This window comes from Alnus glutinosa, chromosome 13, assembly GCF_958979055.1.
Source record: "Alnus glutinosa chromosome 13, dhAlnGlut1.1, whole genome shotgun sequence".
Lineage (NCBI taxonomy): Eukaryota > Viridiplantae > Streptophyta > Magnoliopsida > Fagales > Betulaceae > Alnus > Alnus glutinosa.
Window position 1 is genome coordinate 23,379,750 of NC_084898.1, and position 72,089 is coordinate 23,451,838.

The 72,089-nt window shown below is 36.0% G+C and overlaps 3 protein-coding genes and 1 pseudogene across 8 annotated transcripts; 3 read left to right on the forward strand and 1 right to left on the reverse strand.

Moving 5' to 3' along the window:
• Window positions 1-429: 429 nt before the first annotated feature.
• LOC133854688 (vinorine synthase-like) lies at window positions 430-5,326 on the reverse strand. 3 transcript variants are annotated; one of them, XM_062290942.1, is made up of 3 exons: window positions 5,103-5,295; window positions 4,823-4,911; window positions 430-2,048 (listed from the first exon to the last, which is right to left on the reverse strand). In XM_062290942.1, the coding sequence occupies exon 3, from the start codon at window positions 1,918-1,920 to the stop codon at window positions 592-594; it is 1,329 nt and encodes a 442-aa protein (XP_062146926.1). In that variant the 5' UTR covers window positions 1,921-2,048; window positions 4,823-4,911; window positions 5,103-5,295; the 3' UTR covers window positions 430-591. The 3 variants fall into 3 exon arrangements, 2 of the variants coding, with proteins under 2 accessions (XP_062146926.1, XP_062146927.1); XM_062290943.1 differs by having other exon boundaries at window positions 5,004-5,295; XR_009896839.1 differs by lacking the exon at window positions 430-2,048 and adding an exon at window positions 4,375-4,421 and having other exon boundaries at window positions 5,103-5,326.
• Window positions 5,327-12,261: 6,935 nt separating this feature from the next.
• Window positions 12,262-24,536, forward strand: LOC133854854 (beta-amyrin 11-oxidase-like). 4 transcript variants are annotated; one of them, XM_062291121.1, is made up of 10 exons: window positions 12,262-12,487; window positions 17,108-17,255; window positions 18,476-18,728; window positions 18,951-19,431; window positions 19,527-19,796; window positions 23,103-23,192; window positions 23,601-23,679; window positions 23,774-23,880; window positions 24,005-24,126; window positions 24,217-24,536. In XM_062291121.1, exons 3-10 carry the CDS (start codon window positions 18,496-18,498, stop codon window positions 24,308-24,310), a joined length of 1,476 nt encoding a protein of 491 aa, XP_062147105.1. In that variant the 5' UTR covers window positions 12,262-12,487; window positions 17,108-17,255; window positions 18,476-18,495; the 3' UTR covers window positions 24,311-24,536. The 4 variants fall into 4 exon arrangements, with proteins under 4 accessions (XP_062147105.1, XP_062147106.1, XP_062147104.1 ...); XM_062291122.1 differs by lacking the exon at window positions 18,476-18,728 and having other exon boundaries at window positions 12,263-12,487; XM_062291120.1 differs by lacking the exon at window positions 17,108-17,255 and having other exon boundaries at window positions 12,263-12,487.
• Window positions 24,537-34,424: 9,888 nt separating this feature from the next.
• On the forward strand, window positions 34,425-36,010 carry LOC133854524 (vinorine synthase-like). The gene has a single exon (XM_062290762.1). The coding sequence runs from the start codon at window positions 34,558-34,560 to the stop codon at window positions 35,881-35,883; it is 1,326 nt and encodes a 441-aa protein (XP_062146746.1). The 5' UTR covers window positions 34,425-34,557; the 3' UTR covers window positions 35,884-36,010.
• A 20,469-nt stretch (window positions 36,011-56,479) lies between these two features.
• LOC133854785 (beta-amyrin 11-oxidase-like) lies at window positions 56,480-60,811 on the forward strand (annotated as a pseudogene).
• The last annotated feature ends 11,278 nt before the right edge of the window (window positions 60,812-72,089 follow it).

Genomic DNA, 72,089 nt, shown 5'->3' on the forward strand with positions numbered 1-72,089 from the left:
AACTGAATAAATTAGCTCTAGACATGAAAAAAAAAAAAAAATTAATTATTTATGTACATGAATTATATTCTTTAATATTTTTATTCAATTTAATTTTTAAATCTTGTTCCACTAAATTAAATTTCTGACCGGCTACTGCTTAGGCCATTTTGGAGAAGGATAATTAAGTTGGTCTTTGAATTGTAAGTGTCCTCGGGGTGTAACATTTGGTGATACAATGAGCCGTCTTCGGTGCCACTTGTAAGGAAAATGATTTTTACACAACTCTTATACAACCTAAGACATATTGTTAAGACTCGTACATAGTAGGCCCCACAAGCTAGCATAGGCCCCACCAATATATATGAGGTTGTGCAAGAATTATACATTTAAGTTATACAACAATGTCAACAAACACATCCCGTCACTTGTATAATGTGACGAGGTCAATTTGGATGGGGGGACAATTTCATTTTATTTTATTTTATTTTAATATTCATATAAAGATATATTAGCTAGCTGCAAGCCTGCACAAACAATTTTCATAAAGATCAATATCACCAAGAAGAAGAAGAAGAAAAAACACATTAAATTTCGCCAGCAGTCATGAAATCAAACAACAATGCTAGGGTTCACCGAAGCAAATTCCAGGAGCTCCTCATGGCGTTCAAATACGGCCATTTCTTCCTCATCCAATGTTATCAGAGCTTCAACTCCGCCGGAACTCGTATCCAGCAAAGAAATGGTATTACTCACCAGCTTATTTGAACTTGTCATCCACGCCGGCTTGCCCCACCCGAAATCGGTTTCATACAACGGAAATTTGCACCAACTTGAACATTTGTATGCGACCAATTCCTTCCTGTTCTTGAAGATCTCCCCCCTCTCCTTAAGAGCCTCCATTAGAGCCGAGAAACCTCCCTCCCCTTGAAACCTCTTCGCCTTGTTGTTGAGAAAGTCATTCTTGTTCTTCCTCATGTCTTGCACCAGCTGGTGTATTTCCATGTCGCTCTCTTCCTCCACGATCACTGCAAACGGCCACACAAAGTTCCCAAACACGGTGTCCGCCAGCGGCGGGTCCATTCTCGAGCGGAGATTCACAGCTTGGAACAACGCCGTCGGCTTGAACGACCCAGTTTTTGATTTGACAACGGCCACTGCACATTTCCATAGGAGTGCTAGTATCACCTCTACACGCGAGACGTAGAACTGCTCTCGTCCAAGCACGCTTTGAACTTTTTCTTTAAGCTCCACGACCTTGGAGGCGCTGAACACGAACCTCCTTGCTATGAAATTCTCGCCGGCAATGTGCACGGACGCTGACATGCCCGGAATCTCTCTGGGCGGCAAGATAGAAGCTGCGGTGAACTCCGGGACTAGCAGTTCGCTCGATCCACGACAGATTGCGGTCCAGCTCTTTAACAGTGTGATTAACGCAGCGAAGTCAGCGATTTTGTGAGTGAGCGACAGACTGATGGCTGTGCCACCGCAGCTGAACACGGAAAATTTCACGAGCCAAAAAGAACCCTTGGATAATTCCATGGTTTCTGGGTCTGTGGTGGGGAGGAAGGGGTCGAGTGTTTCATAGTCCGGTTTGCTAAGGAAGTCCGAAAGTAGGCTATCGGTTCGGGCTTCGATGAAGAGAGCACCGTCGTCGTTGCAGTCTACGGTGGAGTTGTCGGCGAGGCGCCCGGCAAGAGGGTAGAAGGTGGTGAGGATTTCGGATATGGATTTCTGGAGGAGTTGGGATTTGCGTGAGAATTCCAAGTCAGGGTCGGTGGGGGCATCGACGGAGGGGAAGAAGAAGGTCATGTTGCCATGGATATTGGGAAGCAGCTGGTCAAGAAGAGAGAGTTTGAAGTTTTTCAGGTGGGGCGGAGTGGGTGAGGAGGGTTTGATGCAAGTCCTGGAAATGATCTCATTCTTCATCTGATCAGTCATTTTCCTAATTAGTTTCTTTCTTTTGTTCTCGATCTCCACGTTATTCAATTCTGCACGAGCATCATGATTGATCAAGGCGGGCGTTTCTTGCTTTATAGATCCATGGAGAAAGTGGCTCGATCAGTTGACTTCAATACATGCATGGAAAAGTAGCAAAAAAAAAAAAAAAATCAAATTACAGGATATATATATATATATATATATATATATATTGTTTTTTTATCTCTTTCTTAACTCTTTTTGTCTTTATATAATATTTTTACAAAAATAATTGTTTTAACGTACCATCCAAAGTCAACAATCACTACAAATAAAGAAATCACAATTATCCTCCACATCCTTAATTACATCAACTCGCATGTAAATATAATATATAATAAGGTAAACCACATAGAATATATATAGTATTAAATCATGAAAATATTTAGTGGAAAGCATGTTACTTGTTCATTTTATTATATGTTAATAAGAGATGTATCCAAAAGATATGCAAACATGGTCCAATTCCTCTGATTAAAGGGGTTTTTTTTTTTTTTTTTTTTTTTTTTTTTTTTTTTGGGGGTGGGGGGGGGGGGGGGGGGGTGTCTGTTTCTGTATTATATATTATTTATTTCTCTATTAGTAAAGCTTATTCATTAAAAAATAATAATAATTAAAAAAAAAAAATCATGAATGCATGACTACTACTTGCTAATAATTGTGATGATCGTGCCAAAAAAAAAAGTGATTGAATAAGCCTTCAAGATTCCAGTCTCATCAGGGGTGAGGTGCGTGGGTGTATATATATACATATCACCGATATTTTTAATAGATCTAATCAATTCGTAGATATTCTCTAAATGTTTTAAAAGGAAAATTATTCTTGTATACACTATACATTTACAATAAGTATGCAAACCATGCATATAGGGCGACATGTGTCCCATACCCATACTCATTCTAAGTGTATATATATGCATGTGTACAAAAATCGTTTTCTTTTGGCAAGGGACAGTGGCCTGCCCAATGGGTGGAATCGTGAAAGGGATTTAGGTTTTTATTTTTTATTTTTTTTAATGGTGTTATTTGTAACGACCCGACCAGGCGCATTGTGCTATACCTGTGAAACCTTACACAAACATAGCTAAATCAATCTAGCTAAACCTGAAATATAAATTTATCTTAACATCACCTCAGAGACAATAGTCTCACAGCGGAATACCTATTTTATTTTATTTTTTCATCCAAAGACATCTCAAAATATACATAACACAATCAGAGCTAACAAGAGACATCTATCTTGATAAACGGTTACATTGTATCATTACAAAACAAGACAGTCCAAACACATGTGCCACATGCAGCACGATCCCAAAACTAAATCATAAGTGCCCGTGTTATAAAAATGATGTAAACAAAAGAGTGACTAAAAAGTTAGTCAAACAATCCCAAGGCACCCAATGGCCTCATCTATAGTAGCGTGGGTATAAGGCTACAGGGTCAACATCCTCATTATTCTTCCTCATTACTTACAATAACAACGTCTATGCAATTGTGGGGGTTGTTAACCGCAATAACATAGGCGGATATATGAGTCCACATTTCTCAGCAATATAAGAACTTATTAACTTAAAACAATAAGTCGTCTTTAAGTTTCTACTGTGAGTTTACAATAATAGCTATGCTGGGTTTTATGTTTCACTATAGTAAATCATAGCTAATGAAGTAGACACTGTAGGGAAATAAATCTTTTACAAATTACCTTCGTTATAAAAATTAACTTATAACTCAACTATACACATACACCATGTATTCTATCCCATTGAGTGGAACACTAACATATATGCACATTTTATAAACATCAATCCTTAATTCATGAAAACCATTTCGTAATATATTAACACAAAACATATGCAATGCATTCATTCATTATTTTCATTCTTTCTTGTTATGTTTCATTCATTTCTCACATAAGGGCCCGTACTCCTTTCGGCTTACGAGAGGCCCGTACTCCTTTGCGTTTACAGTTGATGGGGCCCGTACTCCCCAGTCTGGGGCCCGTACTCCGATCCCGATATTATTATTAAGTTAACAACACTGTGTGGCCCGTACTCCACACATGTTGGTCTTCAAAGTCCCAAATGCATTAGTCTCTTATTCTCGTTTTTGTAGTCTTAACTCGTTTTGCGTTCTTGTTTCATCATCGGTTCTTATCACATTTTCATCATGCATTACATACACATTCCAACAATCATATGCAACATCATGCCATTTATAAAAAGAAATTATTCTTTACTTTTACAATCAAACAATATATATCAAACATCTTTTCTTTAACTTATTTTTGACACATCTCATATCACGTATAAAGCAAGTCTAACCCATTATCTTTTCAATACACATTCCATTTATAAAGCATTTAAATTCTTAGGGCATTTCAAATAAGGTAGTATCGTTCTCAGTAAGTAATTATACTTATAAATCCCCAGCTTTAGATAAGGTATCCCCCAACTTAAGCACAACTGCAATGTAGTATTGCCCCAAATATTAAATCCACATTTATAACACAATTCTAATCTTAGTATGACCTTTAGGACCTAAACACAACATGTAATAATTATCCATGAAACCCATGAAAATTTAAGGTTAAATCAACACATTAAGTGTAATCAACCCAGCCAAACAATAATCCTAACGTTTAAACACCAATAACCCCACATTAACTAAACTATAGAAATTAGGAGTTTATGCCTACATTTCAATAATTTCGAAATTGAAGTTTCAACCCAACAATAAAATAATCCAAATCTTGAATATCATGTATGAATTCATTATACACAAAAACCCCATGGCAATTTCAAGAATTTCATCATATATCCAAAATCTGACCTAACTTAGAGAAAAATTAAGGTTTCGAAATTACCTCAAAATAATCGGTAGATTGAAAGTCCTAACACCAATAATCGTTACCCAAAGGTCAAATGTGACGGAGGACTTGAACCCAAGCTCTACCTATAATTTTACACATGAAAGAGAGTAAGAAAGAGGGCTGAAATTTTGAAATTTCATCTTTGAAAAACTTGTTTCATCCTCCCAAATACAACTTTTAAGCTTTGCCTTTCAATGGCTGTCAACACCCATACCCATAGCCAAGCTTTTGTCAAAGAGGAAGAGACAAAAATGAGAAAGGGAGAGAGACTTACACTTCACTACTCTACTTGCACTGCCATGAATAAATTCAGCTCACTAACTATACCATAGCCCCACCGTGAAGATGAGAAAGGAGAAGAGAATGCAAGGGAGGAGAAGAGGAGAAAAAGAAAATTTTAGGAGCATAAGGGTGCTGGTGATGCCTTGGGTGATAGAGAGATCGAGTGTGTCTCTTTTGTTTAGTGATGTGGCAAATCACGTGTAAGAGGGTGAGAAAAGTGAGCCATGTGAGACAAAAAGAAAGGAAATAAGTGTGGTCCATTTTTCTAAATGAGACAAGATAACTAGTGGGGAAATGAGAGAATTATCCGTGAATCAAAGAAAAGAGTAGCCAAGGTTGTGTGATTACCAAGATACCTTTCTAGTTTAAGTGGGAAATGAGGACAATGTAGGCCTAAAACTTGTCAATCTACATGCACTTGGGTCAAAATGATAGTTTAATTCTCTTTTACTATTGGGCACCATTTCCAAGCCACACAAGGCCATAAGATAAAATAAAACTATCTTACATTATTAACCACACTAATCCTATATATTTTTATTTAATTGTAATTAACCTATTAAATTCTTTCTTAGGTGTTACATTAATAAATCTGGAAATGATAATTTGTAAATGATAACTATTTAATTGTAATTAACCTATTAAGAGTAATGTTTCTTGCACAACTCTTACACAACTCTAATAACTATTTTTTAAAATTAATTATTGAATATTTATGACCCCATGTAGGTAAACAAATCCAATGATTAATCATAAAAAAAATTATTTAAAGTTGTACAATAATTCTGTAAGAATCATTACTCTTTCTCAATTAAATAATATTAGGCTTTTACATCGTTCCTGATTAATTATGTGGTTGAATTTTATCATGCTCTTCTAATTTTGTTGCCATGTATAATTGATTGATAGGCTTTACTCCAATATTTTTTTTTTCGTGAACAGATTCTACCCTGGCCTCTCCAACGACAACTGCTCAGGCCTTCGAGTGAAAGAGCAATTTTGGCAATAATTAACTAGCAAAATGTTAAACAGGAAGATAAAAGATTACTCTTTCCAAACCCATCAAGTTTTTCGAAATCATGTGTTAGGTATTAACTCGTCATTTATAATTAAATTATACTAAAAAATCTTGTGCATGCATCTACCCATCCTGTTACGGGCCATCCATATTTGATCTAATTAATATCTCTATTTATATGCTTATTTTTAATTACTATTACTACACTACACAAAACTCTGCATTTAATGGCATGTCTACAATAAATTACTTTTTGACACTTCACTAATTAGTGGCGTGTTAAATCTTAACACCTCACTAAAATCATTAGTAACGTGTTGAATTTAAAGGCCACTAAATTAGTGGCGTGTTGGATTCAGCATGCCACTATTTTACTGGCATGTCTGACTGGCATGCCACAAATTTGTAGCGTGTCATAAACTGACACGCCACTAATTTTCATAGAACCACGCATTCCCGCGCGGTTCTCCTTTCTCCCTGTTTTCTCTCCTGCAACAACAAAAAAGTTTCCCCTTTCTCACTCTACTCTCTCTCTCTCTCTCTATCTGCCTCTCTCTATCGCCGGCCGCCACATCAACTCCAACCACCGCACGGTATGCATCTCCTCTCTCCCTCTCAATATCTCTCTTTAGCTCTCTCTCTCTCTCTCATCTCTAGCTCTCCACCCAGCTCAGACACCGTCCATCCCCAGCCGCCCAAGACCTCCGACGCTGTCCATCCATAAGGTTAGTGATGACTCCGTTTTTTCTTCTTCTTTTTTTTTTTTTAGCAAAAATAATTTAGAATTTTTTTTCTTTTAGCAAAACAAATTCATGGATAAATGCTTAGATTTAGAATTTGATATATAACTATAAAATTCTTATTCTTATTTATATAAAAAAAAAAAATCAGAAATTCATTCATTCAAAAAAAATAAAATAAACAAATAGAAATGACAGTATTAAAAACACCTTTCTGTCTAAATTGAAATGAGTATTGACAAAATACCGAAAAATAATATTTGAAGAAAATAGAGAATGCCATATAAAATCTGTTGAAATTTATATTAAAAAAATAGTAAATAATGTAAAAAATGGTACTTTTATAGCTGCTGAAATGTATATGGTTAGAGATTCTCTAAAGGAGACCTATAGTAATATCAGTTTATAAATAAATTAATAGTAAAAGATGTAGTATCATTAAACATTTAAAATAAATAAATAATTAATATAAAAGTTCTTGGGACTCGGAAATCAGCGACCTTTATGGTAGTATATATTCAACTTGTATATCTTTAATGGCTTGATATTTCTGGTAAAAACAAAATCTGGAATAGTTGTTAATTAATAAAAACAACATGTAAGACAAGCATTTAATTAACATAATAATATACAACATCTACTTAATGTAGATGGTTTTGTCACTTGTGTTCTAGAGTCAGGCCAGGCTTCGTGCCAAATAGGATTAATGACAAAATCAAAGAGAGAGCATGCATGAACCAACATCATCCACTCCATGGGTTGTCGGCCAAGTTGATTTACAAAATTTTTCCTGAAATCTCTATAGGGTTGTTTCTCTAATAACCACGTACCCTATAGCTCATTTTGTATTTTAATTGCTACTTTTTTAGTGCATATGGTTTCCCAATTACGATCAGTAATGGCAGTATGGTGGATGTAACCCTTTGTCTGTCTTTTCTCCTAAGTGTATATATATATATTTTGAATAATTACACTTAACCCTCCTGATTTATCTGCGGTGTGGCGATTTACCTCCCAATATACCAAAATTGGTACATGACTCCCCCGAACTTGCCAACGTGTGGCAAAATCAACCTTCCGTCCAATCGACCGTTCGTTTGGACGGAAATCGGTCACGTGCAAGTCACGTGACCGTTTAAGACAGAGACCCTCCCCAAGTCACGTGACTTGCACGTGACCGATTTTCTGTCCAAACGAACGGTCGATTGGACGGAAGGTTGATTTTGCCACACGTTGGCAAGTTCGGGGGGGGGGGTCATGTACTAATTTTGGTACATTGAGGGGTAAATCGCCACACCGTGGATAAATCAGGAGGGTTAAGTGTAATTATCCCTATATATATATATATATATATATAAAGCATATTTTCCATGATTGGAATTCTTACTAGATTCCACCATTTCAATGTTCATGAATCATGTGGGTGTAATTTCACTCTTCAAATGATAACGTAGTGCCAGACAAAAATTATGCTCATCATATATGAATGTATCATCTGTTGATAGCAGATCAGGTAATAATTAATGGATTTTTTTTCGTAGTATGATTACGTTTGTTTAAATTCACACGTTGTTGAATGCTTAGGACTTGATATGATTCGATCGTATTGTTTGCTAACTATATTTGTTTTATCATTCCCAGATCCTACGAAAAATATTGTACAGTTACCCGAACATGAAAATCTTGCTGACGATTGATATTGGGTAACATTTAGGTTTATTTTAGTTGGCAAATACGTACTTGCCTTTTTTGTTCCGGTTTTGTTACCAATTTATGACAAAGATTGATTGTATATTTTGTTTGTTGAAACCTTTGTTTTGATTGTTATGAATTTATGACATATGTTTATTGAAACTTTTGGAATGATTTTTTTTTGTAGTTGTGATTGTTGATTATTGATAAAAATTCAAATTGTTGCAATTGTGTTGATCATGGATTGATAGAATTGTAGTAGATTAATACAGAATTTCGGATTCCAGAGTTTTGGACTGCAGAGTTTTTATTTTTAAAAAATGCCTTAATTAGTGGCGTGTCAGACTGACACACCACTATATGTTATAGTGGCGTGCCGAAAAGTCAAAAATACTGACTCCCTGATTAGTGGCCTTCTAAAAAGGCCACTAATCACACGTCACTAATGTTTAGTGGCCTTTCAGACATTCTGAAAGGCAACTAAAAGTTAGTAACAAATCACTTCAATTTTTGTAGTGCTATTACAATTACTACTTCTATTTTTTTTTTTTTTTTTTTTTTTTTTTGATTTTATCACGCGTGCAAATAGGATATATATATATATAAGTCGTCCACTTTATTATGATAGATCGATATACTGGCCAATCTAAAATTATGAAAGCAACCCTCAAAAGCACAATCCATTTAATAGGGCAGGATATAACTCTCACCGCACCACCTGGTACGTACTGGTAATCAAAATAACCCTCTGATTTGATCACTGAGCAGAAGACAGCTAGCTAGAAGCTGTCAATGAAAGTGAAGTTCAGCTCACAGAATGAATAAATACCAAAGTTGCAGGACAATGGGTTATTCACTTTGGGGGAAGGGTATTAAGGTGAATGCTCGTACCGATGACTTGTAGGCTAATTAAGTTTGAAGAAATGACTCTAACAATAAAAGGAAAACAATTTATGCCCGGTCATGGCAGAAAACATGAGTTTTTTGTCCACCAATAACTAATTGACACGTTAGCTAAAAACAGTAAAACCCAAAAAATTAAAATGTTGCTAATGTACCGAATCCATCTCACATCTTCCAATTTTTTCCTTCTAAAAACCAAAAAACCCCCAAATCACGATCGGTGGACGTTGAAGAAATTTGAAAATTTCGCTCCATCCCTGCCCCAACTGGAAGATCTGCAACATTGCCCGGGTCGGACGCTGTCGGCACTGCCCAGGCCGAAAAACGCCGCCAATGCCCATGACGGACCACTCTGATACTGCCCGTGCGGGACCACGTTGTCACTGCCCAGGCCAGACCACTCTGCCCCAAATCCGTAGCCCCACCGAGGCACTGCCCAAATCCGCACCCCCAAATCACGCTACTGCCACTAGCCCCAAATCCGCACCACCATAATTAGGTCGGACGCTGTCGGCATCGCCCAGGCTGAAACATGTTGCCAACGCCCGTGCCGGATCACACCGCTACAGCCAGGCCAAACCGAACGCTGCGCTGTCGGCACTGCCTAGGCCGAAAAACGCCTTCAACGCCCATGCCGGGTGCTTGCAGATTGAACAGGAAAGGGGGCTTTACTTGTCGATTGATTTGAGAAAATGAGGTTTTGAACATGTGTGTGCTGCATAATTTTATTTGGTGTAATATGCTGATGTGTTTGTTTTCTATTAGAGGGCATAAAAGACTTGGTTTCTACCAAGTTCGGTTATTTCCCCCCCCCCCCCCCCCCACCAATCATATCTTCGAGAGTTTGCTTCAAACTACCAACCTTTCCTTCATAGACAAAGCAATGGAGTTACCGTTGCCCCCGAATTAAGTTCAAAGTTCCACAAATGGATATGTACGATAGGTCTAAAGATCCCCGTACGTTGAGCACATCGAAGCGTATAGATCGAGCACACATGACCCATGTTAATAAGGGTATTTCAATGATCAGTTGAGGTTGTAAATGTAATTTTATTTCCAAAATAAGCGTCTTATTGAAGGGTATAACCATCATTCCTCTTCAATAGGCAAGGGCAAAATAGGGAGATCCTGGAAAAATTCGCATTTGTTGTGACGTCCGATTTAACATGATTGACTAATGGTGGTTTTTTTTTTTTTTAAATTTTTAGAAAATAGTTGTTCAAGGAATCAAGGTGGGTGAATGTGATTGGTGGTAGTCCACGTAGCAATGTGTAAATGAGTTATAATTCATAGAGAAACGGTAATTCACTGATCTTATTCTTCTTATATATAGTAGTGATAATGTCATAAATAATGAAAAAATTAGTATTATGAAAAATTCACAAATCATGATGATAATTATAGATTATGAAATAAAAAAAAAATTACTAAAAGATTTTATGTTTCTTGAATATAAATATATAAAATTAAAAATAGCATCAATCAACCAAATCCCGGAGACATTCTACACTCGATCTTTATAGATAAACAAGATCTCATTTATTATAACCACTAACCGGCTAGTAGGTGGAAAACATGGATCATGGATAGTTGAACACAAAATTTATTATAAGGGTCCGTTTAAGTTTACAATTTGAAAAAATGTGGTTTGAAAAAATAATTTTTAAAAATACAGTTAAACGCTTGATAAAATTTTAGTTTAACCTTTAAAATAGCAAATTATTCTTTAAAATTTTGCGTTTTAAAAAAAATACTCTCTTATCTGCGATTTGAAATCTACGTTTTCAAATCGTAATTTTTAAAAACACAGTTTCCAAACGATTTATATTCTGCGAGTTGGTTTAAAATCGCACTAATTTATTGTCTATGAAATCGCAATGCCAAACACACCCTAAAACCAATATTTCAACACATACAAAAACCGTAACATGTCATAATTATGTCGCAATAAATGGAATTAAAAAAAAAAAAAAAAAAAAAAAAAAAAAAAAAAAAAAAAAAAAAAAAACGTTTAATCCTCTACGTATGTAGGTCGACTATGACAGTATGGCTGATACAAGCAAGTATTTTTTTTTTTTTTTTTTTTTTTTTTATTTTTTTTTATTTTTTACATTTTCAAACTGCATTTATTTTTCTAAAAACAAACTCTGAAACGTTCATTTTTTATAATTTTATTTAAAATTCCACTTTTAGCCTGCAAAATTGTGGTACCAAAGTGATTTTAGAATCTCATATTTGGCTTGGTAGTAGCAGAGATCCTCCTAATTTTTCTTTTGTTATTTATTACCTTACCCCTAAAAAAAAAAAAAAAAAAAAAGGATTTAGAACCAAATGTGTATGTCTATCCACCTTGTTCAGGACCTTCAGGTTATTAAAACCAGGGGCGGAGCCACACTATGGCTTGGGGAGGCTGGGCCCCCCAAGCCAAAGGGCTCCCCCCCAAAAAAAAAAAAATTCTAAAAAAAAAAAAAGGAAAAAGTATAATTTTTACCTCTATTCTTTAAAAAATTTGTAGTTTTGACCCTTCCAAATTATTTTTTTTCAATTTGGCCCCTCCAAAGCCTAAAAGCGGGCTCCGCCCCCGACTAAAACAATTTAAACTGTCAAAGTATCAAACATCACATGCAGCTAGCCCACTAGCCCAGCCAATGGTGCTCTTTTTTTTTTCTTTTTTTCTTTTTTTTTTTTAGAAAAATATATTAAAACATAAAAACTTAAAACTCTAATAGGACACTCGAATATTAGTCTCGAACTATTGTCAAAAATAAAAAATATAAAAAAAAGTATCACGAGCCACACAAGATGCCCTTGTCAGTCCTGCAAGCCAGCTTCAAGAACCCATTTCATTATGATATGAACGTTTTAGAGATAGTGAGCTACGGTAAGATCGGGTCCGAGGATTTTGTTGCAGGTGCTATTTCTTTGGTTAGCAGAATCCCAGTGAAGGTGATTTGGAGGGATATACCCAGCTCCGGTGTATATACGCCGCCGAATTGTATGTTGGGGAGGAAGGTGGATCCCTAGGTTTGTTTTCGTTTGCTTCATGTCTTTGAATATTTGGAGAGTTCTTGCATAATGTGCTTCTAGGTTGCTCTGCTTTTGTAGATATTGAAAATAATTGTCAATTTATAAATTTTGATACAGGGAGAGAGTGGGAGAGAAACTCTCCTCTCTCACCATGAAATGCTTGGGGGGCATTCCAGGGGGCAGGTTGAGCATTCCAGGGAATCTCTCCTCTCTCACCATGAAATGCTTGGGGGCATTCCAGGGGGAGCAATCCAGGGGATCAGGGGCATAAAAAAAAAAAATTATAGCAGGGGTATGGAGAGTTTTTGAAATCACGTAGAGAATATCTACGAATTGATTAATTAGATCTATTAAAAATACCAGTATATATATATATATATATATATATATATATATATATACACACGGTCTATTTGAAAATCTCTCCGCTCACTTATTCCCCTTTTTGCACATTGAAAATGTCAGAAATGTACGATTTTTTTTTTTTTTTTTAGCAAAACATATATTTTTCACTTTAACGTTTTTCATTTTTTTTTTTCTTGATAGGGATAAAGCAGAAAAGTAAAAAAATTCATTATCAAGAATGTGCGTATACATAACGTGCCTCATAATGAACCTTTTTTTTTTTTTTTTTTTTTTAAATTTTTTTTTTTTACCCTTGTCAAGATGCATATTTCTTCATTTCAATGTTTTTCATTTTTTTTCTTGTAAGGGATAAAATGAAAAACTGAAAAATCTTTTTTTTTTTTTTTTTTTTTTTTTTTTCGAGGTGTATTATTATTATTTTCTACTTTTTTACCCCGGGAAAGAGGCATATTTCCTTACTTTAATGCTTTTCATTTTTTTTTCTTGCTAGGAGTAAAATGGAAAAGTAATAAATTCATTATCAAAAATGTGCATATACATAACGTGCTGCAAAATAAGAGTAATACTACACATCATCTCCTTATCCTCCTTTTGTCCTCCCAAAATTGATGTGGCTCTTAAAATCACCATTGGATCAAAATCCAAGAGTGATATATCAAAAATTCAATGGTAATTTTAAGAACCACATCAATTTTAGGAGAATAAAACGAGGACAATGAGATGATGTGTAGCATTACTCCCAAAATAAACTATTTTTTTTTTTTTTTTTTTTTTTTTCATTTTTTACCTCTGTCAAGTTGCGTATTCCTTTACTTTATAGCTTTTTATTTTTTTTTCTTGTTAGAGGTAAAATGAAAAGGTGAAAAATATATATATTTTTTTGAGCCGTACTTTTTTGACATGATGAGACTGGAATCTTTGAAGGCATATTCAATTACCTAATTTTTTGTTTCTCCTGATCATTTGTCCACAATTATTAGCCCACAATTATTAGCAAGAAGTGGTACGTCATGCATCCGTGATTTTTTTTTTTTTTTTTTTTAATTATTATTATTCTTAATAAATAAGCTTTACTAATAGAGAAATAAATAATACAGAAACAGACCCCCCTCAAAAAAATAAAATAAAAAATCCTTAATCAGAGGAATTAATTGGACAAATAAATAAACGTACGCTAGCTAGCTAGGCTCCTTTCCATTTTCACTCTCACTCATAGTTTTAATATCCTTAATTTACTCTCTAGTTAATTAAGACTTATTTCTTCTTCTTCTATCTTCTCCATAAAAAATGGATCACTCGCTAGCTCCTCCAATATTACTGAGAGAGGAAGCTTCCGGACCACCTTTTCCAACCAGATATATAGCGAGCGATCGATGACTCAGAAATTAATTCGACCCTCCAACTCCATAACTACTCTCTTCAATCTGATCATTGGACGGTTCCTGTGGTCTTAATTATTACAGTGAAATATATATTAGAATTAATAAATGGATATTGCATGCACTGAATCTCAATCATTTTCTACAACTTAAATTTTGAATTTTTGTGCTTGCTTTTCATCTTTCTTTCTTTGGAAGCAACTCTAGCCTTCACATCCCATATATTATATGATCTTCAATATGTTCTCTTCTGAACTAATTTGTCCTCCAAAAATTCTGTGCATGATTCCTGTGCATCCAAATTAATGTGATACACAATATATATCCTCCAAAGCAATCTTGCAAATTATAGCTCTCCACCCTTTTCTTCTTAGATTTTTCACTCCCCAAACTAGATCGAATACTTTTCCAATCATTTTGAGAGAAACTCCACGTACATACACTTTCACATATACTTTGCCAATCATTTTGAAAAATAAAAAATAAAAGAAAGAAGAAGAAGAAGTGATTTTTCAACTGTTTTAATGCATGATAGGGTTTCTTCATATATTTAAGTGATATTAGGAAGTTTAGAGGTCGTAGTTTCCTCTCCCATTTTACCATTTTTTTTTTTTTAAAAAAAACTTTATTTCTTGGTGTACGTACGTGTAGTATGTAGATGGATGATATGTACGTGTCATGTCCATGTATAGTTGTGTTATCGTTGGCAGATTTTGTAAAGGTAAACACATGTTAATTAAGTAATTATGTCTATATTATAGTAGGAGTCGTACGTGTTCTTCACATGCATTTAGAGTAGAAATATAGATTGAGTGGAAGTAAAAATATGGTTTTTCTTGCTTGCATTCATTGTCATTATTTTTTGGGGTAATTACATTTTCCCCTCATGAACTACTAAAAAATGCGCGATGCCCCTATGAACTACCACCTCGACCAAAAAAAGCATCCAACTATCACAGTTACATATTTTGCCCCTTTCTGTTAGCCTAACTTGTGAAAATACTTAAATACCTTCACTCAATTTAAAAAAATGACATAAATGCCCTCAACTTAAAAAAAAAAAAAAAGAAGAAGAAGGAAAAGGATCGGATACTGCAGGAGGGGGTGGCTGCCACCCCCTTAGCTAGAGGGGGTGGCCTGCGAGCCACCCCCAGAGGTGGGTCCGGCCACCTCTGGGGTGGCTCACGGCCACCCCACAACCTGGGGGCCGCGCGGCCACCCCAGTTTTTCTCTAGGGTGGCCGCGCGACCACCCTAGGTTTTTTTGAGGTGGCCTACGAGCCACCCCAGAGGTGGCCGGACCCACCTCTGGGGGTGGCTCGCACTCCCACCCCTCCACCTAAGGGGGTGGCTGCCACCCCCTCCGGCAGCCACTCCCTTTTCTTTCTTTCTTTTTTTTTTTTTTTTTTTTGTTTTTGTTTTTTTTTTTGTTTTTGTTTTTTTTTTTTTTAAATAAATTATTTTTAATATTTTTTATTAATAAATTTAAACCAAATTTATAAACCAATTTTTTTATTATTTTTTTTTTATCAATTGAGGGCATTTTTGTCTTTTAATCAAAATTAAAGTCCAAAATGGGCATATTCTGTCCATGAAACGGGTTTGACTGACAGAAGGGGGCAAAATGTGTAAAGTTGGTAGTTTGATACTCTTTTTTGGTCGAGTTGGTAGTTCATGGGGGCATCGCGCATTTTTTGGTAGTTCATGGGAAGAAAATGTAATTACCCCTTACTTTTTTTGTTCACTTATTTAGCAAAGCTGATCAGTTGCTTGCGTGCATATATGTGCTTAATTAATTAATTAAGGTGTTGATCATGTAAACTCTAAGAAAGGAACTGTCAAAGAAAAAGTGTACTCCAATTTAGTTTTTTAGGCGAATTATTACGGTGTACGTAGTTGCTTTCTGAGACTATAAATCTAGCTTTGCAGCCCAATTATTCACTGTAGAAAGAAGAAAAAGTTTGCCCAAATGTGTGGCTTACCGTCGTTTATGTATATATAGATATAGGCTCTGCTTGAAAACTTGCTAAGAAGATTTGTGAATTTAAACCATTAACAATGAAAGAAATCAAATCTTCATCTGCTATAGGTTTACCTACAGCAGCTAACTCGTCTGACCAAATCTTGGCATTCTGCACATATTCTGAGTAGGACTTTGCTCCTTGATGCAATTTCTGCAATTGCTTCTTCAAATGTGAAATATGAGATCGTGACTGTGAGGCAAATCTACTTCCTAGGGCAGTCCAAACTTGTCTCGAGGTATTGAGTCCATACACTGTGGACAATACCTTTTTCGAGAGAGTGACATTGATCCAACTAAAGATGCATTGATCCTTTTAGTTCTAGAGACAAAATTCTGGATTAGGAATTTCCTTGCTTAACAATCATCAGTCAAGGTTGGTTGATGGCACGACTCAGATCCGTCAAAGATACCCATCAGATCATTGCTACGCAATATAGGATTAAATTGTGTTAGCCATCTGAGATAATTGGTGCTGTCAAGTTTGACAGTCACCTGGTGATTGGGATTGGGTAGAAAAAAGGTAGAAGTATCTGTTGAGGTTGTTATAATGGAGAGAAAACGAAAATAGGGATCAAAGTTTTGATGTGAGTCTAAACATGCTCTGATACCACGAAAACTTGAATGAGTATCTGCTTTGGTTAACTACCAAAACACAGAAGATAAGATCATATATATAGCAAGGACTCAGAGAGTCATTTACACAGAGATTAAACGACTCAGAACAGAGATTAAATGACTCAGAACAGAGATTAAACTACAAAGGGTAAACGACGTGTTATGTAGAACAACAATGGCAACTAGAAAAGGAACTAAGAAAAGACACTCGTCTGTAACTGACTTCCATCTACAGTTGACACCAAGAAAAACCGGGATTGGCGTGGACCAAATTCAGCAGTAAAATAAGGACATGCGTTGTTCTGCAACTGTGTGAAATTTATGCAAGGAAAAATGCAACTGTTGTACTTGGCAGACACTTGTCATTTTCGTTGTCTTCTGAGGTACATGGCATGCTTTAACACTGCTAACATTTCATTTTCTTTAATTTTCCACGTAAATTAATCTAATTAAGGTTCCATGACTTAATTAGTGTTCCTAATCTTGTTTGTGACGTCAGTTATATGAACTGTGCATGCAAATCTCTCACTTTTTCAACTTGTCAAGATCAGGATCTTGTATTATATATGTTCGCGAATCGCGGCACTATATATTAATTGCTTATGGAATACCACTTCTTTCCTCACACCTCCACTTACCACTCACATATTTCTAACGTTGACTTGGGGTGGCTGTCATGTTCCTCAGTGATCAACCACCGGATGTTGTAGAGCTTTTGCTTCCGCACGTTGTTACAAAACCAATAGGGGCTTGCCGCTTGTCAACACTAAATATAACTTACTACCTTTTTCTAAATTATCATTCTTCCTTAATTACTCCTTATAATTCTTTTAAAAATTTATTTCGGTGTAATTTAGTTTTTAATTAATTCCTCCTTAAAACATTAGGATTTAAACTGACCAATATATATGAATTTGGAGGAAGGAAACATCTATTTAATATTCTATATATATACGATTATGAAGTAGGTAGACCGTAGGCCATTGTTAATTCCTTCCTAAGAAATGTCATCTAGTTGTAGCTATTATGTTTGTAATATAATTATTAGCAAGAAGTAGTCACACATATATCCATGATTATTTTTTTATTTTTTTATTTTTTTATTTTTTTATTTTTTATTATTATTAATGAATAAGCTTTACTAGTAGAGAAATAAATAATACAGAAACAGCCCCCCCCCCCCCCCCCCCCCCACCCAAAAAAAAAACTCTTAATCAGAGGAATTGGACCATGTTTGCATATCTTTTGGATACAATATCTCTTATTTATATATAATAAAATGAACAAGTAACATGCTTCCCACTAATTAAATATTTTCATGATTTAATACCATATCCTATGTGGTTTAACTTATTATTATCCATCCAAGTTGATGTAACGATGTGGAGGATAATTGTGATTTCTTTATTTGTAGTGAACTTTGACTTTGGGTAGTAAATTAAACCAATTATTATTGTTAAAATATTATATAAAGACAAAAAGAGTAAAGAAAGAGATCAAAAACTTATATAATATGCGGGCTCACCGTAAGGGATGAGTAGCGGGAAGGTACATGCAATCACGTCTATAAAAGCTCACCTAGGCAGCTTGGATTTGTGTGCAGGAAAGAAAGAAGGTCCACAAATGGGGTTGGAATTCTTGTGGTTGATTCTTGCAGTTGTGTTGGGTGGGTATGTCTTTGTATTAGGGTTTTTGAAGAGATTCAACGAGTGGTATTATGTTGGGAGGCTGGGGAAAACGCAATACCCTCTCCCGCCTGGTGATATGGGGTGGCCTTACCTTGGATGTCTCCCAACCTTCCTCAAAGCTTTCAAATCTAATGACCCTGATTCCTTCATCTACAATCTCGTTTCCAAGTAATTAATTTAGCCTCTCTTTCTCTCTAGCTCTCACGTGCGTACGTTCACATGCAGTAATAACACAAAAGCACACCACAAATTAACGTACATGCACTTGGATATATACATGCAAAGGCACTAGCTTAATTATAATAAAGTGTTAATTAGTTCCATGCATGATGCTAATGAAGTGATATTCTACTCGATCTTTTGCTCTTGTTTTCTTTGTTGGAATTACAGATATGGAAGGACCGGAATCTACAAGACCTACATGTTTGGGTGCCCAAGTATCATTGTTTGTATCCCAAAGACATGCCGGAAAGTTTTGACAGACGATGAACGATTCAAACTTGGTTATCCCAAAGCCACAACGATCCTCACAGGTCGAAGATCATTCCATGGCATTTCAAATGCTGAGCACAAGCGCCTGCGCAGACTAACCACGTCTCCGATCAATGGCCACGAGGCGCTAGCCGGGTATATTAACCTCATCGAGGGCATTGTGATAAATTCATTAGAGAAATGGGCTGGCACGAAGCGGCCAATCGAGCTGTTGACAGAGTTGAGGAAGGTTGCCTTTAAGGTCATTACAAACATCTTCATCAGCACCCACAGTGAATCTGTTATTTCGTCAGTGGAGAACTTGTATTCTGATCTAAACGCGGGAATAAAGTCTCAGGCCATCAATCTCCCTGGATTTGCATTCCATAGAGCACTCAAGGTAAAGACTCATTAAGAAAATTAATGACAAAACAATATTAAAGGGTAATGATAAAACAAAATCCTTCATGATCGTACGTGGTTTTGTTGGAGCAGGCACGAAAGAAGTTGGTGAAGGTCTTTCAAACTGTACTAGACAAAAAGAGGGCAATTATAAAAAAAAATTCCGACCGGACGGACGTGAAAAAAGATATGATGGATTTGCTTTTGGGAGTCAAAGATGAAGATGGTAGGCAATTGGAGGATGAGGATATCATAGATCTTCTGATTGTGTTCATGTTAGCTGGTCATGAAAGCTCTGCCCATGGTGCATTGTGGGCAGTCATCTACCTATCACAAAATCCTGAGTTCTTCACAAAAGCCAAGGTAGCTGTTTGCGTAACCTTATTAAATCATTAATTAATTATTCCAAAAGTTTTAGTTTGTAATCAAATAGTAAATTTAATTATTAACTTATATTTTAACATTTTTCACCATATATGGTCTAACACGTAGAATATTTAACTAAAATTAAAAATGAATGACAGAGACAACGTTCGAACTCAGAGCATAAGGTGGTAATTAATTTATCATGGTATTAAAGTAAAAATTTTAAATTCGAATATTATTTCTTATCTTAATTAAATATTTTACATATTGAGCTTTATTTATTAAAGAAGAATTTGAGGTTGCTACTCAATTTAACCATGGTTGCCACTCGATCTATTGTTCAATCTTTCTTTACCATGGTTGCTACTCAATTTAACCTCAAAATTAAAACTTTATGTTCGGATAATGGGGTTGAATTTTGTATGGATGATTTCTTTTCTCAACAAGGAACTTTACATCAACTTATTTATGTAGAGACTCCTCAACAAAATTATGTTGTAGAAAGGAAACACCAACATCTCCTAAATGTAGCCCGAGCCTTGAGATTTCAAACTCATTTGCCATTCAAATTTTGGGCTGATTGTGTCTTAACCGCCACTCATCTCATCAACAGAATTCCTTCTCCTCTTTTGTCAAATAAGTCACCTTTTGAACTTTTGTATTCCACTCCTCCCACATACTCTCACTTTCGTGTTTTTGGTTGTTTAGCATTTGTTTCTACACTCACTCGTGATAGAAGCAAATTTGATTCTAGATCCATTCCATCTGTCTTCATTGGATATCCAAATGGCACCAAAGGATATAAACTTTTCAATTCACCACCAAATCTGTTTTTGTTTCATGTCATGTTGTTTTTCATGAACATATCTTTCCCTATGCATCTAATCTGCTGCATACTGATTCACAATGAGTCTTTTTACCCTCTCCATCTTTCTTAGATGATAATACTACTCCATCTCCTTCTATTCCTTCTTTTATCACTCCTTGTGATGATGTTCCCATTCCCTCATCTGATCATGTTTTTCCTCCTACCTCTTCTATTCCTTCTAATCATTCTTCTTCTTCTTCTTCTTCTTCTCCTGTTTCTTCTGTTCCCCATAATTCTCCTTAGCATGTCTCTTTACCTCTTAGACAATCTACTCGTCCAAAAACTGCTCCTTGGTACTTGCAGCAATATCATTGTCAATTAGATTCTCTTCCAAGTCCATCCCAATCCTCTCCAATGGCCAAAGCTACTGATGGTACAGGTATTCCTTATTGTTTGTCCTCTGTTCTTTCTTATGATCGTTTATCTTCTTTTCATAAGACTTTTAGCTTATCTATCACTTCCCATTATGAACCTAAGTTTTTCCATTAAGCCATCAAATTTTCACACTGGCGTGAGGCAATGAATGCAGAGATTTCTGCCTTACAACAGAATAATACTTGGCTTTTAACTCCTCTTCCACATGGCAAAAAGGCCATTGGGTGCAAGTGGGTTTATAAGGTGAAGCTGAAGGCAGATGGCAGTGTAGAGCATTACAAAGCTCGACTTGTGGCTAAAGGTTACACTCAGTCCGAAGGATTGGACTATCATGAAACATTTTCACCAGTAGCCAAACTCACTACTGTTCGGTGTTTATTGGCTATTGTTACTTCCAAGAATTGATCTCTTAATCAATTAGACGTCAACAATGCATTTTTACATGGAGAATTGGATGAAGAAGTCTATATGACACCACCTCTGGGTTTTGTTACAAAGGGGGAGTCTCAAGTGTGTAAGTTGGTGAAGTCTTTATATGGATTGAAGCAGGCCTCTCGGTAGTGGTTTTCCAAATTTTTCAGCACATTGCTTGCTCATGGCTTCACTCAATCAAAATCAGATTATTCTCTTTTTACACGCACTCAATGATCTTCTTTCATTGCTCTTTTAGTTTATGTTGATGACATTATCCTTGCAAGTAATGATTCTACTGCTATCTCTGCCTTGATTGTTTTTCTTAATCAGCAATTCAAACTTAAGGACTTGGGTCCTCTCAAATACTTTATAGGATTGGAAGTGGCTCGGTCGAATAAGGGCCTTTTCCTTTGTCAACGCAAGTATGCTCTTGAGATTCTTGAAGATGCTGGGTTGTTAGCTTGTAAACCCGCTAGGTTTCCTATGGATCAAAATCTCAAACTGTCAAGCAGCAGTGGTGAACTCTTACTTGATCCATCTAGCTATAGACACCTTGTAGGCAGGTTAATCTATCTCACCATTACTCGTCCAGATTTAGCATTCGCAGTGCAACATCTCAGTCAATTTATGCAGCAGTCTCGACAACCTCATTTAGATGTTGCTCACAGATTGTTGAGATACATCAAACAAGCTCCTGGACAAGGCCTTTTCTTTCCTTCTCATTCGGATTTTCACCTCAAAGCATTTTGTGATGTTGATTGGGCAGGATGTTTGGATACACGTAGATCCGTTACTGGTTATTGTGTTTTTCTAGGAGATTCTTTAATCTCTTGGAAGTCCAAGAAGCAGCAGAAAAAAATTCCCGGTCCTCTACTAAATCCAAATATAGGTCCATGGCTTCTATATGCTGTGAGTTGATGTGGTTATTTTCTCTTCTCAAAGATTTTCACATTTTACATCCACAACCTGCTCTTCTCTTTTGTGATAGCAAAGCTGCCTTACACATTGCTGCAAACCCGGTTTATCATGAGAGGACAAAACATATTGAGCTTGACTGCCATTTAATTCGTGAAAAGATTCAACTTGGTCTTATTCACACTCTTCATGTCAAGTCTCATTTACAATTGGCTGATCTTTTTACTAAACCACTTGGCTATGTTCTTTTTCATTCTTTACTGTCCAAGATGAATACCTTAGGTATATTTCATCTTGAGGGGGAGTATCAATCTACTGTCAAGCAGCAGGAAGACACATGCAGCAAACCACATGTCAAGCAGCCCAAGCTAGAATGCAGCAACATGCAAGACATTGTCCATGCTGTCATTGAATAACAACATGTGTTTTATTGTATGACAGCTCATGTCAGCACATGTTATATTAACTCTAGATAGTTAACAGTCAGTTAGAGTTAATTAATGTAGTTGACTTAACCTTCCAAGTTAGATACAGAGTTGATTGTCTTACAAGTTGTATAAAAACGAGATACTTGATTATTCTTAATACAAGTTACAGAATTATCTTTTGTCAATTTCTCTGAGTTTGTTCTTCCTAAACTGTCTCTTCAATTTCTGTTAGCCACACGTGAAAGATAGTATTAAAACATTAATGAAATAATGAAATTTATTAGTTTTCATTCCACTTTTCAGGAAGAGCAACAGGAGATCGTGAAGAGAAGACTACATACACAGAAAGGACTGACTCTTACAGAGATTAGACAAATGGAATATCTTTATAAGGTACGTATATATGCATTGAAGAAGCACATGACGGTACTGCCAATTAAGGGATCTCTTTTTTTTTTCTTTTTTTTTTTTAAATTTCTTTTATTTTAATACATAGCTAGGGAAGATCGAGAAATTATTCAAGATTGTTTTAAGAACATATTCATAAGAAAACTAGTGGTAATAATACGGCAATCCAAAGATAAGAAATAATGATGTCCACGCAAATTCAAAGATAAGAATATTATATATGCATAGTGGTACGTCATTTAAAATTCTTAAATAATATGAAAATATATTCATTGTGTACAAGCTCATATCAAGTGCCACTAAGAAAAATGGTGAACAACCTAATTAAAAACTTATTTCAAACATATGTTCTGTCTATATCTAATGAGTTGCATACTTTTGTCCATGCATTAGGTAATTGATGAGACGTTGCGCCGAACTAGTATCTCATTTTCAGTATTTAGACAGGCGAAAGAGGATGTTAACCTCAATGGTTAGTCATTTAATCCCCTATATATATACACGTACATATTCAAAATCTTCCATCCCCCGTCCATGTTTTCTTAAGAGAAAATTATTCGTTGCAGGTTATCTTATTCCAAAAGGATGGAAAGTTTTGGTCTGGAACAGAGCTGTTCATATGGATCCTGAAAACTATTCAAACCCAAAAGACTTTGATCCTTCCAGATGGGATGTATGTTGGATATATAGAACATGCATCTATTTAATTATCCCATTTTTTCTTTTTCTTCAGCACATATATATATATATATACCTGCATGTATTGATACTTTATGATCTGCTTGACTTCTGTGTAGAATTTTACACCGAAAGCTGGGACCTTCCTTCCTTTTGGAGCAGGAAGTAGGTTTTGCCCTGGAAGTGATCTAGCCAAGCTTGAGATCGCTATTTTCCTTCATCATTATCTCCTTAACTACATGTGAGCTCCTTGCATGCCTTATTCTTGCCACCTTTAACAATTTAGGCTACAATTTTTGTTTAACGATTGTTTTTTCCATTAATGGTGCAGTGTGGAGCGCCTGAATCCAGATTGCCCGGTGAAATGGTTACCAATAGCAAGGCCGGTAGACATGTGCGTTGCAAGAATCATAAAAGTCACCTAATCGATCATTTGCAGCAGCAAGAAAGTGCATGCATGCATCCGTACCCTCTAACTCGAGTTGAAAAAAGAAACTCCATAAAAGGAGAGTGGAACAATATATTATGTCTTCGTGCTGCCCATTAAGCCTTTGTAGTACCCATACGTACGTGTTCTTATTATTAAACAATTGTATTGCTTAAATTTAATTGAATAAAATACTATATGTGTATTAAGCTATTGTAAATAAATTTTAAATATTTAATTATCTTTTTAAGGTCCATAATTAGTGCAATTATGAATTGACACATAAGTTAGGAAATGAATTTGTAATAAAAATTGTACTGCTTAAATTTATTCAATTCAATTTGAATAAAATGTAGCCCTAAAATGAAATTTCTGGTAGTGGACCACCCCAAATCTTGTCTTCCTTTTTCTCTCATGCTTCTGCTATTTTATATCATTTTACATTTTATCTCAAATTTTTACAAGAAGTTATTATTTAATATGCATGGTATTAGAGTCGAGGCCTTGAGTTCGAACTTTAACTCTATAATTTATCCTTTATTTCAATTAAAATAATCCACATGTTGTCTTCTCTCTCCATGTGAGAAAGAGTATTAAAATATTAATTGAATTTACCATTTCCTGTCCCCTTAATTTAATGTGTTTGCCGTCTGGAGAAAATTATTTACGCTTTTAAAGTGTAAATTATTTTCTGAAATTTACTAAGCATTTTTTGTCAAACGAAAATCATTTTTCAGAAACTATTTTACACCGAAACAAACTGAGTATTAGTTGTTGTTGTTTTTTTTTTTTTTTTTTTTTAATAAGGAAAATAGGCACTACAAAAAAAATTGTTTTTCGCCACTTGCAGTTCGCCACGTGTACGGTCACTGTACACGTGGCAAACTGTTGGCCACGTGCAAGTGGCCACGTAAATACACGCGGTGGATCCGGTTGACACTAACTGTACAATTGGCCGCGTGTATTAAAATACGCGCGGCCAACGTATTTTAATACACGCGGCCAACTGTTGGCCGCGTGTATTATTATACACGTGGCAATATGTTTTTTTTAAAAAAAAATTCAAAATTTTTTTTTATTTAATTTAAATCTGTATTTAATTATTTTTTAAATAATTGATTGTATTTTTAATTTAATTCTTTATTTTTAGAGGAAAAAAAATATAATAACTGAAAAAAAAAAAGAAAAAAAGAAAGAAAGAGGAAAACACACGTACGAGCAAGTTCAGTAGAGAGAGAGATACACACAGAGAGAGAGAGAGAGAGAGAGAGAGACAGAGAGAGGGAGAGCGAGAGACAGAGACAGAGATACACAGAGAGAGAGAGAGCGATACAGAGAGATAGAGAGAACACACCCTGAGAGAGAGAGAGCGAGAGACAGAGAGAGAGAGCGATACAGAGGAGAGAGAGAGAACACACCGTGAGAGAGAGAGAGCGAGAGAGAGAGAGATACAGATAGAGAGAGAGAGAGAGAGAGAGAGAGAGAGCGATACAGAGGAGAGAGAGAGAGAGAGAGAGAGAGAGAGAGAGAGAGAGAGAGCGAGAGACAGAGAGAGAGCGATACAGAGAGAAAGAGAACATGCATGTATTTAACGATTTTTTTTTTTTTTTTTTCATTTGAAACTACTGTTCAGTGGCGCGCAGGACAATTCCCGCGTGCCACTGCTATCTTCACAAATTCTGGCCGCGTGGCTTTAGGCCCAATTATCTTATACGTATATATACATAATAAAATTTGCTTTTATTAATATATATTTAATAAAAACAATTAGCCACGTGTATTTAATACACGTGGCCACTTGGACGCGTGTAAGAAATACACGTGGCCATATACAAAACTTAATAAAATTTGTTTTTATTAATATATATTTGATAAAAACAATTGGCCACGTGTATTAAATATACGCGGCCAATTGGACACGTGTAAAAAATACACATGGCCAATTGGTCGCGTGTAAAAATACACGCGGCCAACTGTGATGCGCATACTTTTAGCCACGTGTACTGTATACACGTGGCTAATTGGATGCGTGTCTACAGTAACAGGTACTGTAGACACGCGGCCAATTGTAGAGTTTTTTGTAGTGAGGGCATACATTTTGGACTTTCCATTACATAAAAACCCGCTTGTGACATATGTGAGCCTTCTTCCGTCATAGAAGATGAAAATTGTTAATGAAAGGGTTAAAATATTAATAATTGCAAAAACTTAATTAGAGAACATTGCCAATTTTTAAATATATGAGACAAAAAAAAAAAAAAAAAACTGAAAAAGCTAATAAAGGAATAAAATGTATTTTTTTTTCCTTAATTAATTAAACAACTGCATATCACTAACACTAATCTTCGTATGTAACTTATACTCCATATTAACTATTGGATAATGTCTCATGCACAATTATTATGCAGGAAACAAGAGACATGAGTGGATTCCACGTGAAATCCATGTAGTGGGACCCATCTCGTGGGTCCCACCTCATGTCTATAAAAAGGTGCAAAATTATTGTGTACCAATCACTCCTCTTAACTATTTATCTCTTGTCAAATTTTGCTATAATTATACCTAATATTGACACCTTTAATTATTTGACTGAAGCATATAATCTATTTTCAAAACGTACGCTAGTATAAAAAAAGAATAATGATTGTTGTACACAAGTGTACAACAATCATACAACACCCCTTCGAGCCCACCCCTTATGAAGGGGTGTTGTATGATTGTTGTACACTTGGTGTACAACAATCACTCCCCATAAAAAAAACAAAAAATTGTCCCTAAGCATGCAGTGGACAGTGGCCTGCCCAATGGGTGGAAGGGATTTAATTTTTTGTTTTAACGGTGTTAGTAAATCTGGTAATTAATGATAATTGGTAAATGATTTTCTTTTTTTACACGTAATTGCACAACCATTTTACAACTTGGCTCAAATTGTTGTGCACGTTTCCCACCTCACAAGCTGCCAGACCCTCTCTCTATAAAGCACAAGTTTTTCTCACTATAATATAATTGAGAAATGCTAAAATTTCATTTAGTGTTTTTTTTTAAGGTTTTTTTATGTTGACATTTTATTTTATTTTATTTTTTTAATAAAAACAGAAAATAAAAATCAAGCTGTAATTTTTTTTTATTAAAAATAAGATGTCATATCAACATAAAAAAATCTTATAAAAACACTAGAAGGAGCTCTAATCTTCCTATAATATATTAGTTATGGGTTTTTGGTTAATCACGAGCCTATAATTACTTTGAACCTTTTTACAAGTTTTCATACATATAATTTTTTTATTTTTTATTTTTATAGATAACCGTACACGGCACTAGAATTGATTTTGATTTTTTTTATTTTGATTTATTTATTTTAGATGAATGCTTTTGGAAGGGTCATTACAAAGGTCGTTTTCCCCAAGAAATGGAGCTTCAAAGTTTGGTATCAATAGTTACTGAAGCATTAGTGTTATGTCAAGGTTATCTCTTTCAAAATTTTGTGTTCAATTTGCTATAATATGTGCAATGTGCTCCTACATTAAGTAATATTAGGCTTTTATGTTCCTGATTATGTGGTTGAATTTTATCATGCTCTTCTAATTTTGTTGCCATATATAATTGATTGATACATAGGCTTTTCTCCGATATATATATATATATATATATATAATTAAATTTGATTCCTACACAACACCACCACAACAACTGCACAACACCCCCTCACATGGAATGGGCCCCACACACTGGGCTCCACCCCCATGTGAAAGAGTGTTGTGCAGTTGTTGTTGTGATATTGTAAATCTATCATTTTCCAAATGATTTTTCTTGCTTGCATGCATTGTCATACTTTTTATTGTTTACTTCTTTAGCAAATTAAGTTGAATTGCGTGCATGTGCCTAATTAATTAACGTGCTAATCATGCATGTAACTTCTAAGTGAAGGAACTGTCAAAGAAAAAGTGTGCTCCAATTTAGTTTTTTAGGTGAATTATTACGGTGTAGTTACTTTCGAAGACTTCTTTGCAGCGTAATTATTATATATATATATATATATATATATAGGCTCTGCTAACATTTCATTTTTTTAATTTTTCACGTTACTTAACCTAATTAAGGTCCATGACTTAATTAGTCTTCCTAATCTTGTTTGTGTCAATTATATGAATTGTGCATGCATATCTCTCCCTTTTTCAACTTCTCAAGATCAGGATCTTATATTATATATTCGCGAATTGCGGCACTATTGCTTATGGAATACGTACCACTTCTTTTCTCACATATTTCTGACGTTGACTTGGGGTGGTTGTCACGTTCCTCAGCGATCAACCACCATACCAGATGTGTCTCTTGGCCGGTGCCGAGAGGCAGGCAGCCTATATATTTTAGAGCTTTGCTTCTGCACGGTGTTACAAAACCAACCGGGGCTAGCTGGTCAACACCAAATATAACTCACTACCTTTTCTAAATTATCATTGTTCCTTAATTACTCTTTAAAATTCTTTTAAAAATTTATTTCGGTGTAATTTAGTTTTTAATTAATTCCTCCTAAAACTATTTGTATTTAAACTCACCAATATGCATGCAGATGCATGTTGGCTGCAGAAGCTCAACTCAATGGATGGGGATTGTATATAATGTGTACTAAAGAAAAAAAAAATTATTAAATATTGCACTAAAGATAATGATATTATCTCCACAATAATCAAAATTTAACATTTTAAATAGTTTTAGGGTGCCTAAATTTTTTAGATAGCTAGGCCAAAACTTTCATGCAGTTTCATATTTAATTAGGTGCATTTACGTATGTACGTTCAATAGCTTTGCAATAATTTCACTAACAATGGTTAATAAAAAGTAGGTTGTAGTTGTTCTCGAATTGTAACGGTTAATTAGGACATCCCTTGTGATAGTTGTTCTGTTCGCCGGGGCATATTACAGGGTTTTTTTTTTTTTTTTTTTTTTTTTTAAGGAAAGAATAATTCTCATTAATCAAGAAGATGAAACTTTTTTAGCAAGCACAAAAGTCTGGATGTAAGAAGGACATTCCTCCATCCACAATTCATCTAAAAGATATGAAATAGCACATTTTGCTAATAAATGGGCTGCAAAATTAACAACTCTGCTAGCATATGTAAATTCCACCCAATGCATACTTTGGGACTTTACTTTTATGTCCATAGGCACACCAACTTGGCACAGTCTCATTGAAGGCAGAAACTACTGTCTAGAAGTCCCCCTCCAAAACTACTGGAGGAAAGCCCTCTATCCACACACAATTTGACCACATGCCAAGCAGCAATGGCTTCGGCTGTTGTGGGGTCTTCTACAAGAGGAATAACTTTGGCCAAAGCTGCAACTACCTCCCCTGTCTCATTTCGCACCACTACCCAATACCCGTTTTCCTTAAGGTACTATGGAGTGCTGCATCCCAGTTGGCTTTAAACCAGCCAGCCAACCCTTGGAGCCCGCCAATGAAGGGGAATATTAGCCATTCTTCTGGACCAATAGAATCCTCTTGAGGGATCTCTTCATACTCTGCAACCGTTTTTTTCATCGACAAGATGACCTAACTAGGAGGTTGAAATCTGCCTTTAAAAACATACTCGTTTCTGCGCAACCACAACAGGCACATGACTATCGAAGCTTCCATAAAACCCTCATTGTCAATTATTTCCTTTAGAAACTTTATGAGTTGCAACCCATCACATTCTGCATACACCATCTTCTGCAACTTGTGCCCGCCTTCTTGCCAAACTGCAACCGAAGCCGAACAGCTCCACCAAGCATGAAAGGCTGATTCTGAACTCACAAGGCAGAAGGGGCAAAAAGGGTCAGAGAGAATACCCTTTCGGAACAGATTCTCCCTTGTCGCTAAGATATTGCTGCCCAACTTCCAAAGAAAATTCTTTATAACAGGTGGGCACTTCTAATTCCACACAGCCTTCCAAAGGCTCTGGTTTTCACCAGAGTTAGATGACTCGCCTGAATCCTGGTTCCTCCTCTTCATTTCCATATAATAAGCACTACGGACCGAAAAGCATCCGTTCTTTGACCCCGTCCAGATCAGCTTGTCTTCTTGACACAAAGGGCTTGTCGCCATGCTACATATCTTAGTTGCATCTGTAGGAGTAAACAGAGCGTTGATTAACTCATAATTCCACCAACCCGTTGCTGGGTTCATTAGAGCAGTAACCGAAGCACCCGGGGGCAGAATGTGAGCTAGGGAATGTATGCGATGGTCAAAAGATGAAGGTATCCATTTATCACCCCAGATCCTCACCTGCTCACCATTACCTATTCTCCACATCAGCCCTTGCTCTAGCACCGGTCTCGCTTTAAGCATGCTTCGCCATGTAAAAGAGGGATTAGCACCCAACTTAGCCTGCAAGAAAGAATCCCTAAGAAAATATTTCCCTTTTAGGACCTTTGCCAATAGGGAATTTGGTTGTTGGATCAACCTCCAGCCTTGTTTGGCCAGGAGAGCCAAATTGAAGACCTCCAAATCCCGGAACCCGAGCCCTCCTCTCTGTTTAGGTAGCCCCAACCGCGTCCAGCTCATCCAATGCACTCCTTTAGTAGCTGAATTATGGCCCCACCAAAACCGATTCATTAGGGTGTGAATCTGCGAACATAGGGATTTAGGAAGCTGGAAAACACTCATACAATATGCCGGAATGGCTTGAACCACAGCCTTGAGCAAGACCTCTCTACCCGCCTGTGAGAGGAACTTGTCTTTCCAATCTTCTAGTTTCTTGCGGACCCTCGAGACAATACCTGCAAACCATTACTTACCAAAAAAATCATTTGGTTAAATACTATTTACATAACTATCATCTTTGTCAAATATTTTGTTTTTAAGATGAATAAATCATTTGATTAAGCTTAATTTGAAGGACAATATTACACAACACCATAGCTACTCAAGTTCCCTGCGTGAAAATTTCAATTTCCACGTGACATTACGACATCATCAGGGTTAAGAAATTGGCAGTGAATATATATATTTTTCTTAACAAATGGGGAACTATCATTTCAGAGCTGACTGAATAACCTCTTTGTATAAAAATAAGAATCATGTGTTCTAATATAATTAAATACAATCAAACAATAACATATGTGCCACATGCGGCACTTAATAATATATTACCATTGTTTTATCCTAATACATATCACCACATAACAAAGGTCTCATCCTTAAACATAATAATCCTAGTACATAGTTCTATTCTTCGTCCTGACCTGCATAAACTTGCATGTGATTGTGGTTATCATCACAATCTCATACTGTAAAAACAGTGAGTCAACTACATTCCATAATATAATGACATATTGATGCATCAAACAATACACAATACAATAACATGATGTATGATGGATTCATGTGCACAGTCTTATTTCCAATTCTCTTGTATAATCTCATTAATTAGTGTAGATGGATAAATAGATGTTGTGAGACTTAAACTCATAATACGGTCTTATCTTTGTCGTGGGTCTTTTACCATCTCTGGTCTTACAATAGATAGTTGCTTGGGGACTTTAACCACCTCTTTTTCTTTCATTGATTCCGTGGACTTTAATCACCTCTTTTTCTTTAATTCATGTCGTGGACTCTAACCCCCTCTTTTTCTTTCATTGATGCCGTGAGACTTTAACCCGTAATCTTTGCCTTAGGACTTTAACCCTTGGTTTTTCTTATTAGCAGGTTCATATCTCATGACAGTGTAATATGCAATGCCATTTCATAAGCAAGCTCATATCATTAAAATATGTAGATTCCTAAACATATTACATATCATTAAATGTAACAGAGATCACATCATCATATAAGTCAATATCATCGTATAATCAAACAAACCAATATTACCATATAATCAAACAAACCACTCTCAGTGAGTATTCTAGTAATACTTACTTACACATATACCTAAACATTTGCATATCATTAAATAAACTCATACATCACCACATTAAAGAACTCAATATCATTCTCAGTGAGTAGAATACTCACAGTTCTTTCCTGTTTCAAAAAGCATTGACAGCTAATTGTTCTCTACAATATATTTTAGTACAAATAATAGTGAATTAATATAATTCACTAAATATGCATTTTAACTTTATTATTATTTTTAAATTTTTAAACCTTAACTTAATCTCTTATTTTTGCTTGAACATTACCACGGCATATAAGTAACGACTTAATTAACATAGTATTAGAGTTAAAGTCTTGAATTTGATCCCCCATGTGAGGATAATGCTAAAATATTACGTTAAAAAATTAAATTTGTCATTTTCTGTCAAGCCAATAAACTTTTGAAATAAGTGGTGAATTAACCAAAAAAAAAAAAAAAAAAACAGTTAGAAAACGCACTAAGGTACTTGTCATAAGTTGTTAATTACTAATTACATGATGAACCACTAATTAATTAAGTCACATTCGTCAATTGTGAGATCATTTGAATACAGTAGCACACCCAAGGGGTTAGGTTAAGTTAGGTTAAGATGGCATGAATGACGAATGGTGTGTGGTATGGTATAATTAGTATGAGTATGGTAATTATCAAAGAGCTTAATTAATTACTCTAGTGCCTGAAACAATGTCCACTCCATTCTTAGCATGGTTGAGTGCTTGGCTTGGACCATGGTAATGAAGGCTGATCGGGTGTCTCCTTCTTCATACATACTAGTCAGGTAGTTGTGCATCTCAATGACACCCTGATTAAAGTCCAAATTAATTGACAATTAGGGAAATTTCAACAAAAAATAAAACACGTGAAGCCAAAGAATTAACGTTCGTTTTTATTTTCTTTATTTCTTTCTTTTTTGATTATATCTATTATTATTTTTTTTCTATACTTTCCTAAGACATTTTCCCAAAAATATTTTTGAAATTAAATTATAATGTAATACTTATTGAAACTAAGCGTGACAATTGGAAGATGAATAGTTAAGCTGGAAGTTAAATGAACCTTCTTAAGTCCAAATATTCTAATAACAATAATAAGCGTTAGCATTAAAGAAAAAAATTGTTAAATAGTGCACTAAAAATAATTATTTTACTTCCCCGATAACCAAAATCTAACATTTTGAATGGTTTTGGAGTGGCTAAAATTATTAATTAAATTGGCCGGGATAACAGGTTCTCTCCGAAATTATGTAGCCAATTTTTTGCAATTGATCATCGCTCGAGCCATATCTTGTATCACTCAATTCTTCCTCTCAACCACTCCATTGTGCGGTGGAGTGATCGATGCTGAAAACTCTTGTTTAATGCCAAATTCGTCACAAAAATCTTCAAAAACTGGAGTTCTCGAATTCCTTTTCATCGTCACTACGAATTCTTTTGATGAAACACCCATTCTGATTCTACAGTTTTTAAAAGAGAAATTTTGCTTCCTAATTAAGAAATGTCATCTAGTTGTAGCTATTATGTTTCTAGTCCACAACTATTAGCCAGAAGTAGTCATGCATACATGATTTTTTTTTTTTTTAATGAATAAGCTTTACTAATAGAGAAATAAATAATATATACAGAAACAGACTGCCCCCCCTCCCCCCCCCCCAAAAAAAAAAAACTTATATCATAGGAATTGGATCGGCCATGTTTGCATATGTTTTGGATACATTTTTTATTTATATGAGTAATGATTCAACACCACCCAAACATACAACTTTTCACCACCTTACTTATGTGGCAAGATGATCATTCACTTCAATTTATTTTTGAAAAATAAAAATATTCAAAAAGTAGTGAGGAACTACCTTGTCACATAGGCAATATAGTGAAAAGTTGTATCTTAAGGTGGTGGTGAATCATTACTCTATTTATATATAATAAAATGAACAAGTAACATGCTTTCCATGCACTAAATATTTTCATGATTTAATACTATATCCTATGTGGTTTACCTTATTATTATATATAAATGCAAAAATGCAATTAGTTGATGTAACGATGTGGAGGATAATTGTGATTTCTTTATTTGTAGTGATATTTGATTTTGGATAGTACGTTAAACGAATTATTATTGTAAAAATATTATATAAAGACAAAAAGAGTAAAGAAAGAGATAGAAAACTATATATATATATATCCTGTAATTTATCTTTTTGCTACTTTTCCATGTATTGAAGTCAACGTACAGATCGAACCGGCCACTTCCTCCATGGATCTATAAAGCAAGAAATGCCCACCTTGATCAATCACGATGCTCGTGCAGAGTTGAATAACGTGGAGAGAACAAAAGAAAGAAACAAAGGAAAATGAACAAGATGAAGAATGAGATCATTTCCAGGACGTGCATCAAACCCTCCTCACCCACTCCGCCCCACCTGAAAAACTTCAAACTGTCTCTTCTTGACCAGCTGTTTCCCGCCATCCATAGCAACATGACCTTCTTCTTCCCCTCCGTCGATGCCCCCACCGACCCTGATTTGGAATTCTCACGCAAATCCCAACTCCTACAGAAATCCATATCCGAAACCCTCACCACCTTCTACCCTCTTGCCGGGCGCCTCGCCGACAACTCCACCATAGACTGCAACGACGACGGTGCTCTCTTCATCGAAGCCCGAACCGATAGCCTACTTTCGGACTTCCTTAGCAAACCGGACTATGAAACACTCGACCCCTTCCTCCCAACCACAGACCCAGAAACCATGGAATTATCCAAGGGTACTTTTTGGCTCGTGAAATTTTCCATGTTCAGCTGCGGTGGCACAGCCATCAGTCTCTCGCTCACTCACAAAATCGCCGACTTCGCTGCGTTAATCACACTGTTAAAGAGCTGGACCGCAACGTGTCGTGGATTGAGCGAACCGCTGGTCCCGGAGTTCACTGCAGCTTCTATCTTGCCGCCCAGAGAGATTCTGGGCATGTCAGCGTCCGTGCACATTGCCGGCGAGAAGTTCATACAAAGGAGGTTCGTGTTCAGCGCCTCTAAGGTCGCAGAGCTTAAAGAAAAAGTGCAAAGTGTGATTGGGGGAGAGCAGTTCTTCGTCTCGCGTGTAGAGGTGATACTAGCACTCCTATGGAAATGTGCGGTGGCCGTTGTCAAATCAAAAACTGGGTCGTTCAAGCCGACGGCGTTGTTCCAAGCGGTGAATCTCCGCTCGAGAATGGACCCGCCGCTTCCGGACACAGTGTTTGGGAACTTTGTGTGTTCGTTTACGGTGATCGTGGAGGAAGAGAGCGACATGGAAATACACCAGCTGGTGCAAGACATGAGGAAGAACAAGAATGACTTTCTCAACAACAAGGCGAAGAGGTTTCAAGGGGACGGAGGTTTCTCGGCTCTAATGGAGGCTCTTAAGGAGAGGGGGGAGATCTTCAAGAACAGGAAGGAATTGGTCGCATACCAATGTACAAGTTGGTGCAATTTTCCATTGTATGAAACCGATTTCGGGTGGGGCAAGCCGGCGTGGATGACAAGTGCAAATAAGCTGGTGAGTAATACCATTTCTTTGCTGGATACAAGTTCCGGCGGAGTTGAAGCTCTGATAACATTGGATGAGGAAGAAATGGCCATATTTGAACGCCATGAGGAGCTCCTGGAATTTGCTTCGGTGAACCCTAGCATTGTTGTTTGATTTATCTGCTGGCGAAATTTATTATTATTTTCCTGTTTCTTGGTGATATAGATCTTTATCACCCAGAAATTTAAAATTTCTTTGAGAAGGCCGGTGTTCATGAAATTTAAAATTTATGAGTTGTATGCGTTTGGCTTTTGTTATGAATCTATTACTAATAAGTAATATATATATATATATATATATATATGATTCTTTCTAGCTTTTATTTGATCAGGGAAAAAAAAAGAAGAAAAAAACGAAGGAAAAATAATGGAATGGAAGTGTGAAGTGTTCTGTTTATTTTCGTTGGGGTTGTACGTATTATTTGTATATATAGAATAATAATTAATGATAATTGGTAAATGATTTTCTTTTTTTACACGTAATTGCACAACCATTTTACAACTTGGCTCAAATTGTTGTGCACGTTTCCCACCTCACAAGCTGCCAGACCCTCTCTCTATAAAGCACAAGTATTTCTCACTATAATATAATTGAGAAATGCTAAAATTTCATTTAGTGTTTTTTTTGAAGGTTTTTTTTACGATGACGTGACATTTTATTTTATTTTTTTTAATAAAGACAGAAGATAAAAATCAAGCTATAATTTTTATTTATTAAAAATAAAGTGTCATATAAACATACAAAAATACTATATAAACATAAAAAGATCCTATAAAAATACTAGAAGGAGCTCTAATTCTTTCTATAATATATTAGTTATGGGTTTTTGGTTAATCACGAGCCTATAATTGCTTTGACCCTTTTTACAAGTTTCCATACATATAATTTTTTTATTTTTTATTTTTATAGATAACCGTACATATAATTGCTTTCCCTTTTGAGTACACGGCACTAGAATTGATTTTGATTTATTTATTTTAGATGAATGCTTTTGGAAAGGTCATTACAAAGGTCGTTTTCCCCAAGAAATGGAGCTTCAAAGTTTGGTATCAATAGTTACCGAAGCATTAGTGTTAAGTCAAGGTTATCTCTTTCAAAATTTTGTGTTCAATTTGCTATAATATGTGCAATGTGCTCCTAAATTAAGTAATATTAGGCTTTTACGTTCCTGATTATGTGGTTGAATTTTATCTTGCTCTTCTAATTTTGTTGCAATATATAATTGATTGATATATAGGCTTTTCTTCAATATATATATATATAATTAAATTTGATTCCTACACAACACCATCACAACAATTGCACGACACCTCCTCACATGGGATGGGCCATACACACTGAGCTCCACCCCCATATGAAGAAGTGTTGTGCAGTTGTTGTAGTGGTGTTGTAAATCTATCATTTTCCAAATGGTTTTTCTTGCTTGCTTGCATTGTCATACTTTTTATTGTTTACTTCTTTAGCAAATTAAGTTGAATTGCGTGCATGTGCCTAATTAATTAACGTGTTAATCATGCATGTAACTTCTAAGTGAAGGAACTGTCAAAGAAAAAGTGTGCTCCAATTTAGATTTTTAGGTGAATTATTACGGTGTAGTTACTTTCGAAGACTTCTTTGCAGCCTAATTATTATATATATAGGCTCTGCTAACATTTCATTTTTTTAATTTTTCACGGTACTTAACCTAATTAAGGTCCATGACTTAATTAGTCTTCCTAAACTTGTTCGTGTCAATTATATGAATTGTGCATGCAAATCTCTCCCTTTTTCAACTTCTCAAGATCAGGATCTTATATTATATATTCGCGAATTGTGGCACTATTGCTTATGGAATACGTACCACTTCTTTTCTCACACCTCCACCACTCACATATTTCTGACGTTGACTTGGGGTGGCTGTCCCATTCCTCAGCGATCAACCACCATACCGGATGTGTCTCTTGGCCGGTGCCGAGAGGCAGGCAGCCTATATATTTTAGAGCTTTGCTTCTGCACGGTGTTACAAAACCAACAGGGGCTAGCTGGTCAACACCAAATATAACTTACTACCTTTTCTAAATTATCATTGTTCCTTAATTACTCTTTAAAATTCTTTTAAAAATTTATTTCGGTGTAATTTAGTTTTTAATTAATTCCACCTAAAACTATTTGGATTTAAACTCACCAATATGCATGCAGATGCATGTTGGCTGCAGAAGCTCAACTCAATGGATGGGGATTATATATAGTGTGTACTAAAGAAAAAAAAATTATTAAATATTGCACTAAAGATAATGATATTATCTCCACAATAATCAAAATTTAACATTTTAAATAGTTTTAGGGTGCCTAATGGTACGTTTGGGTATTGAATATTTTGAATATGAATAATATTCTGAATCTGTTTGTGAATTTCAAGGTAATGAAAATGTGTTTGGATGTTGAATAAAATTCAGATTCTTCTTGAATATGTGTTTGGATGTTGAATTTTGAGATTGAATTTTATTTTTTTTTAATGATAGAAAGTGATTGGAAATGATTGGATTGTATGAAAAGTTGTGTATAATGATTGGTGTTATGAAAATAAGTGTTAAATTTTTGAAAAATAATTAAAACTAATAATAAAAAAACTAAAAATAATAATAAATAAATAAAAAACAACAAAACTAATAATAAAAAAAACTGTAAAAAAAAAATTAAAATTAAAAACTAAACTTTTATTTTTATTTTTATTTTTGAGAAAAAAAAATACAGTGTTTTTTTGGGGTGGCTGCCACCATGGGGAGGGGGGGTGGCCACGAGCCACCCCGACCCCCAGGGATGGCTTTCGGGCCACCCCGAAATCCACTTGGGGTGGCCCGAAAGCCACCCCAGGCCACTGGGGTAACTGCGCGGCCACCCCTAAGGCTTAGGAGTGCCTTTTGGGGCCACCCCGAAATCTATTTGGGGTGGCCCGAAAGCCACCCTTAGGGTTGAGGGGGTGGCACGCGGCCACCCCCAGGGTCCGGGGTGGCCTGCGAGCCACCCTCCGACCCATGGGTTGGACGCGAGCCACCCCCAGAGGTGGTGCCGGCCACTCTGGGGGTGGCTTTTGGCCACCCCATTTCTCTATTTTTCTTTAAAAAAAAAAAAATTAATTTTGTTTAGTATATATATATTTTTTATTATTTTTTAAAAAAAATATGTTACAAAACTCAAAATGAACAGCCAGCAGGATTTAATGCTATAAACCTCAAAAGCCACGCTTTTCCTCTATCATTTCACCTTGAAATCCAAACCGCATTTAAACAATATTCAAAGACATTCGGGTTTTATTCCTCATGGATCCGGGTTCCGGGTTTTAAAATAAAAATCCAGTTCGAATATTGAAAAATATACCAACCAAATGTACCATAAATTTTTTAGATAGCTAGGCCAAAACTTTCATGCAGTTTCATACTTAATTAGGTGCATTTACGCATGTACGTTCAATAGCTTTGCAATAATTTCAATAACAATGGTTAATAAAAAGTAGGTTGTAGTTGTTCTCGAATTGTAACGGTTAATTAGGACATCCCTTGTGATAGTTGTTTTGTTCGTCGGGGCATATTACAGGGTTTTTTTTTTTTTCCCTCTCTCTCTATTTTTTTTTTTTTTTTTTTTAAGGAAAGAATAATTCTCATTAATCAAGAAGATGAAACTTTTTTAGCAAGTACAAAAGTCTGGATGTAAGAAGGACATTCCTCCATCCACAATTCATCTAAAAGAGATGAAATAGCACATTTTGCTAAGAAATGGGCTGCAAAATTAACAACTCTGCTAGCATATGTAAATTCCACCCGATGCATACTTTGGGACTTTACTTTTATGTCCATAGGCACACCAACTTGGCACAGTCTCATTGAGGGCAGAAACTACTGTCTGGAAGTCCCCCTCCAAAACTACCTGAGTAAAGCCCTCTATCCACACACAATTTGACCACATGCCAAGCAGCAATGGCTTCGACTGTTGTGGGGTCTTCTACAAGAGGAATAACTTTGGCCAAAGCTGCAACTATCTCCCCTGTCTCATTTCGCACCACTACCCAATACCCGTTTTCCTTAAGGTACTATGGAGTGCTGCATCCCAGTTGGCTTTAAACCAGCCAGCCCTTGGAGCCCGCCAATGAAGGGGAATATTAGCCATTTCTTCTGGACCAATAGAATCCTCTTGAGGGATTTCTTCATACTCTGCAACCGTTTTTTTCATCGACAATATGACCTGACTAGGAGGTTGAAATCTGCCTTTAAAAACGTACTTGTTTCTGCGCAACCACAACAGGTGCATGATTATCGAAGCTTCCATAAAACCCTCATTGTCAAGTATTTCCTTTAGAAACTTTATGAGTTGCAAACCATCACATTCTGCATACACCATCTTCTGCAACTTGTGCTCGCCTTCTTGCCAAACTGCAACCGAAGCCGGCCAACTCCACAAAGCATGAAAGGCTGATTCTGAATTCACAAGGCAGAGGGGCAAAAAGGGTCAGATAGAATACCCTTTCGGAACAGATTCTTCCTTGTCGCTAAGATATTGCTGCCCAACTTCCAAAGAAAATTCTTTATAACAGGTGGGCACTTCTAATTCGACACAGCCTTCCAAAGGATCTGGTTTTCACCAGAGTTAGATGACTCGCCTGAATCCTGGTTCCTCCTCTCCATTTCCATATAATATGCACTACTGACCGAAAAGCATCCGTTCTTTGACCCCGTCCAGATCAGCTTGTCTTCTTGACACAAAGGGCAATTGGCACCACGCTACATATCTTAGTTGCATCTGTAGGAGTAAACACAGCGTTGATTAACTCATAATTCCACCAACCCGTTGCTGGGTTCATTAGAGCAGCAACCGAAGCACCCGGGGGCAGAATGTGAGCTAGGGAATGTATGCGATGGTCAAAAGATGAAGGGATCCATTCATCACCCCAGATCCTCACCTGCTCACCATTACCTATTCTCCACATCAGCCCTTGCTCTAGCACCGATCTCGCTTTAAGCATGCTTCGCCATGTAAAAGAGGGATTAGCACCCAACTTAGCCTGCAAGAAAGAATCCCTAAGAAAATATTTCCCTTTTAGGACCTTTGCCAGTAGGGAATTTGGTTGTTGGATCAGCCTCCAGCCTTGTTTGGCCAGGAGAGCCAAATTGAAGACCTCCAAATCCCGGAACCCGAGCCCTCCTCTCTGTTTAGGTAGCCCCAATCGCGTCCAGCTCATCCAATGCACTCCTTTAGTAGCTGAATTATGGCCCCACCAAAACCGATTCATTAGGGTGTGAATCTGCGAACATAGGGATTTTGGGAGCTGGAAAATACTTATACAATATGCCGAAATGGCTTGAACCACAGCCTTGACTCTTGAGCAAGACCTCTCTACCCGCCTGTGAGAGGAACTTGTCTTTCCAATCTTCTAGTTTCTTGCGAACCCTCGAGACAATACCAGCAAACCATTACTTACCAAAAAAATCATTTGGTTAAATACTATTTACATAACTATCATCTGTGTCAAATATTTTGTTTTTAAGATGAATAAATCATTTGATTAAGCTTAATTTGATGGACAATATTACACAACACCATAGCTACTCAAGTTCCCTGCGTGAAAATTTCAATTTCCACGTGACATTACGACATCATTAGGGTTAAGAAATTGGCAGCGAATATATATATTTTTCTTAACAAATGGGGAACTATCATTTCAGAGCTGACTGAATAAAAATAAGAATCATGTGTTCTAATATAATTAAATACAATCAAACAATAACATATGTGCCACATGCGGCACTTAATAATATATAACCATTGTTTTATCCTAATACATATCACCACATAACAAAAGGTCTCATCCTTAAACATAATAATCCTAGTACATAGTTCTATTCTTCGTCCTGACCTGCATAAACTTGCATGTGATTGTGGTTATTACCATAATCTCATATTGTAAAAATAGTGAGTCAACTACATTCCATAATATAATGACATATTGATGCATCAAACAATACACAATACAATAACATGATGTATGATGGATTCATATGCACAGTCTTATTAACAATTCTCTTGTATAATCTCATTAATTAGTGTAGATGAATAAATAGATGTCGTGAGACTTAAACTCATGATACGGTCTTATCTTTGTCGTGGGTCTTTTACCATCTCTGGTCTTACAATAGATAGTTGCTTGAGGACTTTAACCACCTCTTTTTCTTTAATTGATGACGTGGACTCTAACCACCTCTTTTTCTTTCATTGATGCCGTGAGACTTTAACCCGCAATCTTTGCCTTAGGACTTTAACCCTTGGTTTTTCTTATTAGCAGGTTCATATCTCATGACAGTGTAATATGCAATGCCATTTCATAAGCAAGCTCATATCATTAAAATATGTAGATTCCCAAACATATTACATATCATTAAATGTAACAGAGATCACATCATCATATAAGTCAATATCATCGTATAATCAAACAAACCAATATCACCATATAATCAAACAAACCACTCTCAGTGAGTATTATAGTAATACTTACTTACACATATACCTAAACAATTGCATATCATTAAGTAAACTCATACATCACCACATTAAAGAACTCAATATCATTCTCAGTGAGTAGAATACTCACAGTTCTTTCCTGTTTCAAAAAGCATTGATAGCTAATTGTTCTCTACAATATATTTTAGTACAAATAATAGTGAATTAATATAATTCACTAAATATGCATTTTAACTTTATTATTATTTTTAAATTTTTAAACCTTAACTTAATCTCTTATTTTTGCTTGAACATTACCACGGCATATAAAATTGGTACAATTACATTTTATTACTAATTTTTTATGCGGACATTATCACGACATTTATTGAAGCATGTAAACATATTTTTATCATTAAAACAATTCTCATAATACTCACAGTTCTTTCCTGCTTCAAAAAGTATTGACAGCTAATTATTCACTGCAATATATTTTAGTATAAATAATAGTGAATTAGTATAATTCACTAAATATGCATTTTAACTCTATTATTATTTTTTGACTTTTTAAACCTTAACTTAATCTCTTATTTTTGCTTGAACATTACCACGGCAAATAAAATTGGTCCAATTACATTTTATTACTAATCTTTTATGCGAACATTATCACAGCATTTATTGAAACCTGTAAACATATTTTTATTATTAAAACAATTCTCATAATAACATAATATTCTTTTTATCACTTTTGATCTCTAAATAATATAATATCATTTGGACATTAGAACGACATATAAAATGGATTAATTATGATGCCACATTTCATGCGGGTATTATAATAACATTTACAAATAATGGCCAAAATACCATGGTATTTTGGCCATTATTTGTAGGGATTTGATTCATATACAACACCATCACAACAACCACACATCAACCCCTCACATGAGTGTGGGCCCCAGTGTGTGGGTTCCACCCTCATGTGAGGGATTGTTGTGTAGTTGTTGTATTGGTGTTGTAAATTTAACATTTTCCAAATCATAATAGTATAATATCTCTTTATAGATATAACAATTAATATAACTAATTGTCATAGTTATAAAATAATCATAATTTTATCATTTTATAAAATTGGGCAGAATAACGGCATTAATATATTAAATGCATAAACTACTTTTAAAATATTTGTGCAACGTAATGATGCTTTTATAAAATATCTCATTTTTACTCGGACATTACAACGGCGTGATTTTATATTTAATAACTCCACTTTGAAAACCTTGTTTAAAACATAACTTAAAAATGTTAGATAACTTATCTAATAGTTCATAAAATCACAATATTAAAACAAAGCTTTATTTAAAACTTACTAAATATCTTTTCTTTGTTTCTTTTTCTTTCTATTTTCCTTTTTCTTCCTCTTTTCCTTTTTCTTTTCTTTTTTCTTCTCCTTTATTTTTCTTTCTTTCTTCTTCTTTACTGAAGGTGCACCTGAGAGAGACAGAGAGATGGAGAAGAGAGAAATTACCGAAGGGAGAGAGAGAGATCTACTTCTGGACTTTTGATCTTCCTCTCTTGTTGTTGGACGAGCTGTTGTACCAAAGAAGAAGTAGAAAACACACACACACACACACACACACACACACACACACACACACACACACACACACACACACACACACACACACACACACACACACACACACACACACACACACACACACACACACACACACACACACACACACACAGAGATAGATAGATAGATAGACAGAGAGAGAGAGAGAGAGAGAGAGAGAGAGAAACCAAGAGAGAGATGGAGAAATTGAAAGAGGAAAGAGTGATCGTAAAGGGGAGGAGTGGGTTCCTTATATAAGGGTTTGAACGGCCAAGATCGCTCAAAAACAATCGTATCCAACGGCTGAGAGTGATTGAAAACGAGTAATTTGTATAAAAAGAATTGGACAGGTGTTCGGGTGAGATTCTGCAATCTACAGAAGAAGGTCGCGCGAGCGCCCAGCGTGGTCATTCGAGCGACTTTGCGATCGAGTACACCCTTGTTGTGGGCTCGAGCGCAATAGCATTTTTAGCCCTAAATCCGGTCTTCTTCAGTTTTAAGGCTTGGTTATCTAATCTAGCCAATTTAAGACTATAAATATACCTCAAATATTAATTAATATTTAATCCTATAAATATTCTTAGTGAATATTTATATTTTTAAATATTCATATATTCTTTTATATAATTATTAAATCTTATATTCCTATTTTAAGATGTTTAAATGTTATGTCTAGTGACACAAGTCTTAAGTGTAATGTTACACGATAAACATAGGTTATTCTAACCGTTATTTTAAAAATATACTAAGGATGGAAAAATAATATATATATATATATATATATATATATATATATATATATATATATATATATATATATATATATATATATTTATTCACATGTGATATGGCGTTTCACCAAATTATCATTTTCATTTCTTTGTTTCAGTGTAAAGATCTATTCTTATTATAAAATTCCGCCTCCTTTATTCGTCCATGTTGCAGTATCTGACTAGATCATTATATGTTCAAATACCCAAAGTAAATTACTGAAATTCCATCTTATGTTATTGAAATTTCATCATCTAATCCTAGGAAAAGAATTCATTCGTGGGCTAATGTTTCAACTTTAACACGAGTTGTTCCTACTCATCAAAAAGGGTGTAAGAAAATAATATTTTATATAGTCGATTTATCAATTACGGTGCGTATGGGTACTAACCTTATACAACATTTATATCCATATATGCAAATTCTTCCCTATCAACGTCGACATCAAAGACAAGTGAATAGACTCGTGCTTGAGCAGGTTTCTGTTGCTGCAATCCATTCCCTTGCGGCCTTGTTCTTCCATCAAAGTTCATAGGACAACTTCTCTGGTAGTGTCCAGTCTTACCACATTTTAAACAGACCGGGTTCGCCTTGCAACATTCTCCTACATGCAGTTTTTCACATGTTTTACATGGAGGTTTCTGATTCCCTAGTGCTTGTGGGAAGCCTCTCCCAACAACTGGTTTGGAGTCGTTCTCTATTATTGGCCTCTTTTCCAAATGCAATGTCTCTTGCTTTAATTGCTTTTTCAGGTTGTAGGCTGCGACTGATTCGCGGATTCCTTTCTCTGCAAGAGATGCCATTTTGACTAACCTGGCATATTCCTTAATCTTAAGGCATATAACCCTTTCCTTAATCCAAGGGTTAAGATCGTTCTCAAAGCGTTCCGCTTTCAACTCCTTGTCCGAGATTAGATTAGCGGAGAACCTAGCGAGTTCCATGAATTTGGCGAAGTATTGTTCCACCGTCATGCTACCTTGGACTGGGTTTTGGAATTCGATGGCCCTTAGTTGCCTTTGGGCTCGGGGAAAAATTGCCTATTGTATTCTATCTTGAATAGATCCCAAGTAATTACCGTCTCGTTTGGGGGTTCTGTCAACAATACCTTTCTCGAGGTCCACCACCTTCCGGCTTTGCCTGTCAGCTTCGGTCCGATGCACTGGACTCTTTGTACATTGGTACAGCCAAGAATGTTGAACAACACTTCAATATCTGTGAGCCATGCTTCCGCTACGTTGGGCCATTCTATACCTTCGAACGATCGAAAATTGTGACTAGAGAAGTCACGGATTGAGTAATATTCAGGTTGCTCAATGGGTTGTGAAATTCATGTTATCGCTTCGGTGAAGTGCCTAGTTGTGTTAGCCATGAACTGGGCCAAGGCTGGGTGCACTCCATCGTAGAATGGTGGATGTAGAATTCTTATATTACCATGTTCATGGTGATGTACATCCTGGTTTTTACGACGTCGATAAGGCGGCATTTATCTGCGCCATACCATTTTGTTAACAACAATAAAGTAATACGTCGCCATTGTGCCACGTGGCTCGCTGACCACGTCGCGACACGTCCGCCACATGTATTAACCACGTGGCTGACGTGTTAGGCACGTATACGAGATCCACGTGACACATTAGCCTCATGGAATATGGTCTACGTGGCCGACTGTGGCCACGTTGACCATAGTACACGTGGCCACAGTTGGCGATGTGGACAATAGTCCACGTGGCCGTTGTCGGCCGCGTGTACCATAATCTATGTGGCCGACTATGGCCACGTGGAACATAATACACGTGGCCATCGTCGGCATGTGTCATCTACCACATGGCAAAATGATTTTTTTTTTTTTTTTTTTTTTTTTTTTTTTTTTTTTTTTTTTTTCAAAAAAGAATAAACATAAAAATAAAAACCACAATACATAAATCCATTTTTTTCCCCCAAAATATCCCAAAAATATTATAACAACATTTGAAATTTACCATAAACACAAATTCAAATTTAGCACATCAATAATTATAAATCCAAAACAACAATAGATTATGTACTAATAAACGTTATTGTTATTAACAAAACAAAGTTACACAAAATATCTACGAATCTAAATGCCTTGTTTCCTAGGGATCACGAATTCCCGTACCAGGCGTGTACTCGCCAATAGGTAATTGCTGCGCAAGGGACGGTGTAGCAGGCGATGGTGTCCCAACGGGGGAGTGCTGACTCAGCTATCATCCAATAGGCGACAACAGACCAATCGTTGTCGCATTAACTGCAAGTAATGAAAACATTAAAAAATTTGATTATATGCATATCAAGTCCATAACATTGATTACAAATAAGCTACACAATATTAATCATACCTCCAGATGCATTACTAACAGACGATGTACCACCTCCTTTTGGAGGTAGAGACTACTGAGCACCAGGGCTCGCATGTGATACTCCTATGGAGGTGAGCACAGCCTCGAGGTGTCGCATGCGCTGCTCCAAGACGTCATTCCTCTCTGTCTGAGCTAGTAGCAATGTCTCCATTGTCGCAAACCTGCTCTCATGTATGGAGCGGCCCTGAGATGTACATTGGGATGGTTCTCCTTGTGAGCTAGACCGGTATGAGAAACACGTCCCCTGTACGGGAGTAACGTTCGGCCCAACCTGCCGAACCCTCCCCGCGTATTCAGGCCTTCCCAACGCCTTTTCATACGTGTCGTTCGGTATGCAACGCACTGTGTCTTCTAACACGCTCTGAGTAGCGGCAGGATCACTCGATAAACTCTGTGTCAGCCTCTCATGTATGTCGTCAATATAAAACACACATGTAGTCAATATATACTTTATTACACGCATAACTTAAAAATATTAGTGAAATAGATCAGTAGCATACGCATAGGGTTTTGTACGTTCGTTCGGGTGAGTCCCGTCCTTCCTAGTGGGCGTCTTCACAAACGACTCCGCTCGAGTGGAGGTTATGCTAGAAGTAGTTGCCTATCGCCATCCAAATGAAATAAATAACAAATAGTAATATTAATTTTTTAAAAAAACTATTAGATACAAATATTATAACATCTACATATATATGTTCATACCTCATCTTGATTAAATCTGGCATAGTTTTTGGATCCCAAGCAATGAAGGAGGTCGTTCTGCTCCCGCATCCACTTCATCAGTTCACAGGTCGCCTACTCAATGAACATTTCATAATATTTAAGCATTGACACACTTAAATGAGACGTAAAATTAATTGAACAGTTATTGAAAATACACATAATAGTAATACAATTAAAGACCTACATACCCTTCTTTGCTCAGTACACCAATCCCTTAGTAGGTGCTCCACATCTGTTTTGTCATATTTCTCATATATCACGAAATCTATTTTACCCCAAAATATCACAAAATTAAATTACACAAATCAATAATTAATAACGTATTTGTTAACTACACAAATCTTTACAAACAAAAAATAATTACATAAAATATCTACGAATTTGAAGGGCGTCTCTGCGAATCACGAGGTACCGTCGCAGGTGTGTACTGGCCACTCGGCGATTGCTGCGCAAGGGACGGTGTAACAGGCGATGGTGTCCCGACATGGGAGTGCTGGCTCAGCCGTCGTCCAGAGGGCGACAACAGACCAATCGTTGTCGCATTACTTGCAAATAATAAAAACAATTATAATATATAATACTATACGCAAAGTTAGACAAGTAATGAAAAGAAATTTAAAATAATTATGTCGTATACACAATATGAATCATACCTGCAGATGCACTACTAACAGACGACGTGCTACCTACGTTTGCAGGTAAAGACTGCTGAGCACCTACTGTCCCATGCGATACTCCCATAGAGGACATGAATGCCTCGAACTATTGAATGCGCTGCTCCAAGTTGTTGTTTCTCTCTCGCTCGGCACGTAGCTCCGCCCGCAAATCCGCCACCTCCCGGGCATGTTCAGCCAAAGCCTAGGACATGCCCTCTGATGGAGCTCCCTGTGAGCGAGACCTGTACGAGAAACACGTCCCACGAATAGGAGTAACGTTTGGCCCAACCTGCCGGACCCTCCCCGCGTACTGAGACCTCCCAATCGCCTATTCGTACGCGTCGTTTGGTGCCCAACGCACCGTGTCTTGTGAGACGCTCTGCGTGGCGGCAGGATTAGTGAATAAATTCTGCGTCATCCTCTCCTGTACGTCATCAACATAAAATACACATATATTGAATAATGTCATATCACACACATAACTTAGAAATATTAGTAAAATAGATCAGTAGCTTACGCATAGGACCCGTGTGCGTTCATTCAGGTAAGTGCCGTCCTTCCTTGTGTGTGTCTTCCTGAACGACTCGGCGCGAGTGAGAGGCGTGCCAGATATACATGCCTGTCGCCATCCAGTTGAAATATATAACAAACAGAGAGCGAGAAAATAGTGACAATTAACAACAAATATTGTTTTTACATATATTTGTTCATACCTCATCGTGATTAAATCTAGCATAACTTTTGGATCCCGTACAATGGGGAAGGTCATTCTGCTTGCGCAAACGCTTCATCTGTTAAGAGGTCGCCTACGCATTGAACATGATGGTAAAAATGTAAGCATTGACACAATTAAAGTAGCAATCAAAATTAAATTAATTGTTATTAAAAAAACACAACATTTTTTTGTCATATAATCAAAGACCTACATACCCTTTTTTGCTCAGAGCACCAGTCGGTCTGCAGGAACTCCACATCTTCTGCGTCATACTTCTCAAAAAACCTGTCTAGCACTCTCGCACGTATAATCTCGGGTGTGTCACCGTCTCGAATATGTAGCTTGGTTTTGAACTTCAACTTCCACGAGCGGTGCTTGCGGCCAATATCATTCCACGCTTCCTGTTGTGCCTTGCGCTCGTCTACTGATACAGGTAGATAGAACTTCTCCTGCACATTCAATCTAAGCATTAATTTTAAAAGTTCAATAGAAACTTAATCTTAGATTTAATTTAAATAAATAAATAAATTAGATTCATAACCATACCATCAGCGCGTGCCACATAGCCTTGTTAATCTGCCTATCTACTTTTGCCCATTCGTCCCGCATATGTATGAAGGACCCGCTCTTGATAAGCATGCCCTCAGCCTGCTTAAAACGATTGCAAGCTCGCAACATTGTACTGCAACACAATCTTCTTCCTCCTCGGGAGCACCCAATTTCTCTCTAGGTCTCTAATCACCTCATTATATATGCTTTCGTCTGGATTGTACCCTAATGAAAAAAAAAATATACAACATTTAATTGTTTAACACTAAAAAAACATAATTATATTAATAAATTGTAAATTCAATTTATTTTTCTTTCAAACTTAATATTTAGGGGTAATTACCTTTTTCCCCCATGAACTACCAAAAAATGCGCAATGCCCCCATGAACTACCAACTCGACCGAAATAGAGCATTCAACTACCAAAGACAACCATTTTTCCCCCTTCCGTCAATCAAAGGGGTTAAAACAAACGGTCAACGGGTCATGTGCCGTTTTATATGGGGGCATGTTGGAAGATGATGGTAGTTTTATGGGGGGAAAAGAGGAAGAAAATGAGGGTAAAACGGCGTGTGACTGACGGAAGGGGGGAAAATGGTTATCTTTGGTAGTTGAATGCTCTATTTTGGTCGAGTTGGTAGTTCATAGGGGCATCGCGCATTTTTTGGTAGTTTATGGGGGGAAAATGTAATTACCCCTAATATTTATTTTTGGTAACATAATATGAGTTTTAATGATGTCTAAATATGTACTTACCCATCAACCGAATCTGGTCAATCTGTATGCGCTGGGTCGCTGGGTTGCCTGCGACCTCCTCGCCAACCCCTCCCGCTGGGGGAGGCTGCTCATCATCATCTGAAAGCATTTCCTAGGGGCTCTCGGGGGCCAAATGATCGGGACCCAACATCGCAATGTCCCCCTCATGGGGAATCTGGCTCCCCCCCCCCAGATCTGGCATCTGACTCTCACCGGAAAGTGGCACCTGACTCTCACCAGGTAAATGCACCTGGCTTTCCCCAGATAAAGGCACCTGGCTCTCTCCAAGCCCCAGGCCCTGACTCGCTGCCGATGCTGGCATCTGTCTTAACCCCATAATCTGGCCCTCCATCGCTGCCTGTGCTGGCATCTGTCCCAACCCTACAGCCGACATCTGCATCTCCCCGGCCTGTGGCAGAGGAAACCTATCATCATGTGTCTCACTATCAGATCCACATGGCATAGGTCCAGTATATGTATACGGAAAGTACGGCGCATAACCATGTGGCCCCATCCCCTCTCGCACCCACCATCGAGCCACATTACTTGGTGGGGTGAACCCTATTTGAGATAATGTCGGCAGCTCCGAATATGGAGAACTGGAATATACAGCTGTGCTGGTCTGCCCGTGATCTGACATGGGCACGGCCACTGTACCCGGCAACAATGGTCTATAAGCGGCATCTTGGTGGTGTGGCCACGCCGCAGTATATAATGCCGTCGAATTTGTGGGCGTGGTCATGGGGGGCACGGGTGGGCTGGGTGCCCGATATGCACAAGGAGGGGGTCTCTGGTCCATCGATACCTGCGAACAAATGTAGCTAAATTAATTAAAATTTGTATTTTATATATTATTAATGAATATGCAAATTATGCAATGAAATTTATGCAAATAAAAAAAAAAGTGTATTAAGTTCAAGCGAATTGTACTAACAATAAATATATCAATCATTGTATCACGGGAGCTTCAATCGGATCAATGTTGGGCCTGTCGTACTCGAATTCATCATTCGTATCGGGTAGGTCATTAGTGGCTAGTACGAGCGGTACGCACTAATGATAGGGTTTATAGTTAGGGTTTTTGTTTGTTTTGAAGGGTTTAGGGTTTAGGGTTTAGGGTTAGGGTTTTAGTTTTTTTTTTTAAAAGGGGTTTAGGGTTTAGGGTTACGGTTTTAGTTTTTAGGGTTTAGGGTTAGGGTTGTGGATTTAGGGTTTAGAGTTTTTGATTTTTTTTTTTTTTTTTTTTTTAAAGGGTTTATACCTTTTGGGATTAGGGTTTTAGGGTTTAGGGTTTTTGGGTTTTTTTTTTAGGGTTTAGGGTTTAGGGTTTAGGGTTAGGGTTGTGATTTAGCTATAAACCCTAACCCTAAGTGTATATACTATATATAGCTATAAACCCTAACCCTAAGTGTATGTACTATATATATCTATAAACCCTAACCCTAAAGGGTTTAGGGTTTGTGGTTTGTGTTGGTTTAGGGTTTAGGGTTTAGGGTTTAGGGTGTAGGGTTTATGGTTAGGGTTTTTGTTTGTTTTGAAGGGTTTAGGGTTAGGGTTGTGGATTTAGGGTTTAGAGTTTTTGATTTTTTTTTGAAGGGTTTGTGTTGGTTTTTTTTAGGGTATAGGGTTTAGGGTTTAAGGTTTAGGGTTTAGGGTTTTTGGGTTTATGGTTTAGTGTTATGGTTATGGTTTAAGATTTTTGTTATTTTTAGGGTTGTGTAGGGTTTAGGGTTTAGGGTTTAGGGTATTTGTTTTTCTTAGGGCTTGGTGTTAGGGTTTGTTTTACGGTTATGATTTTAAGATTTAAAGTTTAGGGTTAGAGTTTAGGTATTTCTTAAAAAATAGACGGTCAATTTTTAATTTTTTTCTTTCTTATTCAAACCAATTTTTTTTTCCCCATTTATCATTTTCAAAAGTGTCATTGTTGGTTTATAATGCTAAACTAATAGCGGATATTGTTTGATTTTTTCCACTAACAAAAAAACCTCTGAATTCATAATAACACATTAAAATATATTTATCTAAAACCTCTCAAATCAACAATTAGAACAAAAAAATTAAAAACAATAAAAACACAACAACATAGTGAAAAAGTACGTGGCTTCCAAAAAAAAGTAAAAAAATAAAACCCTAAATGACACAAAAATACGAAAGTGTACACAAAAATTTCATCAAATGTGTAATAACCAAATACATGCAGCATTGTTAAAAAAAAAAAAAAAAATGAACCAAATACAACAAAACCGAAATAGCTAGTCCATAAAAACAAAAAAAAAAACCGAAATTATATGTATACAAATTACAATAAATCGGTAACATTGCAATAAAAAAAATAGAAAAAAAAAATTATTACAAAAATCTCTGTTGTTTGCCCAGTACTCCAAACAAATTTAGACCTCAACAATATCACAAGGAAATTAACAAAATGCACACGGATATACATATAGAAGAAAAAATTAAGAGAAAAGTACACATAACCCCCTCAAACTACCACATCATTGTCAATGTACCCCCCAAACTACCAATTGTGTTAATCTCCCCCCTTAAACTACCAGAAAATGTCAATGTCCCCCTAATGACAAAAATGCCCTTCATAAAATTATTAAAATAAAATAAAAACTAAAAAAAATTATTAAAAAAATATAAAATAACAAAAAATTATTCCAAAAAAAAATTAAAAATTAAAACTGTTTTTATTATTTTTTTTAAATAATAATTTTCAGTTTTTTTTTTCTTTTTTTTTTTTAAAAAAAAAATTGTTCTTTTTCGTTTTTTTAATTAAATAAAAAATGGTTTTTTTTTTTTCATTTTTTTTTTTATTTTTTAAAAAATAAATAAATAAATTTCAGTTATTTTTTGTTTTTTCGTTTTTTTTTTCTAGAAAAAAAATGTTCTTTTTCGTTTTTTAATTTAATAAAAACTGTTTTTTTTTTTTTTCATTTGTTTTATTTTTTTAAAAAATAAATAAATTTCAGTTATTTTTTGTTTTGTCGTTTTTTTTCTTTAAAAAAATTTGTTATTTTTCTTTTTTTAATTTAATAAAAACTGGTTTTTCTTTTTTTCATTTTTTTTTGTTTACTTTTTTTTAAAAAAAAAAAATTAAAAAATTTGTTCTTTTTTTTTTTTCGTTTTTTATTTAATTTTATTTAATATTTTATTTATTATTTTTTTTTTTTTAAAGTTTTTTAGTTTTAGTTTTATTTTTTTTGAATTTATGAGGACATTTTTGTCTTATTAAAAAAAAATTAGGGTCATTTTTGTCTTTATGTTGGTCTTAGAGGGGACATTGACATTTTCTGGTAGTTTAAGGGGGGAGATTGACACAATTGGTAGTTTAGGGGGTACATTGACAATTGAGTGGTAGTTTGCGGGGGTTATGTGTACTTTTCCCAAAAATTAAATACAAAAAATGAGGGACAAAATACTCACAATAGATTTCAGAGTTTATGGATTTAGGGTTGCTTATATATATACCTGTATATTTGGAGGAACAAAGAAGAAAAAAAGTTAGGAAAATATCTACATATATATATATGTAGAAACCGGTAGATAGAGAGAGTACAATGACCATTACCGGAGCAAATCCACGCACAACCGGAGTAGGCTGCCGGAGAATAGTCCCGGTAGAGAGAGAAAGAGAGAGAGAGAGAGAGAGCGATCTGGTGTATATATATACGTGAGAGAGAAGGAGAGAGAGAGTGACAGCTGGTGAGAAAGAGAGGTGATCAGTGGTGGATGGTCACCACGCCGGAGACAAGGCCGCGAGGCAGTGGAACGAGCTATCGCCGGCCGGCTGGGCTTGATGGAAAGAGAGAGAGAGATCGTAAGAAATGGGTAGCTTTCAGAAGAAGCTTCCCATTTCTATATTATATATATATATATATATATATATATATATATATATATAAATAAAAAATAATATATTAAATTATTTTTAAAAAAAATTTGCCATTGTTTGGCCATATATATATATATATATTCCATTGACGTTTCGAGCTTCTTGTTTCGAATTTCTCAATAAAATATATCCATTCATTCTGGCAATATATTCATTCTTCTTGTTAACTTAATTGGTACTTAACAATTAATTTATGAATTTGGAGGAAGGAAACTTCTATTTAATATTCTATATATATACGATCATGAAGTAGGTAGACCGTAGGCCATTTTTAATTCCTTCCTAAGAAATGTCATCTAGTTGTAGCTATTATGTTTCTAACATAATTATTAGCAAGAAGTAGTCATACATATATCCATGATATTTTTATTATTATTATTAATGAATAAACTTTATTAATACACTACAAAAAAAATAGCAATTTGTCACATGCACTTCGCCACGTGTACGGACAGAGTACACGTGGCGAACAGTTGGCCACGTGTCATTGGACTCGTGTGCGGCGCGTGTTAGATCCGACTGTAGCTAAATGCACATTTTGCCGTGTGTACTGAAATACACGCAGCCAAGTGGCCACGTGTACTGTAGTACACGCGGCTGACAGTTAGCCGCGTGTACTAAATACACGCGACTAACAGTCTGCCACGTGTACTCAATACACGTGGCCACTTGGCCGCGTGTATTTCAGTACACGTGGCAATTTGTTTTTTTTTTTTTTTTTTAAAAAAAAAAAAATTAAAATATAATTTTTTAATTTAATTTAAATTTAAATTTAATTCTTTTTTAAATTATTGATTGTATTTTTAATTTAATTCTTTTTTTTTTAGTGGAAAAAAAAATAACTGAAAAAGAAAAAATTAAAAGGAAAACCACACGTGTGGTTTTCTTGAACGAGCAAGTTCAGTAGAGAGAGAGAGAGAGAGAGAGAGCGAGAGAGCGAGCGAGAGTCGGGAAGGTCGGAGGGAAGACCGGCCACGCAGTGGTCGAGGGAGCTGGCCGATGGTGCAGTACTGACGGAGAGAGAGAGAGAGAGAGAGAGAGAGAGAGAGAGAGAGAGAGAGCGATACAGAGAGAGCGAGAGACGTCGGGAAGGCCGGAGGGAAGGCCGGCCACGTGGAGGTCGGGGAGCTGGCCGGTGGTGCAGTACTGACGGAGAGCGAGAGAGAGAGAGAGAGAGAGACGTCGGGAAGGCCGGAGGGAAGGTCAGCCACGTGGTGGTCGGGGAGCTGGCCGGTGGTGCAGTACTGACGGAGAGAGAGAGAGAGAGAGAGAGAGAGAGAGAGATAGAGAGAGAGAGAGAGAGAGAGAGAGAGAACACACCGTGAGAGAGAGAGAGAACGCATATGCGTGCAGTATTTAACGAAAATTTTTTTCCCTTTTCAAATATTTAAATATAATATATATATATATATATTATGTTTGAAAGTAATGGTCAGGTGGCGCGCGGGACAATTCCCGCGTGTCTACCTACACAAATTCTGGCCACGTGGCCAATTCTCTTATTCATATACATATATATTTTTTTTATCAATAGTGTACAAAACCTTAATAAAATTTGTTTTTATTAATATATATTAGTTAAAAAGAATTGGCCGCGTGTATTCTTGTTTTTCTTATACCACCAGACACGTGTCTCCATTACACGTGGCCAATTGGCCGCGTGTCTACAGTAACCGCTACAGTAGACATGCGGCCAGTTGCACCATTTTTTGTAGTGATAGAGAAATAAATAATACAGAAACAGACCCCCCCCCCCCCACAAAAAAAAAAAAAAAAAAAAAACTCTTAATCAAAGGTATTGGACCATGTTTGCATATCTTTTGGATACAATATCTCTTATTTATATATAATAAAATGAACAAGTAACATGCTTCCCACTAATTAAATATTTTCATGATTTAATACCATATCTTATGTGGTTTACCTTGTTATTATCCATCCAAGTTGATGTAACGATGTGGAGGATAATTGTGATTTCTTTATTTGTAGTGAACTTTGACTTTGGGTAGTAAATTAAACCAATTATTATTGTAAAAATATTATATAAAGGCACATAGAGTAAAGAAAGAGATCAAAAACTTAATATGCGGGCTCACTGTAAGGGATGAGTAGCGGGAAGGTACATGCAATCACGTCTATAAAAGCTCACCTAGGCAGCTTGGATTTGTGTGCAGGAAAGAAAGAAGGTCCACAAATGTGGTTGGAATTCTTGTGGTTGATTCTTGCGGTTGTGTTGGGTGGGTATGTCTTTGTATTAGGGTTTTTGAAGAGATTCAACGAGTGGTATTATGTTGGGAGGCTGGGGAAAACGCAATACCCTCTCCCGCCTAGTGATATGGGGTGGCCTTACCTTGGGTGTCTCCCAACCTTCCTCAAAGCTTTCAAATCTAATGACCCTGATTCCTTCATCTACAATCTTGTTTCCAAGTAATTAATTAAGTCTCTCTTTCTCTCTAGCTCTCACGTACGTCCGTTCACATGCACTTGGATATATACATGCAAAAGCACTAGCTTAATTATAACAAAGTGTTAATTAGTTCCATGCATGATGCTAGTGAAGTGATATTCTACTCGATCTCTTGCTTTTGTTTTCTTTGTTGGAATTACAGATATGGAAGGACGGGAATCTACAAGACCTACGTGTTTGGGTGCCCAAGTGTCATTGTTTGTATCCCAGAGACATGCCGAAAAGTTTTGACAGACGATGAACGATTTAAACTTGGTTATCCCAAAGCCACAACGATCCTCACAGGTAGGAGATCATTCCATGGCATTTCAAATGCTGAGCACAAGCGCCTGCGCAGACTAACCACGTCTCCGATCAATGGCCACGAGGCGCTAGCCGGGTATATTGACCTCATCGAGGGCATTGTGATAAATTCATTAGAGAAGTGGGCTAGCACGAAGCCGCCAATCGAGCTGCTGACAGAGTTGAGGAAGGTTGCCTTTAAGGTCATTACAAACATCTTCATCAGCACCCACAATGAATCTGTTATTTCGTCTGTGGAGAACTTGTATTCTGATCTAAACGCGGGAATATAAGTCTCAGGCCATCAATCTCCCTGGATTTGCATTCCATAGAGCATTCAAGGTAAAGACTCATTAAGAAATAAAATGAAATAACAATATTAAAGGGTAATTATAAAACAAAATCCTTCATGATCGTACGTACGTGGTTTTTGTTGGATCAGGCACGAAAGAAGTTGGTGAAGGTCTTTCAAACTGTACTAGACAAAAAGAGGGCAATGATAAAAAAAAATTCCGACCAGACGGACGTGAAAAAAGATATGATGGATTTACTTTTGGGGGTCAAAGATGAAGATGGTAGGCAATTGGAGGATGAGGATATCATAGATCTTCTGATTGTGTTCATGTTAGCTGGTCATGAAAGCTCTGCCCACGGTGCATTGTGGGCAGTCATCTACCTATCACAAAATCCTGAGTTCTTCACAAAAGCCAAGGTAGCTGTTTACGTAACCTTATTAAATCATTACTTAGTTATACCAAAAGTTTAAGCTTACTTAATTATACCAAAAGTGTAAGCTCGTAAAAAAATAGTAAATTTAATCATTTAACTTATATTTTAACATTTTTTTTTCTCACATATGGTCTAACACGTAGAATATTTAACTAAAATTTACAGTAAATGACAGAGACAACGTTTGAACTCAGAGCATAGGGTGATAATTAATTTATCATGGTATCAAAGTAAAAATATTGAATTCTGAAAATTGAAATTGACTTCTAAGTGTGTGCACAAAGTGTTAACAAAATAATAACAATACAAAATTTAAATAACACAAGAATTTTTGTTAACGAAGTGAAAAACTCAATATGAGAAAAACCACTCCGGGGCGCGCAGCCAAACCCAAGATATCTACTATTCAGAAGACAAGACTAGTTACAAAGTAGTAGCACTCACATACCCCTGATGCAGTGGTCGTACCTTGCACTCTAACGTGTAACCCAACACGAACGCCTCTTAACCAGGTCTCCTACCTGAAGGGGTCTTCAATAGAATCTTTTACCTTATGGCCAACCCCTAAGATAGACTTCAGATTAAGCGCAGCAACAGCACACACATCAACAGCTTCAGAGAGATCAACTTAGCTCAATAATCTCACAAGATAGCTCTCTAAGTACTAATGGAATTCAATACCGAATTCTTGTTGTTCTCAAGCCTAGGGACCTCTATTTATAGGCTGAAGGTTCAAATGAGCGTCTGGCTTGATAAAAACTGGGCGCCGTCCGGACGGACAGCTGTGCGATCAATTGTTCGAGAATTTCGCTGAAATTCTTTCCTATTTCTGAGCCGCGTCCAAACGGTGATGCCCTGCAGTCAAGACGGTCGCACGTCCGCTACAAGTAATTTCCATATAATGGCTTCGCGTGTCCTGATCAAGAGGATGATCGTCCGGACGGTTGATTTGATGCACGTAATTTCCATATATGATGCACGCGCGTCCGGACCAAGCTGATTGGCGTTCAAACATCTGGATTTGAATTGCGATACTTACCTTATGGATGAGCGTGTCCGGACGGGAATCTACGTCATTTGGACAGTTGCAACAATCTTCCCATATCTGTGTTTTGGAAAGAAATCCTGAAGCTTGATCGAACAATGAGCGTCGTCCGGACGTGCTGCTGAAACGTCCGGACGGATGCAAGCTGGAGCAGTTCGAAACTTCTCGACATAGTGGAAGGTCCAGACGGAAAGTTCTCGTCGTCCGGACGGATGATACTTTGGACAGAAGGGCGTCCAAACGGTATGACACATCGTCCGGACGGCTGGCACTTTGGACAAATGGGCGTTCGAACGATATGACACGTCGTCCGGACGGCTGATAGAGAACCAAATTTTTCGACTTGCAAACTGTGCAGAATCTTCTGGAAGCACTTCTGAATAGCGGAATCCTTGTTAGAAATGATAATTACATAGAAGTGATTTTGTCCAACAGAATGTGGCCAATTACAAACTAACAAATTCAAATATTATTTCTTATCTTAATTAAATATTTTACATATTGAGCTTTATTTATTAAAAAAGAGTTTAAAGCTCCATGGAAACAGAGTATTAAAACATTAATGAAATAATTAAATTTATTAGTTTTCATTCCACTGTCCAGGAAGAGCAACAGGAGATCGTGAAGAGAAGACCACCTACACAGAAAGGACTGACTCTTACGGAGATTAGACAAATGGAATATCTTTATAAGGTACGTATATATGCATTGAAGAAGCACATGACAGTATTGCCAATTAAGGGCTCTTCTTTTTTCTTTTTCTTTTTCTATTTTTTTATTTATTTATTATTATTATTTTTTTAATGCCTAGCTAGGGAAGAGAAATTATTCAAGATTGTTTTAAGAAGAACATATTCATAAGAAAACTTGTGGTAATGATGGGGCAATCCAAAGATAAGAAATATTGATGTCCAAGTAAATTCAAATATATGGTTTTGTTCTATTGCATCTAACAGTATAAATGTATATATATATAATGATACGCCATTTAAAATTCTTAAATAATATGACAATATATTCATTTTGTGCAAGCTCATATATATCAAATGCCACCAAGAAAAATGGTGAACAACCTAATTAAAAATTTAATTCAAACATATGTTCTGTCTGTATCTAACGAGTTGGATACATTTGTGAATTAGGTAATTGATGAGACGTTGCGCCGAACTAGTATCTCATTTTCAGTATTTAGACAGGCGAAAGACGATGTTAACCTCAATGGTTAGTCATTTAATCCCCTATATATATACGTACATATTCAAAATCTTCCATACCCCGTCCATGTTTTCTTAAGAGAAAATTATTCGTTGCAGGTTATCTCATTCCAAAAGGATGGAAAGTTTTGGTCTGGAACAGAGCTGTTCATATGGATCCTGAAAACTATTCAAACCCAAAAGACTTTGATCCTTCCAGATGGGATGTAAGTTGGATATATAGAACATGCATCTATTTAATTATCCCATTTTTTCTTTTTCTTCAGCACATATATATATATATAAATATACCTGCATGTATTGATACTAGCTTTATGATCTGCTTGACTTCTGTCTAGAATTTTACACCCAGAGCTGGGACCTTCCTTCCTTTCGGAGCAGGAAGTAGGTTTTGCCCTGGAAGTGATCTAGCCAAGCTTGAGATCGCCATTTTCCTTCATCATTATCTCCTTAACTACAAGTGAGCTCCTTGCATGCCTTATTCTTGCCACCTTTAACAATTAAGGATACAATTTTTGTTTATCGATTGTTTTTTTCCATTAATGGTGCAGTGTGGAGCGCCTGAATCCAGATTGCCCGGTGAAATGGTTACCAGTAGCGAGGCCAGTAGACATGTGCGTTGCAAGAATCATAAAAGTCACCTAATCAATCATTTCAGCAGCAAGAAAGTGCATGCGTGCATCCGTACGCTCCAATTCCAGTTGAAAAAAGAAACTCCATAAAAGGAGAGTGGAACAATATATTATGTCTTCGTGCTGCCCATTAAGCCTTGTAGTACCTGTATGTACGTGTTCTTATTATTAAACAATTGTATTGCTTAAAAATAAAATAGTACTATATGTGTATTAAGCTATTGTAATCAAATTTTAAATAATTAATTATCTTTTATAGTCCATAATTAGTGAAATTGTGAATTGACACATAAGTTAGTAAATGTATTTGTAATAAAAATTGTACTGCTTAAATTTATTCAAGTCAATTTGAGTAAAATGTAGCCCTAAAATGAAATTCCCGGTAGTGGACCACCCCAAATCTCATGTCTTCTGTTTCTCCCGTTCTTGCGCTGTTTTCTTTTATTTTACATTTTATTACAAAATTTTACAATAAGTTATATATTTAATATGTATAATATCAAAGCTGAGGTCTTGAATTTGAACTTTGAGTACTCTACAATTTATATCTTATTTCAATTAAAATAATCTACATGTTATCTTCTCTCTCACATGTGAGAAAGAGTATTAAAGTATTAATTAAATTTACTATTTTCTATCCGCTAATTTCTTAGGCAAGCAATAACTTAAACCCCCACCACAAAAGAAAAAAAGAAAAAGTATTTCAGAAAGTATTTTAGACCAGCAATAATCCAACATCTCATGTCCCAACCTTGACTTAGCGCCGACGACACAGTACTGATCTTGCAATTTCTTATTTTCTTAACACATCAATATTAGAGATTAAGCAGCTTGCTTTGAACAAGCAGAAAATTCATAAAAGGACTAATGCTAGAATACCTATTCGAACGGGTTGGTTTTACAAGAATTTTCTCACAATTATAAGTATAAATTGCAAGTAATATGAACATGTAATTGCACTAAAACCCTATTTATTTCAATGTAAAGTGTTTTCGATCCATTAAAAAATATTTTAAGTGAAAATCATTTTTTGGGAATTGTGCCACCACATTTGGCATTCCCACGAACACTACTTCTCCAAGATGGTCCTAAAAAAAATTAGGAGATAATTTCATAAAAGAGTATCGAATTATACGTTATTTTAAGATAAGGGTATTGAACTAGCAAACGTCTCAAACTGGAACATCCACGTTTCCAAATGTCTCAGTTAAGGGTACTCCGTTAAGATTTGCTGTTAAATCCTACCAAAATTCCTAGAATACCCCTATGTTTTTTTTTTTTTAATTGATATAGATTTTCAAAGATTAAGGCACGGGTATTTTTTAAATTTAAATGATTAGATTTTTTCTTAATAGAGGGGCATAAAGAGAAGATTTGTTTAAAAAATCACGTAGGTCGCACATGATGGGTATTACGTCATGGATTAACAGCCGAGCCTGTCGGAATACCCTATATTGAACGGTTTTGATAAATGCATACACTCAATTGAACGTTTTGCTATATCGGTGACCTTAATTGAAAAAGCACGATAATTTGATAACTTTTGTGAAATTTCCCCTAATTTAAATTTAAAGACAAACAAAGGGAAGTCACTTGTAATCAAGGTGAAAATAATGAAGAAAAATGGAAATTTCAAGCTTGGTGAGATCACTTCCGGGGCATAGCCTACGTCCTGTTCCAAAGGGAATAAAGCTTCCTGCTTGGGGTTTATTGTCCTGCATAATTAAGTGCATATAACATGTATAAATGGAATATATACAGAAATACTAAGTGTACGAGTGTATATATATACAAAAAGACTTATAATCTTAATTACTTACATCCCATCTAGAAGGATTAAATTCTTTCAGGTTCGGGTAATATTCTGGATCCATGTGAACACCCGTTAACCAAACACACACTTTTCATCCTTGGGGTATTGTATGACCTTCATTAATATATATATACATAATTAGATAATTGTTAATTAATAAATTTTAATACAAGAAAAAAAAATTATAAGAGAAAATTAATGAAGTTGGAAGAATGACTAACCACCGACGATCATGCATGATTTTAGAATAAACCATAAATAGACGTTGCAGATTTATCACATATTTAAGTTTTTTACTCACATATAAAACCGACGGTTCACGATCAACGGCCTGAGACTGGTTATCCTGATATTGAATATCCAGATCCTTTGAAACCATGGGCCGGCCACTGGCAAAATTAAACCATGGTTATTCTCTGAGCTATTGATCGTTCTCATTTCAAATGATTTATAAGTCCACTTCAATGAAATTTTAAGAAAATGAATAAGTGAAGCATTGTCCTTACTTATCAATAAAAAGTTAAATAAACAAAAAAGAAGAAGCATTATCCTGGTTGTTACAGGTATAAGTGAATAGCCAATTGATATTGGATAAAAAAAAATCTATAGATGTATATGGTTTTTGTTTGCTTAAATCTAATACGTTTGATTGAGCGTGTGATTAACTGATAACAGTAACATCTTTATTCTTTAGGTAAAAGAAATTGCATTCGTTTAGTTGAGCTTTTACTATCTTAAATATCTAGCTTTATTTTTGGCACTACAATACTTTCGATTTACTTGGGTGTGTTTTGATCGCTAGCTAATTTGTCATTTTTTCACTTTTTGAAAATGTTAAAGCGAATTATACCTAGGATAACTTTTGTAAAAAAGAAAACTGATATTATAAACTAGCTATATATATATATATGATACGATGACGTATTGGATGTGTTTTAAAGTTGGATATAAAATCGGTGAATTAAAAAGATATTATATGAGCATTAAGTCTCAATAATTAGCTGTTCACCACGTACGTAAAACTCTCAGTTTCCAGTGATCAAAGGAAAATAATGGGTGTATATATATATATATATATATATATATATATATATATAGGGGGTGTGGGGACCATTCGATCTGCATGGTTTGGCGAGCATTTCTTTCTATATATGTTTGTGCATATGGTTTCAGTTTCATAGGTGGTGTGGTATTATTATGGTGGTGGAAACGTACAAAATTATACAAAACCAGTGATTCAGAAGCATATTACAAAAAAAGGCAACAGCTTAGAGATCAAATTGAACCAGCAGCATGCATGGCTCATCGGCTCTCTCCCCCTCCCTAGAAGACATTCCAGAAATCCGATTGTTTCCTTCCGAATACAAAAGGCACGCGCACAATAGCCTTTTCTTACCGATCATTGGGGCAATTTGTGTCTTCATCGTCATTGTCTGCCTATTGGGCCTGTATTTCCGCTATCGTCATGGTCAAGTTAACCACAACCGAGTGCAAGAGGTAGAAATGCAACAGATTAGTGGTGCGGTTGAACCTGATATCGTACTTGAGGGACTCTCGAAGATCATTTACCACCCTGCAGGCAGCTCCGCTGGCGCTGTACCCTTCCAACAGGACAGGTGTACGTTGTGCCTGTGCGACTATGATGATGGGAACGAGCTTACTTTGCTAAGCTCTTGCGGCCATGTCTACCACTCCGAGTGCATAGGAGAGCACTTGTCCAGGAACACAACATGTCCCATTTGCCGTAAGCCTGTCTCACTTGTGGGGTCTCATAATTAACAATAGGAAATTCAAAGGGCTTTAAATATTATTTGGTTTTTTGTTTATCAGATGTTTCTGATTTAGTTTTAGGAATTTCTGTTGACCTAAAAGTTTTACTTTTTGAGTCGATCAATTCTAGTTGAAGTCGAAGATCAAAGTGAAAGTTGCGGAGGTTTACAAAGTTCACCATGATCAAGTGCTTTTAATACTTTCTATTGAGTATGTGATTAACTGATAACATTAACATCTTTGAGTAAAAGAAATTGCCTTCGTTTAATTGAGCTTTTACTATGTTAAATGTCTTTATTTTTGGCACTGCTATACTTTTGATTTACTTGGGTGTTCGTGTTTAGATGTGAAAAAGAAGGTTTATTAATGGTTGTGTGTTATCATAGAAATCTTGTGTTTAGGTTGCTTTTATGGGGCGGCTGTGAAGAATACTCCTGTAGGCTATAAGGGTAAATTGATCCTATAATTAATTTAGGTGCTGTTTAGTGGAGAATTTGTGGTTAGAATTGATGGAAATGGATTAAAAATTTATGAGTTTAGTATATTTTAATTTCCTCTGTTCTAGCTAGGCTGCAAATAAGATCTGTGATTATAGTAGGGAAGAAAGAAGAAGAATACTCCTAGCTATAAGGTTAAAATTTGTTCTATTTTTAATTTGGTGTGCATGATTTAATGGAGAATTGGGTTAGGATAGGTGGAAAAGGATTAACAGATTTATGGGTTTAGAATGCATTAATTTTCCAGTTGTTATAAGATATTGGTTGCTCTAGGCTGCAGATAAGATCTGTCCTCTTCAAGGCTTCGTTTTTTTTAATTGATACTCCCACTTCCTTTGTAGTTTATACCATCCCCTTCATCACCCCTTGCTCTGCGCTTCCACAGCCTCAGACTTGGTTGTGCCTCAATTTCTTTCCTAACTTCTATTACCTTATTATTCCCCACTTGTATCTGCCCCTCTGCGCTTTCATAAATCGTGCCCTTCTGTGGACTTTTGGACCGACTCAAATGTTTTTTCCACATCAGCATGTTGTAAAATGATAGACTTTTTAATATGAGAAATGATCAAAACAATTACAATGTACAACAATGGTACAACAACAAGACACATTGGGGTGGGACCCACACATTGGATCCCACCCCAATGTGTCTTCTTGTTGTACTATTGTTGTATTTCAAGAGTGCAAGGATTGTGATGTGTTATTACATTACCTTATATCAATTCTACACGAAGACACATTGGGTGTGAGATCCATGTATATAGGACCCACACCCTATGGTCCCGTTTGAAATTCACTTTCCCCTTCTCTTCCCTTATTTTCACTTCTTCTAAAAAATATCAACTTCAAAACATTCTAAACTTTTTTCACTCTATATATCACATCAACACTTTTTTATTACTTTTTAAATAAAAGACTACTACAATACAATTTTTTTTTTTTTTTTTCACTTTTCATATAAATTATTTCGAATTTATATAACATCAATTCTATTTTTCAATCATTCAAAAAAAATTCCTAAAAGGAGGGGAGGGGTGAGGGATTTTCAAACGGGGTATGTGTCTTAGTGTACAATTTATGTAAGGTAATGTAATGTAAAAAAATTATTTTCGTTAGTCTTTTTACCCTTATATCTCAGTCTTTCCCGTATGGTTACCCCCACGTGGCGTCTCGAGGTCTTCCAAAATTTGCTCAACAACAACCTTGGAAATAACATTTAAAACCCTTAAAACCCAGCAAATGCTAGATATCCCAAATTTTTTTCCCAAATGATGTGTTACAATCTCATGTGATTTATTATTTTGGAAAATATGTCACAATGTCATCGAATTGTGATACATTATTTGGGAACCAACTTTTGATAAAAAAATTTGAGATGTCTAGCATTTCCCAACCCCCACCCTTGGCTTGTGCCTCCTGTATTTATGCCTTTCTTCCTGCAAAGGCTCCGAATTTCCTTTAACTTCTATTACCATATTATCTTCCCTGTTTTACACCTTCCAAAGAATCTTCCATATCCATCTGGTTATCTTCCATGCATCTCCCCCTCCCCTTCTAGCGTGATCCGGGTTCCTGGAGCCTTGATTTCCTTCCTCTCCCCCAGGTTTCCAAAATTTGTGAGATCCCCCCTGTCCCGTAAAGGCAATATGTCATTCTCCATATCTTTTCTTACATCTTATTAAAAAGAAGTACTATCCACACGGGAATTTTCTAAAAAAGAAAATATTTTAAGGGAAAATAAGTCACAATTTCGGTGTGCGTTAGTTTTTTTTTTTTTTTTTTTTTTTTTAACTTTGAGACTCTAATTTTCAATTTGATTAAATTTTAGACATGCGCTTTATGTATTTCTAAAAAATTTAAACCTCCATTAAACTTTTTGTCAAATAAATAACAAAAATAACGCGAAAAATATAATTATGCTCCCCAAATAAATAATTAAAAAAACAATAGAAGGACCTGCAATCGTGGATCTCCTCAACCATGGTGGAGACTTATAGCCGTGCAAGTTGTGGGTATCAGTCTATGAAATCCCATGGTTGTGGATCTTTTGGCAAATCGAGCTCCACTAATGAGACCCATGGCAATGAGTTTAAAGATAGTCGGTAATACATGATTTAATATTAATTACTATTTTTTTTTTTAATAAAGTGCTAATATTAATTAACTTCATGTGGACACTGCTTGCAGCAGAAGAAAGCATACAAACCCTTCACCACCAAAACATTAAGCTAAAAGACATCTCTAAAAAGATAACGAACGTTGATAAACAAATTCCTAGTGAATTTGGAGAAGCTATTCAAAAAATTGTCAACAATACGAACAAAGTGCCCAAATACAAGACACTTCTTAACGACATCACTCAGAGAGTAAAAGACCCTCAGTTAACACAAGAAACTGATCGAGATCTCAAAAGAGTTATAACAGACTTAAGACTTAGCCAACGCTAAGAGAGAAATAACGAACATGATCGAAAAAAATTACCGAACAAAATGATTCAATAAAATAAAACGTTAAGACACTTAATCAACAGATAAGTATCTTGCAGCGTGGAAGCGATAGTACTGAGAAGAAAATTCTCTAGATCGCCAAGAAGCTTGAAGAGTCCGATAAAGAATTACAAAGGATAACTTCAGAAGTGAAAGAAAATATAATGCTAAAATAAAATAAAGCGGAATAATAGAAAAGAGATAAGAGATTTTACGTGGTTCGGTTTATGACCTACGTTTACATGATAAAGCTCAAATGACTACATTTTACTCTTATTTCTCTTAATGTTTTCACAATACAATAGACTCCTATTGATAGGAGGGTTTGAGTAGATAAGTATGGTAATCAATCAATGTGATCAAATATGCTACAAATAAATCAATCAGATTTGATTGATTATAATTACAATATATTTCTCAACCAAATCCCCCAAAATGTGGAGAGTATATAAGTTCAAAAGACTGTTGAAGGAATCAAACGAAGTATTGGTGAATTTTAATGTCTCAAGACATTGAAATGATCGAATACCAATCAGTTCCCAAAAAGGAACTGGTTACTTACGACTCTAAAGATGAATAGTTTGATAAGATTGATAACTTGGTTAGAAGTCCCAATCGTATCAACAACCACTTGTTTCAGCTGGAAAACAACACGGCTAAAGCCTTGCATAATCTTGTTGGAGCTGCCAATTGGCTTGCAGCTAGTGTGCAAATCACACAAGAAGAAAACGAAAGATACTTTAATCACCTAACAAGAAATCAAAAGTATAAAAACGAATTACTTGAAACCCATTATAGGCAATTTATTGACTCTAAAAAATGGGATGGCAGTAAATTTAACGAATTGATGGTTGGTTTGCACCAGCTATCTGAAATGATAAAAGCTTTCTCATCGCCGCATCTCGTTAACGAACATAAACAAATATACGTTAACTTGCACTCCTTCAATGAAGAAACTGTTAACCCTCCTATCTTATTCTTATGCGTATCATAACCTATGCTCTGGTGCAAAATGAAATTCATACCCTGGATCCTAAACAAGTTAGACTCTAATAAGATCAACTCATATGGTCTATAAAGCAAATTGCTTTGATACGAATTGTAACAACCCATCCCAATGACACAATATTGTCCGCTAACCTGACTTTTCAAGAGATCATTCATCCTAGTACTACTATCGCAGAAACATGCTTAACTTCGGAGTTCTAATAAGTTCATAGTCGTCACGACTTTAAAACGCGTTGTGTCAAGAAGAATACGTTTATACATATAAGTAGAGGTGTGCGTGGGCTAGATTGGGCTGGATTTACATGTTTTCTGCAACCCGCCCCACAGTGAACGGGTTTGAAAATTAGGATCCCCAACCCGCATAATGAATGGTCAACCCGATGGGCCTCGGGTAGCACGGATTGGGACGGGTTCATGCGGGTTCGGGTATTCCTTTTCTTTTTCTTTTTTAATTTTTGGGCCCAAAACCAGGTGGGCTATGGCCATATTTTAAATTTGTCAAACATTCAGATTTATGTCACATATTTTGGGCTTCTCAACTCTATTTATTTATGTGAAGATTCTGAAGAATGTTTTTTCAACATTCTAGGCTTCTCAACACTAAACAATCTCACAGGCAAATCAATGAATCTCAAAACATTCTCAAGAATGTGTGGAGGGATTTAGGAGGAGTAACATTCATCTGAAACCCAAGAAATGGAAAAAAGTAAAAATAAAAATCAATAACTAAAGTAAACAAAACAAAACCCACATTAGAATCAACAATAATTCACATTCAAACCTCAAAATTCAACCATTTCTCAAGAATCTCAACACATTTCTATACAAAATCAATGAATCATCACTGCCCATTCACCAGAATTAGGAATCAGAAATTCATCAATGAAATCATCACTCTGTGAGGGCCGATGTTGAGAAATTCTTTAATAAAAGTTATGCAACATCAAGTCATCAACCCATAAGAAAGTAACATCATATTACTAACATAATTACATTTTAGAAACATCAAAAGCCATTTGAGATAGATAGAGATGAAGACTGAAAGTCTAAAATACTTGTACTGACAGACAGCGGTGGAAGTTGACGACAACGACGAGTTAAGATTTCTTCACAACAGAGGGATCGACTTGGTCGAGGCACAAACTGAGTCTGTATGGAAGATGAGTGAAGAACCCATCTGTGTAGCCATGACCCAGTCACATTCAAGCTTGCAAGAAACTTCTTTTAGTCCAATCAGGGTCGAACCGTCATGAACTAGGTTCCTTTTCTCGTGATTCCTCAATAACAGAGTCTTTCAATGAGAAGTCATAGAGAATATCACTTTTTGTATCAACCTGAAGCTCTTTAAACATTGTCATCACCTGAATCATGGTTGGCCGCCGGAATGGCTTGTCATCTAAGCATTCAAAAGCAATCCTCAGATATTGGAACAGTTCAGCTTCACCAGATTGCACCCAATCTTACCTCACGGACTCAACACGTGCCAATGAAGGAGAGAGAGAGAGAGAGAGAGTGCTTCAGACTTTAACCACATCTTTTTCTTTCATTAATGCGGTGAGACTTTAACCCGCAATCTTTGTCTTAGGACTTTAACCCTTGCTCTTTCTTATTAGCAGGTTCATATCTCATGACAGTGTAATATGCAATGCCATTTCATAAACAAGCTCATATCATTAAAATATGCAGATTCCCGAACATATCACATATCATTAAATGTAACAGATATCACATCATCATATAAGTCAACATCGTCATATAATGGCACGGTTCTTCCTAACTCAAAACAATCCATAAATGGTAGCCAAGATACCCATTGCCAAAAAGCAAAAGAGTTCAGTTCCACCATCCAGAGGGCCTTGAGAACTACACATCAGTTTCACCAGAAAATTTCCTAGAATCCTAGTGATGTCAGGATTTCAGAACAACGCATATTCATTAATGTTTTGATTTGATGTTCATTGATAACGTTTTCTCGAAGTGATTCTCTTTTGGGTAAGATGCTACAAGTTTTTTTTTGCTGGGCTAAAGAATAGGTTTTTGGATGTTTCGATGGTTGTTCCCTTGTGCCTCTAATTGGGTTGTGTTTCTTTTGGTGCACCTTACCAAACCACTTTAATTGATGTCCAATTTTCTTGTTTTTTCATGCCAAAAATTCACAAACCGCTTCATTTATTTTTAATTTTTGTTTATCTAGCCTACTCTGATGAGGTTATTTTGGAACTTTTGGTTGGGTTGCCCAACACGCACTTTTTTGTGCTTTTCTGTAATTTTTATGTTTTTAAAGAATTGGGGGGGAGGGAGTGGGGCGGTTATGAGGGCCCCACCGTTCTGTAGGAATGGGCATGCATAAGGGTACTTTTAAGAATTTGTGTGGAAGAAGTACTACTTGGTTATGGATATTCACTATTATTCAGCCTTCTTCTAACCATTGTGAAATGACAAATTTGCAATACTAGTGTATTTAATTATGTACTCCTTAATTGTTGTTCTTAAGTATTCTATTATTCTAATCATAAATGCACCTCAACCCTGTACGTAAGGTTGAGCTTGCTTATAAAGGAGAGAGAGAGAGAGCGCCGATGAAGCATTGATGTTGTGGACTCTAACCACATCTTTTTCTTTCATTAATGCCGTGAGACTTTAACCCGCAATCTTTGCCTTAGGACTTTAACCCTTGCTCTTTCTTATTAGCAGGTTCATATCTCATGACAGTGTAATATGCAATGCAATTTCATAAGCAAACTTATATCATTAAAATATGCAGATTCCCAAACATATCACATATCATTAAATGTAACAGAGATCACATCATCATATAAGTCAATATCATCGTATAATCAAACAAACCAATATCACCATATAATCAAACAAACCACTCTCAGTGAGTATTCTAGTAATACTTACTTACACATATGCCTAAACAATTGCATATCATTAAATAAACTCATACATCACCACATTAAAGAACTCAGTATCATTCTCAGTGAGTAGAATACTCACAGTTCTTTCTTGCTTCAAAAAGTATTGACAGCTAATTGTTCTCTGCAATATATTTTAGTACAAATAATAGTGAATTAATATAATTCACTAAATATGCATTTTAACCCTATTATTATTTCTGACTTTTTAAACCTTAACTTAATCTCTTATTTTTACTTGAACATTACGATGGCATATAAAATTGGTGTAATTACATTTTATTACTAATCTTTTATGTGGATATTATCACGACATTTATTGAAGCCTGTAAACATATTTTTATTATTGAAACAATTCTCATAATTATAATGCCACATATTTCATGCGGGCATTATAATAACATTTACAAATAATTACCAAAATACCATTTTCAATAAAAATAGTCATTTTCACTTTTAAATCATAATAGCATAATATCTCTTCATAGATATAACAATTAATATAACTAATTGTCATAGTTATAAAACAATCATAATTTTATCCTTTTATTAAACTGACGGAAGGAGGCAAAGTGTGTAAAGTTGGTAGTTGGATGCTTTCTTTTGGTCGATGTGTCAGTTCATGGGGGCATGTTGACAATGGCTGGTAGTTGATGGGGAAAAAGGTAATTACCCCTTAAAAAAACAATAGAAGAATCTGCAATCGTGGATCTCCTCAACCATGGTGGAGACTCATAGCCGTGCAAATTGTGGGTATCAGTCTATGAAATCTCATGGTTGTGGATCTTTTGGCAAATCGAGCTCCACCAATGAGACCTATGCATTTAATATTAATTAATTATTATTATTTTTTTTAAAAAAAAGTGCTAATATTAATTAACTTCATGTGGACACTGCTTGCAGCAGAAGAAATCATACAAACCCTTC

What these genes read in the sequence shown, in the direction of transcription:
- LOC133854688 (XM_062290942.1), bottom strand. Translation starts at nt 1,920, where the DNA reads ATGACTGATCAGATGAAGAATGAGATCATTTCCAGGACTTGCATCAAA.
- LOC133854854 (XM_062291121.1), top strand. Translation starts at nt 18,496, where the DNA reads ATGGGGTTGGAATTCTTGTGGTTGATTCTTGCAGTTGTGTTGGGTGGG. An exon ending in ATCTACAATCTCGTTTCCAA is followed by an intron (nt 18,729 to 18,950) that starts GTAATTAATTTA and finishes TTGGAATTACAG; the next exon opens with ATATGGAAGGACCGGAATCT. An exon ending in CATTCCATAGAGCACTCAAG is followed by an intron (nt 19,432 to 19,526) that starts GTAAAGACTCAT and finishes TTGTTGGAGCAG; the next exon opens with GCACGAAAGAAGTTGGTGAA.
- LOC133854524 (XM_062290762.1), top strand. Translation starts at nt 34,558, where the DNA reads ATGAACAAGATGAAGAATGAGATCATTTCCAGGACGTGCATCAAACCC.